This window comes from Caretta caretta, chromosome 18 (genome assembly GCF_965140235.1).
Source record: "Caretta caretta isolate rCarCar2 chromosome 18, rCarCar1.hap1, whole genome shotgun sequence".
Classification (NCBI taxonomy): domain Eukaryota; kingdom Metazoa; phylum Chordata; order Testudines; family Cheloniidae; genus Caretta; species Caretta caretta.
The window spans coordinates 20,683,230-20,755,318 of NC_134223.1; the positions used below are offsets into that span (position 1 = coordinate 20,683,230).

Here is a 72,089-nt window from a genome sequence, read left to right on the forward strand (position 1 = left end):
TAAATATGGACTTAGGCGCCTAACTTTAGGCAATCAGGTCTGCAAATGTAGCCTGTGTAATCACATTATTCACAACCAGCAGCTGGAGTATGACTGATGAGTAGTTTTGGCTACGGCTGATGAAAAACTGATGGTTTAGTGCTTTTGTGCTTCCGCATTTTCTCCTTGAATTTGGGCTAGTCTATTTTTAGGATGAATTGTAACTGAACTTTCCCCCAGTGGCACTCACCGGGGCTGGCTTGGAACTTGGAGAACAATATTAATTATGCACAAGGGGTGAGGCTGAGCTGAGCACAGAATATGCTGCTTGCTGAAGTTTACAGTTCAGAAAATAGGTCAAAATATTGTTATCCACTACATGACGGAGGAAACTGATGCTCTCTTCCCATGGCCTTGTCTCTGGACAAGTCAGAGGTACCTTGTCCTACATGGCTGAGATAATTCAGTCCATTGATTGAAAGGAGCATCACTTGAATCCTGATTTAGAGAAAGCCAGAAAAAGACTAGGGGTTTCTTTTATTGTATAATTGTATCCTGCTGCTGTTACTAGGTTGCCTGGCTAATGTTGCTTGTGGCATTTAGGCAGGGAAGATGGGCTGTGTGTACTAGGAGGCCTTGAAGTTTAAATAGTAATAGTTTTCAGAACATTTTTGGCCATTCAGTCAAGAATAACTATCAGCCCCTTGAATGTGCTCTCATTTTACAGCAGGTGTGGGGCTATTTGATTTAAAGCATAAAGGAGAGTCACAGCAGCATAAAAGAAGGTGTTAGGAAGAAAAATCATTTCCTTTGGCATTTTGAGCCGCCTGCAATTGGCTCTTAATCAAGAAGTGGCAATGTTAGTAATTCCCCAGAAGACCCATCTTCTTGAAGCCCCCACCAGTTCAGAAAGGTTTATAGACTATCCGTGAGATGGGGCACGACAGAATATATGACACACCTGCTAGATTCTTCTGAGGCAGGTGGCAATGGCCCTGCTGGGTTAGTGAAGTATGGGGGAGATCCCTCCCTGGTGGAGTGCCCAACCTGTAGTCTGTAGAGTCCTGTAGTCTGTGGAGCTGAGCTCTGCAGCAACTAGACTGGAGCAGAGGAGGAATATTTTAAACTTGCTAACACTCTACAGGTTGTTAGTCCTTCACAGGACGCCCATGGAGGGCAGAGGGCCTGTAATACAACAGTAGAAGGAAGCAGAAATGTTTCCCTTTGTAAAGATGAGTGACCGGGAAATGCTTCATTCAAGCTGCCATTGTCTACAGCTATTATAGATTTCTTTATTGTTATCAAAGCCCTGCCACCCAGGGATTTGAGGCTGAGCAATATTTCTTTTGTCCACCCCAATGGGTTTTTCCCCATTCCAGCACCTTCCCACACGATCTTCATGAGGGTGGAACAAATGACGTCCTGTTAACTCTGTAAAACCCATACTATATCTCCCACATGGCAAAGTGCTGTAGTCAGAGCTGTAATCATGGAGTCGGCTGCTGTAAGGCAGTTTTGCTTGCACCTGGCCTTAGGAACAGTAGACACCTAAGCAATAGCATCCTCTGTTATCCAGTACAAAGCTGTAACTCCAGGGAACCCTCATTTCCAGCAGTCCAGTGATCAGAAATATTGGACTAGACTAAACTGTGCTCTCTGGGTTTCATGATGGGCTTTCTGTCCTTTGCTATACTCGTGGCTTATTCCCTTCCCTGATTATAGCCCTGGTCACAGAAGGTGCAATCCAGCAGCCAGGGATCCCACCAAGGAGAAGGATTTACCTCTAAAGACTAGAGGTGGATATGCACTTGAACCCTGGATTCAAAAAGAACTGAACTTGAGTGGGCGAAGATGTCTGGATCTAGAACAAAATGTTATAATTAGGGGTCCTGTTTCTAATGATTGTGAACAAGAAACCTCACCGGGAACAGCCTTGACCTTGGGGGATCCATATCATCAGTCAGACTAACTACATGGCCTGAGCTTCTTTCCCATTTGTCTTCCATTATGCTCTTGATCCTGGCAAACCAAGGTCCCCAGCTTGTCTGCTGAGCCATCAGGGTTGACCAGTCACCAGGAGACTTTTTGATTTGTGTGTATGTTTTTCTCACCTTCAGATACCTGGTACCTGGCACATCCCCTGACAAGATTACAAGATATTCACTCTTTCAGAATTAAGGAGGGGGGGAAGAATAGGGAACAAAATGATATTTCACTCTGATTAGGACCAAGGGAAACTGGGCTCTGGCTCTAACCTTTGCCTCTTCTTCTTTTAAGAAGCACACAGCCAAGATCTATTTCAGTAATACAGCAGGATGGGACAGCAGACTCCTGGTCGCTGATGTCATACGGCTGCAGCTTCTTCACAGTGCAATGGAGATATTTGGATAAGAATATATAGTTTTTTTTTTTTAAACCATGGGGCGGGGCGGGGAGGGGGGAGGGAAGCCTTAGGCAGAAAGTTTTTCAAGCCTTTTGAGTGGCCAATTTGAGAGTGAACCTGGGCTTATCACAGCCCTGTTTCTGTGCAGTTTAGCAAGAACTGTAGGCTTTACATATTGATCTTATCAAAGTCCTCACACTCAGCTGATGATAAATAAAATAGAAAAATAACTCATTTGTAGTTACAGCCTGGAGGCATTACACAGCTCGCCGGAGGCACTCACAAGCTGAACACCAAGGACAAGCATTATTTCATCAGGAAATGGAGGTGCAGACCTCAGTGTTATCATCACACATGAGCCGGTAGGAATGAGGTCAGTTCTTTCACTTCAGCGTTCTAATGGGAGTGCACACGTCATGCCCAGTAATGAACCACACAGGGCTGGATTCTACCCCCTCTTACTCATGCTGAGAAATAGACCCCTCCAATGGGGAGGCTGTTTTCCACCGATGGGACTCCTCGCAGTGTGAGGTGCTACTCAGTGTGAACAAGGATGACAGAATCTGTCCCTTTATACATTTCCAGATACAAATATCAGCTTCCATGTATCTACCATGCAATTGAAAATTTGATTCTGGAACATTTGACCATGTAGGAAAGGGCTGAGGAAGTAGCAAGGGTCAGAGGTGGGAATGAAAGAGAACGAGGCCAGCCAACATTTCAGCTTTCCGGAACAAGGGACATAAATGTAAGGAATTAGTAATCCACCCTGTTCTGGAGGCGAGAACCGTTTGAACTGCTCTGTGTTCACTGTGGGAGTGTTAAGACTTTAACCTTCCCACCCTCACTGAAATAAAAATTCATGGGACATAGAGGAAGAAATACAGAGTGCACATTACTTCTTCTCAGCTGAAAAACACAAGGCGGGTTGGTACATTCTGAGCCCAACTAGCCATGTACAGTAGCAGATTTTCCATCTTTAAAAGCTGGGGGAAGGACTAAAGCCTCTTGAAGCAATGAAACACACAACAGTGACTATATACTTAACCTGATAATGCTTGGGAAGGGTTCAGAACTGAGTCAATTACAAGATCTCATACAGGTTTGCAGGTAAAATATGTAAAAAAATAGTTTTGGTGGAAGTGCCAGTCTTTATACAGAGACTGGAGGGAATGTCTCTCTGTGTTTGTTAGCTGATAGCTCCAAAGAGAATCTTTCCATCGACTTCAGTGGGTGTCGAATTGGGCCCTTTCCCTTCACTTGTGTCATGAATGCTGTAAATAGTCATGACAGTCTTAGCCTGGCACAGAGTTCATGGCAGTCTGTCTGGTTGTGGGTGTCTGAATGGAAGATGGAGAGCGATTCTGCTGGCTCACCTTGACAGCCATATCAGGTGGGTCTTATTAGCTGCAACATAGGAAGATAAACCCTGATAAATTTCAAGGAAAAATATGATTTTGCAGGGAGAGAACTCTAGAAACAGCCAGCTCAGAAGGAAGCTGGTGCTACAGTTTGTGTTATGAAGAAAGGAGGTGCTTCATCATAACACAAATGTGTGAACATGTGCATGCGGTGATGAGAGGGGTGGGTGGGGTTTCATTGTACATACAGAGACCCGTGGCAAATTTGGCTTCAGATCTGGGTCCGGTTCAAAGTTCAGAGGTGGCCAGGTGCTGGCTTTGGGTTAAGGTCCCCTGGTAGTTTAGATGGACTTCTCCTCATCCCAATCCTGTACTGAACAGTGAATGCAGAGGACAGTCCCATGAATGATGCAGTAGGATAGCAGCAATATCTGCTGTAGAGGCTTCCCTGGGAATATACAACAACAATGAGAACTGGGAAAGCCCTACTGGGCCATCTAGCCTGTTCCCCCTCTGTTACTAAGGGAGCTGCCATTTTCTAGCTCTGAGGCCTAGTGTTAAATGACTCAAAAGAGCTTGCCTAAGACTGGTTTGTGTAAAAATCTGTCCAGTGGGCAACTTCCAGCTGAGATCATCTCAACCAATCTCCCCAACACAGCCTGGGTGAGGGTTTCTTATCATTGCTGCCACAGAAGCACTTGCCTTCTCCTGGCTTTAAGAGGGTGCAAAGACAGGTATCATAGACTGAGCTGAATTGTAGGGAGAAGATTGTGTGTTGAGATTTAAATCCAGAACAGTTTGGTTTGCTGTGGACATAATCCAATAAAAAAAACCAAACAAATCTTGCCATTCAACACAGCTGTGGAAGCAGCAAAAAGTCTATCTTTCTCTCCCATTTTTCGGCAGTGCAGAAAAGGAACATATTTTTTCTTTACTGATGAATGCCCTAAGCTGTAGGTTTTGGAAAATGCTCATTTTTGCAGTGGCAAATTAACAAAACTTCACCATTGCCAGTATACAAACCAGCCTTACCCCATTCATTGGGCAGTGTTACACAATCAGCTGTACACCCTCTTAATGAAATAGAATAATTATAATTAATACATTGCAACAGCTTCTATACAGGGGAGATTCCCTAAAATTGAAGAGAATGGGTTGTGAAAAAGCAAATTTCTATTGAGATTATATTGAATTATATCTTGGTGATTTTTTCCCCCAGCATCATCACAGCAAAATGTCTGTACATACAGTGCTAAATGAATCTTCACGAATCCGCTCCAGAATTATTAGGCAATTAGGCTGTGTTTTATGCAGCTGTCTCTCTGAGCTCAGCATTGATGTCTTCGACATTTGGGTTTATAGCCATATAGACTTGAAATAGCTACACACCTGAAGTTGGACAATAAGGGATTCATAGGAGAGAGTTTAACAGACAACAGAAGCAGTCATCACTTGATGTCTTGGAACAGATGGTAGAATTCCGGTAAAATAATGTTCAAAGCCTGAATGTGCCATAGGCAAGAACTTACTTTGTCTCCCTCTAAATGTTTTCTTTAAATTAGTTGCAAAACATAGAAATCTTTTTCAAGGAAACATAGTAAATTAAAATCAAGATGCTGAAGCACATTGTCAGCCAGGCAACTACTGGACTGTAGCTCAAGAAAGTGTGTGGGCGCAATCCTGTTCGATACAGAGAACCCCTTGGGACGCGCTGATTGCTCTCAAGTTCCATTAAGGTCAGTGCAAATGAAGGCACTGAGCTCCTCTCAAAATCAAGCCATGAGAAAAGCGGAGCTTGAAACAGACTTTAAGTACAGTTGAGAGGCTCTTTGTCTGATATGACTGGTGATTTCAGTTTCACTCGCGATGCTTGGCTAACTTTGATTGCATTAACTGTTGTACAGGCTCAGTGTTTTGTGTGCTAATACATTCCTTTTGGTGCCCATTAATGCAATCAACCCTCTGATTTTTCTTATGTTCTGCAGATTCAAGTTCCAGCTAAAACCATTCAAATTTGTAGGGAGGTTGCCACGGTTGAGCTGGTGTGGATTCAAATAAACACTGAACTTGTTTCACACAGTGTGCTGGGGAGGACAGCGGCACCCACCAAAACACAAAGGGTTGCTGTTCATAACTGAGCTTAGCAATGGCCTGAAAAGCCTCTTCTAGTAAATCAGCCTCCCATCAACACAAGAAAAGCAAAATATACTCTGCCCAGGCCACACTCACAGTTCAGATGGAGGCACTTAGCAGAGCGAGTGCCCTGAGACTGAAATTAGACTGAATATGGTTTAAAGGATCCCAAGGGACCGTGTAAACTTTGGACCAATTTTGCTGGGAATAACAAAAGACACAATTGTGATTATATTATCTGTCTTCTTAAAAAAAAAAGATGAAATAATAGTTTATACCAGTCTCTCAGCTGCTGAATTCTTCCAGCCAGATTTTCAGAAGTGCCAGTTGGTCCAGACTCGTTGGGAGCTGCTGATACGCAGCACCTTCGAAAATGAGGAGACTCATTTGTAACTGGAGATGGAGCACAGTCAGATTCGATGAGAAGAAGACTGGATTACTTACAAGGTCTGTTTAAGTGCCCCCAGCTTTCCATCCCCCGAAAATGGCAGGAAGCTACCCAAGCAGTTCAGTGAGAGCTGCTGAGTACTATGAAAGACTGAAATAATCTGCAGCCAGCCACACATTTATGCTGAGCACTTATATAGCACTTTTCACTTGCAAAAAGCTTTACATCTGTCATTTACAATTCACATTTGTACACCGCAGATGACTGTCTTGGCATAGCTCTCGGGGCTAAGAATTAAGACTGGTCAATTCTTAGATGGGAAACCCAGAGCTCAGCAGAAAGTGGTGCTCGTAATTCAGTAGGTGGCACCAGTCCCGATGAGCTAGTAAAGAACTGATGCCTACGGAAAGTGTGAAGAGCTGAGTTCCTCACTGAGGTGCCACCTATTAGAGGATATATCAAATCAAGATCCTAAGCTGAATCTCGCTTTAGCTAGTTCACACCTACTGGGTTTTCACTTTCCATGCACAATTGTTCAAGAAAAACATTTTTTCAGGCACTTCTCCCAAGCTGCATCAAGCCAAAAACATTAACGGGATTTTATGATTAAATGATTTTTTTTTTTACATGTGGATCTGTTGCATTACGATTTCCAGAGAGGAAATGAGATCATGTGACTTAGGCCCTTTCCCTAGATATTTAAGATGAGGAGGGATACACACTTGGTCATCGAAAGCTGCTATGAAACATAGAAGGCCAAAACCTTTAAAACTGACTAGTGATTTTGGGTGCTTGAGACCCATTAAAAGGTCTGATTTTCAGAGGCTGGGTGTCCAGGTCTTTCTGGACTCTTTTAGTTTGTTTACACTAACAGAATATGGGAAAGCACAAAGTTGCAAACGGCGTGGGCATAGAAGAAAGTGAATGTAAAGGTAAAACCAGCAAATTTATGCAAGCTGGTAGCCAAACCAGAGATTTCTCATCTAAGTATAATTGAAACAATCAAAGTGTGCACGAAAATGTCCAAACTGTCAAACCAGCTGTGGAAATAGAGTCTTCAGTATAAGCAAGTCTTTTATGTATTATTCATGCCTCACAGTTCAACGTATCTACCATCTACCAGCTGCAGGAGAAAAGCCTTTTAAAAGATCCCATTTGACTCACTAAGAATTACTGGGTGCAGTGTGGGGCTGTACAGGGAATTAAACTCCTCATAGATATATTGCAAGTCTCTTATAACATGATTGCGCTTTAAACAGGCTAAATAAATATTAATAAACCATAAAGAGCATGGACTCTGTTAGAAAAGTGGAGGGTAACAGATGGTCTGTAGTTAACAATTAAATGATGTTTGGTTGAAGAGACGGGGTGATGTGACAGACGGTGAGAGCAAAGCTTGTGCTCTTTAAGAGCTATCCAGACCAGGAGATGTAAAATACTGTTACAAACTCAGGCCCATCTGCTGTTCTTTATGATATAGTATATCCTTGTATGCTTTATGTGGAAGAAAGCTTGGTTAGAACAGCCTACTGAAAGAGCTGCTGGTTTACTTTATGTTCATGACAGCGCTCTGGTTTCCTGAAACAGCCAACACACCTAGGGCCTTCAAACTGCAGCGCTGGGTGCATTAGAAATATCTGAGGGACAGACATGTCACCTGATGACATCAAAGGCCCTCTCTGGGTTATTTGCACTGAAGTGAGGGATTTGGCCAGTTCATTTCCATTTGGATAAATACCTCCATTCACAGCCATTTCCAAACTTCTGGAGTCTGCAAAACTGGGCAGCAAATCTCTCACAGAAAGGCAGCTTTTGTGAATGTCAGGCAAGTCGGTTCTGGCCCAGCTGGAGGCTCCAAGGGTTCCCTCCCTCCAAGGGAGAATAAAAAAAACAAACCCCGGCACATTCTATCATTCGACTCCAAGCCTGCAAAGAGGGTTCAGGTGTCTTGTTCAGCTAGACCAGTGGTTTTCAACCTGTGGTCCAATCAGAACACAGCTGCGCCCCTGAGGGCCATCCTGAGGGCATCCTCAGGGCCATACAGGCAGTATATATATTGCGTGGCCGCGGCCCACAATAGTAAATTGATTGAGAATCCCTGAGCTAGAGGTTTGTTCAGAGACATGTGGTTCTGCAGGGTGCAGAGTGCTTCCCTTCTTATAGCAAAGTTCCCCAGAGTTCAACAGAAAACAATGACTTTGCTATAGGTCTTTTGAGCCATCCTACAGTAGGAACAGAGACTTACATAACTGCTGTAGAATTATGCAGGATGCTTTTTAAAAAGCCTTAGAAGAATCACCTCTTCTATTAAGTTCTACAGGATTTTAGAGAAATGTAGAACTCTATTACATTTCTATGGAACCCTTTTGATTTCAGCCCTATTAAATTCCATAGATCTTTTCCTTAAGTGCTGCACGGCACGAGTACCCTTAGCACTTATGGACAAGGACACCTCGTGGATCCACAGCATTACTTGGGATCAGGCCCAACATTGCTTCTTATTTTATCCAAGCTAGTTATTTCTGTTTAGATTTGCCCCCGAAGCCCTCCCAGCATGCTGGACATTCCTGCTGCAGGGATGGTTAAATAAAGCAGTTAAAAATACCTCATTGCTAGGGAGGAGCCAGAGTGATCTCTCCCATTAGACTAGGAGACGTCTACTGTTGTAGAATGAGAGATGGTGAAGGAATAAGTGCACAGGAAATTTACTACGCTGATTGGTGTTATTTTGGAGCACTCCAGCTGAAGAGCAGCTTGATAAATGGCTCAGGTGTCCAGCTGAAAAACTTAAGCCTTGAACGCCAGCTGGGAAGCTGAAATTGTAAGTGAAAACATGGGGATTTGCTGACTAAATACTGATGTAGAAATAAGTGATGCAAAAAGTTTCCCTTCCTCCACAACTGGCTTCTCTGTTGTCCTTGGGTTTAGAACAGCGAAAAGAAGTTTTTACAGGAAGTGCTGAATAGTGGATGGTGAAAAACCAATTAAGACAGAGACAAAAGTTCCCTTCAAACAGACTGGCAAGGAAATCAGCAATAAGCAGAGCAATCCTCAAAGAAGCTTCTGAAATAAATTAAAGAGAAAAAATCCATTTACTTTGGATATTCATTTTTGTGCTTTATTCCAAAGAAATTGTTTTCATGTAAAGAGCCTAATGTAACATCATCTAAAGTATTCTGGGAAATTTGGTTTGGGGCTAATCAGATTTTCATTTTAGGTCTCTTTGGATTTGGACTCTGAGAAGGAGAAGGGGAAAAAAATCCCATCTCTTCATCTGTATTCATCAGCCTTAAGGAGACTAATTGTCTGAGCCTGCCCCAGCATGCTCCAAAATAACCACACAGTGACACTTTAAGTCCTACATTCTCAAACTGTTGCATCCTGGCACTGGAGTAGTCTGTGCTGGCAGGCCCAAGGCATTCCATGCCAAAGGTGTGTCTATGACTGTGATATTCACTCCAGATCATGCGACAAAACTAAAAGGCACTTGCACGTTCATAGAGCCATATGTGTTAACGGTCAGGGTGAATCCAATCAAACTGATGGATTGTCCTTGCTTTCTCAAAAGCCATGTTAACACTGAAGAAAGTAGGTGTCCCTGACATGATTGCAATACCTAATTCAATTTCCTCCTCTTCAGACACTCAAGAACCTCACTGCCAGTGGTATGATGCCTAGTGCTATGCTGACAGCTCCTTTGTTGGATGGATAGATATAGGGAATGGCACTTATATACAAAGTTTAAAGGTGCTTGTAGCGGGTTGGTCACCCGCTCCGGGCCTGAAAGGGTTGCAGCCAGCCCTGGGAGAGGGCTGGGGCAGTGAGCCAAAGGCTAGGCTGATGGGGAAGGCAGCCTACAGCTGGCCCTATAAAAGGCTGTGGGCCAGGAGGTCAGGCAGTTTCTCTCTAACTGTGAAGAGAGACAGGCCTGGCTGCTTGGGAGCTGAGTAAGGTACCTAGAGTGAGCAGGGCTGGGGGAGCTCCAGCCTGGAAACCCCCCAGGCTGCAGGCCTTGTTAAAGGCTGGGAAGGGTACTGGGGTTGCAGAGGTGCAGCCCAGGGTAGGCAAAGGCAGCAGGTCCAACCCCCCCCCCGCCAATGATGAATGGCTTGTACACTGCAGTCTGCCCCAGTAAGCGGGGGCTAGAGGGTGACGGCAGTAGCCATAGACTGAGGCGAGGTGGGGATAGAGGGTTGGGAGTTCCTCTGGGTGGCGAGGCCCAGAGCGTGGGTGTACTGCCAGGGGGAAGCACCCAAGATAAAGGGGCACCAGGGTCTGGGAGGGACACAGGGGCCTGAGGGAAGTGGAACACCAGCCTGCAGAGGGCACTCTGGAGGCTGGAGAGCTAATTCCCAGGACGACCAGCGGGAGGTGCTGCGCTGGCGTGTCCTGCCTCGCTACAGTGCTTTGTAAAAACTAGAGCTGGTAAAATAACGTGAGATGAATTTCTCGTGACATTTTTGTGGAAAATGTATGCGATTTGGGGGGGGGGGGGAATTTAACATTTTGGTGAAAAATTTCACTGAAATATTGAAATTAAGAAAATTCTGACCAGCTGAAATAAATGTCATAGCTAGATTAGAAAGATCATGGAAATATGTTACAACTAAGAAACAAGAAAAGAGGGTGGTATTTAAAATTCATGTCAGTTAAACATAAATGAGACAAAAGACAACACTGTCAAGCAGATATTACAAGGAAGAAAAAAAACAATATAAGCAGTCACCAGGAAAAGTTCGTAGAAAACAGAAACACCAGGTGTTAAGGTGGAGAATTTAAAGATCTATAGAAAATATTTCAGTGGCCAATAAAAGGATTCTTTAAATATATTCAGAGCTGATAGAAGTTAAGGGAAAGAAAATCGGTCTCCTAAAACTAATGATAGTAGGGTAGATGAGACAGAGAATACAGGACTGACAGTTTGGGTAACCAGTTGATTTGCATCTTTCCAACACAGGAGGATGGGAAACTGAAAAGCAGCTACTTGGTGCCCTTTGTTGTAATAGCCAACACTATTATAAGAAGGTAGATTAGACAGACTAAAATGCACCCACAAATTACAGATTCAAAAAATATCAAGGTTTTAAAAATTGGGCCCATAAAGTGTAAACTTTTTATAAAATACTTTAGACTCAGACTTGTGTGTGTCGAATTGAAAATACATGCTATTAGGTGGGATTTTTGAGGCATTTCAGTGAAGTTCTGTAACAGTGATTCACATCTTTCAGCATCCTCTACTGAGGGGTATCCATCCGTGCCTCCTCAGAAAAGCTTCTTGTTAGTTGTGGTTATGTAGGAAGTGAAATGTGTCCACACTGCACCTGAAATGCAGCTCTCTAAACTGGAAGGGTCATTTTGGTAAGCAAATCCCCAAAAGCGAGTATGCCTGCTCTTCCGGTCTCCTTGATAAATGCCTGTAGTCAGGCTTTAGACACTGCAGCATATAGCTACGTGGGCCCACTAGCTTTTTGACTGGGGGCTTCTGCGCTGCCATTGTCAGTGCAGGGGTGCTGGTACAATTTGTATCGTGGGGCTTCTCAGAGCCATTGAACCAAACTATAAACCCTGTATATGATGGAAACCACTTCAAGCCAGGGGAGCAGCAGCACCCCCCGCACCCTTAGTTCTAGCATTTTTGTGTCCGTGCTAGAAGCAGAATGATTTTCATCAGAAGGTAAAGTGGTGGGCTTGGGGTGAGCAGACAGCAAGTGTGAAAGCCCCCACCCCCATCCCAGGTTAATAGGCACCTATATAAGACAATGCCCCAAATATTGGGACTGTCCCTATAAAATCGGGACATCTGGTCACCCTAAATGGGCTGGCTACTGGTATCCTGGCGTGTGTACTGATGATCTGCCTAGCTCTGGGCTGCCATCACATTAAAGGTATTCTTGTAGTAGCTTGGGAGAAAAAATTAACATCTCAAAGAGAAATGTCACAATGATTCATTCACTGAAATGCTATGAGGTGATAGAGACATTTGGTGCAAGCGATCCAGACACTGCCATGCGTGCATGTAATGAGAAAAACCCTCAGAGGAGCTATGATTGCATAAAACATAAAGAATTGCACAGCTTCACTTAGAGCTGCAATGAGCTGCTCCTTGTTGTTCAGGAGATTAGAAACTCTGAAGTGCAAAATGGTCGGAGCAATGCAAACTCAAATGTATGCGTTGCCTCTCATTGTGGACTCGGATTGTAAGCTCTCTACTTCTCTAGCTAGACTGGATGCAGGCCCATAACTTTTTGCCTTGATGTCCCTTTGGCTAACTGAGTGCTGGGAGGATGCAGAGTAGAGAGGAGACCAATATTTCTTTTAGGGGTGAAATGAGAATATCCTGTGGGTGCTTCTTCCACATCTGACAGAAGCCAGGCAGACTGATTTACTGGGTTTATTACTTTTATTATGGGGAGTAAACAGGAAGAATTGTAATTATTAGTACATAAGCTAAATTATGACTTAACTGGCATCACTGAGCCTTGGTGGGATAAATCTCTTGACTGGAATATCAGTATAGAGGGGCCTGGCTTGTTCAGGAAGGACAGGCAGGGGAAAAAGAGGGCATGGTTGCGTTATATGCCAAGAATACATACACTTGTTCTGAGTCCAGAAGGATGAGAAGCAGACAAGTTGGAAGTCTCTGGGTGAAGATAAAAAGGGGAAAAATGGGGGTGATGTCAAGGTAGGAGTCTACTCTAGACCACCAAGTAAGGAGGAAGAGGCAGAGGAGACATTTCAAGAACAAATGACATAAATATCCCAAACACACAACCTGACAGTAATGGGGGACTTTAACTACTCAGACATCTGTTGGAAAAGTAATACGGCAAGATGCAAAATTTCCCGTAAGTTCTTGGACTGTGTTGAGGACAACTTTTTGTTTCAGAAGGTGGAGGAAGTAACTGGGGAGGGACAGGGGAGGGAGCCACTTCAGACTTGATTTGGCTAACTAGGAAGAATTGGTAGTGAACCTGAAGGTGGAAGGCGATTTGGATGAAAGTGATCATGGAATGATAGATTTCATGATTCTAAGGGAAGGAAGGAGTGAGGGCTGAATAAGGCCAATCGACTTCAAAAAAGCAGTCTTTATCAACCTCAGAGACCTGGTAGGTAAGGTCCTGTCGTGAGGCAGTGTGGCCTCCCTCCTAGCCAGAGGGGGAGGAACCACCCTCTGTGTCCCAGTGGGCGGAGCCAGGCCTGTCTCGCCCCTCCCGCCGGAAGTACATAACTGGGACAGGAAGTAGAAAGGGCGGGGTCTCCCATTCAGTTGGGGCTGAGACATCGAGGGAGGCAGATGGATTCTGCTGACACGGACCTGCCTGGACTGCCACTGGCCATCTACCCTGAAAAGATGCAGGACTCCCCGCTGATCCAGGTACACCCCAAGGGGAGGGGAGGAAATGGCCTAGGGACAGCCGACTTCAGCTGGGCTGTAGCTCCGCCTGGTCAGTGTCTTGCAGTTGGGATCCCCGCTGATCCAGTGGCGGACCATTCTGCCACTGTGAGGGCCCTGGGTTGGGGTCCGGTGGAGTAGGGTGGGCTCAGACCCCACCTGCCATCCCACTCCTGGGGTGGCAACTTCCTCTCGCCATGTCCAGTGGCCTGCGTTCATCTGTTGTCCTCCAGAGCTAGGATGTCCGACCCCTTGGGTTTGCTCTCTCTCTGCAATGAGAGACCAGAGCTCATTGACTACGGGGTTTACTCTGTGGCAGCATCAAGGACCCAGAACTAAGTGACCTCTGGGACTGCTCTGGCTCCTGCTGAAGGGACCCCAGGCCATAGCCTATGGTGTTTGCCCAGTCCCTGCTTAAGGAGCCCAAGGGCAATAGACTGTTGGCCATTCAGCCCACTCCTCAGGGCAAGGGCATACAGACTCCTGGGAGAACCTGTTTCTGCCTACGGCCTGGAGCTAATTGTCCATCTGGGAATTCATCCCCATTAGGCCAGTCGGGATACTAATGCCTAACTGTTAATTCCCCCAACAGTAGGCTGAGATCCTGATGATGTAGTGAGGTGGTGTGGCCTCCCTCCGACCCCGAGTGGGAGGGATGACCGCCACCCAAATACAGGTCCCCAGGAAGAAAATCTAAGGGAAAAAGGAGTTCAGGAGAGCTGACAGTTTCTCAAAGAGACAATATTAAAGGCAAAACAGCAAACTATCCCCATACAAAGGAAAGATACTAAGAGGCCAATATGGCTCTATCAGGAGCTCTTTAATGACCTGAAAATCAAAAAGGAACCCTACACCTAGCAAGGAACATTAAAAGCAATGAGAAGAGGTTCTATAAGTGCATTACGAGCAAGAGAAAAATGAAAAGTGTAGGTGCTCGACTTAGCAGGCAAGGAGAGCTAATAACAGAAGACATCAAGAAACCTGAGGTGTTTAATGTCTGGAACTATTTAATATTTCCATGAATGACTTAGATAATGGAGTGGAGAGTACGCTTATAAAATTTCCAGCTGAGTGGGGTTGCTAGCACTTTGGAGGATAAAATTAGAATTCAAAATGACCGTGACAAATTGGAGACTTGTTCTGAAATCAGCAAGATGACATTAAATGAAGACAAGTGCAAAGTACTACACTTAGGAAGAAAAAAATCTAATGCACAATTACAAAATGGGGAATAACTGGCTAGGCTATAGTACTACTGAAAAGGTTCTGGGGGTTATAGTGGCTCATAACATGAGTCAACAACGGGATGCAATTGCAAAAAAGGCTAATATCATTCTGAGGTGCATTAAGAGGAGTGTCATATGTACAACATGGGAGGTAACTGTCCTGCTCTGTTTGGCAATGGGCCTTAGCAGGAATACTGTTTCCAGTTCTGGGCACCACAGTTTAAGAAAGATGTGGAGATTTAGGTTAGATATTAGGAAATTCTTTCTATCTCTAAGGATAGGAAAGTTCTGAAATAGGGAGGTTGTAGAATCCCTACCATGGGAGGTTTTTAAGAACAGGTTGTAGAAACCCGTGTCAGGGATGGTCTAGGTTTACCTGGCCCTGCCTCAGTGCAAGGGCTTTAAACAGAAGATGAGTTACACTGAGGCCAGGACACTTGTATACTTGTCCTTGGGGCATGGGTGCCCTTCCTGGTGAAAACAAACATTCTGGGATAGGGGATGCCCTCAATACTCCCATGATGGAAAGGATGGCTAAAGGGATTGTATGGTCATGTTGTTAAAAGGTCCTGGGACAGCTTCCTGAGCTGCTGCGGTAACAGGTTGGATCCATGATCTTTCTCCTCACTGGGCTGAAATATTTGTTCCCCCGGTGCCTTGTAAGAAGGGGCAAGAAGGGAGGAGATTTATTTTGGGGTGGGGGGAAGGATTCCCCCCAATGTTTCCTTGTTGCTATCTCTGTTTAACAAGTTTCTCCCATGGGATGTTCCTGGCACAAAAATAAACCTTGTAATTGCTCCTCAGACGTGATGAACCCTGTAAAGAGAAAACTCTAGCAAACTCTTGCTTCCTCTTCATAAGAGGATGAGAAAACAAAAATGGCTGGAAAACACTGAGAAATAAACTTAATTGCCATCCTGCTCTTGGGTACTGCCCTTTGGTTCTTCTTGGCTTTGTATCCAAGTCATTTTGTTACATTAAATATCTTGATCACATCTCTGCTAATTACCCTCAAACTGCTGGGCCTGGTGTCTATCGCTCACTCTCTACTACTTCTCCAGTGGTCAAGTAAAAGAAACAAAGGCTGCTCTATCTCATTCTCCTTTTCACATGGCTTCTGCAAACTAGGGCTTATAAAGTGTCATCATGCATGGTGTTTCACGTTTTCCGAAACACCAGGAAACAATGAATGTGCTTGAGGGGCACTGTGGTTGGGAAGAAGAAAGACTCAATGTGTTTTTAGGGCATGGTAGTTATGAGATCCAATCAGGCACACACGCGAGTGGACTTTTATCAAATGTTCTCTAACCCGAGGTGGTGCAGCGTCAGTTTGAAATCCATGCAGGGGTCACTGTTGTTCTTCATGGTAGAATCCAGAGCTAGTTATTAAAGGGAAGTTACTTATCCTGCTGGCTCAGACCGCTGCGTACTCCGTTGAGCCAACTCTCAACACACATCTAATGGATTTGCTAGAAGCATTTTATATGGCCTCCCACTCAGCGTGTAGTCAACAGAATCTGTTTGCAAGTAATTGCTTGTATAACTAAGTTCCTAAAAGTGACTGCGCAGCGGAACCAATGTGACCTTAGGAACAAGCAGCCACCGTTTCAAATGAGCTTAGGGCTAGATTTGCATGAGATCAGTGGGCATAGTTGGGGAAAGAATTTAAAAAAGTAGCCAGCCCCTCCCATCATTCCACTTCTGGCCAGATTTCCAAGAGCACAGTACCCGATTTGCACCCAACATGCTGAACTTCTGGAACCCTGGTCCCCGTCGTGGGTGCTAGGCACTTTTGAAAACCTGGCTCCAAATGGGAGACAAAAGAAGGAGTCCTGCTAGGCACAGTCAGTCCGTGCTCTGATATCTCTGTCCTGCAGCCACCTTCCCCTTAGCAGGGGACACAGGCTGAGTAAAGCAGCTCGGATGAAACATAAGTGCCCTCAGAGTCATTTGAAGCACTGATGGAATTACCAGGGCCTTTTCTGTTGAGTGGAATAAACACTAGAGAAGTTGGAAATCTCTAGCCAAGGCATTGGGGTTGATTGTTTGTTAAAAAGCACAGAGGAGAGCTGCAAAGTGTATTTGCCCTCATGAATTGAACTGGACAGGACTCTTTAACACCTGGTTGTGATGTTATGTCTAAAATTAAATTAATTGGACCATGAAGAGACAAGAGTTTAAAAAAAACATACTAACCCAACAGAAAGGTAGTGTTGTTACCTCGCATTCAGCAAAAAAGCCTCTGACTTTGGGAACTGTAGCGTTAGTTTATTAAGGGAATCGGGGTGATTTATTTCAAAGTCTGACTTGAGTTTAAATGTGTACTAATGTCCAGATGGCCTTGAAAATGCTGATCAAAAGTTTACAATTATATATGTGCTTATATCAATGTGGATAATTACAATGAGCAAGTTTTAGGCCTTCTGGTTGAGCCTGGGCACCGGGCTTGCTCAAGGCCTATACACCACTGAAACCCCATTTACACACAGTTTTGTCAGTGGTTCATAAGCTTTCTACTGCCCCTCTCCCCACGGTACATTTCACCCTCAGTACTAATCTTACTCTAGAGGGAGGTGTCTAGAGTGAAACTGTATGCCCTTAGAGAAGAATGGATGGGCAAAGACATGAGCATTTGGTCTGAACTAAGGAATGGGAGCTAAGAACTCCTGAGTTCCTGGCTTTGAGATTGTCTCCTCTTTCTGCTCTTCAGCTAACCACCTGAAGAGCTTTGCCCTGATGGGAACATAATTAAATTATAGAATGTTAACAGAGGGTGAAATTCACCTCTACGTAGAGGGTTTGTTAGAGCTTAAGTGAGACTTTCCTAGTGCATTAGCCTTGAGTTGACCTTCTGGCTTTGGTTTATGTTTATGTCCTTCCTGTTCATCAAGAACGCTGAACATTTCATCCGCTTTGCTAGGATCCCTCCTTTAGAACGACCTTGTACGTTTTCATTCTGATATTTTAGCGTTATTAAAAACACTTCCCTGAGCTATTTGATGCAGAAAGCATCTTATAATTAAACTACCAGACTGCCTTTCCTTCCTAGTATGTAGGTGAATCCTTGAGCACAGAAAGGGACTCTTGAGAGCTAATACCGCTCAAGGTCTGCCAGGTGGGCAGCAATAGATCCAGACAGCCCAACTGGGATTTATTACCCTACTTTAGTGTCTCCTACAGACGTAAGTGACTGAATTAAGAGTGCTGAACCAAAAAAAAAAAATAAAAAATAAAAAAATTGTCCAGCACAGAAGCTGTTTCTGTAGGTGTTAGCCACTAAACAAGGTTATATTTGCTTTGTAGGTCAAACCATGACAAGGAGCAACACAGTTAAGTCAGGAGAGATGACAGGGTGTATAATAGATCTGCAATAGATTGGCTAAGTAACCTCGCGCTGAAGTCTGTTAGGTGACCCTGCCATAGGCTAGTGTACTTCAAGGTCTTATATATTGATTATGGAACAACAGAAAGGAGAGTATGTGCAGGGGGAGCGGTCATGGCTGGCCTGACAGACGTATTGTTTAACTAACTCTTGTCCACTTGACGTGACTGACAGCATAGGACAGTGTCATCATCATCAACAGCCAGCCTCATGCCTGTATTGTCACGGCTCGGTTGTCTGCCCAGCGACAGTGTTCAGGATGAGGGTTTCACTGCCCGGACCCTTGTCTACACTAGGAAAAGTACTGGTTGCTGACAGTGGATGTCCCCAGCAGGTGCAGCTGAGCAGGATTTAAGTGAAAGTGTAGGCAAGCACAGAGGGCGCTTTGCTCCCTTGCAGAAATCATGGTCAATAGCTTGTCAGCAGGGGCTAAGCTGCTCAGAGTAGGGAAGGCTTTGAAACCTACAGGAATACCAGTGTCGACTCCATGTGTATGGCAGGGAGACCTCCCCTTTCACGTCTGTCTTGCAGCAATATTTTAGCTAACCACTTTGCCTGTCAGAGCATTTGGGCGAATTTTTAAAAATTTGTCTTCTAGCATTGATATTGGATAATTGCAGATACTGGGCTAAATTAATCCCTGAGGTAACTCAAGTGAAGCCAATGGAATATCACCAGGGATTAATTTGGCCCCTGTTTTTACAGAAGAGAAGAGAGCTTGATAATACAGAAAGTATTGCTGTAGGACTGTCATTGGATACCCTTGCTAGGGTCTGAACTATTCTAAATGAGGGGGAAAGGCAAAAAGCTAACCCTTTTTTAAGCTGACATTGCTTATGTCTGGGAACGTAATTGCTAGAAGGGATACTGCTTGCTGTACTGGACATGTAGACTTTTGGGTAACAATATAATACATAGGATACTGGGCTAGATGGACCATTGGTCTGACCCAGTATGGGTGTTCTTATATTTCTGTCTTCTGACAGTAGCCAATGCCAGCTGCTTCAGAGGGAATGAATAGAACAGAGCCATTATCAAGTGAACCAGCCCAACGTCCAGTCCTAGCTTCTGGCAGTTAGAGCATGGGGTTGCATGCCTGATCATCTTGGCTAATAGCCATTGACCTATCCTCCATGAACTTATCTCATTCTTTTTTGAACCCCGTTATACTTTTGGCCTTCCCAACATCCCCTGGCAACAGGTTCCACAGGTTGGCTGTGCATTGTAGAAGTACTTTCTATTGTTGGTTTTAACCTGCTGCCTATTAATTTCATTGGGTGACTCCTGGTTCTTGTGTTATGTAAAGGAGTAAATAACACTTCCTTATTCACTTTCTTCACACCATTCACTATTTTATAGATCTCTATCATAGACCCACTTAGTCACCTCTTTTCCAAACTAAAAACTCTGCCTTTTTAATCTCTCCTCATATGGAAGCTGTTTCATATCTGTAATAAATGTTGGTGCCCTTCTCTACCTTTTCCAATTCTACATCTTTTTTGAGATGTGTCAACCAGAACTGCACACAGCATTCAAGGTGTGGGCGTACCATGGATTTACATGCTGGCATTATGATATTCTCTGTCTTATTGTCTATCCCTTTCCTAATGCTAATGGTTCCTAGCATTCCGTTAGCTTTTCTGTGTGCGCTGCCTTCTGGGGGCAGTCCAAGCAGGGTGACAGTTCACAGGTGATGGGTGCACTCGAATTACTGATGGATTTCTAGGAAGAGCCAGGTAACAGGTGATTATATCTATTCTCACGGTCGCTGTCCCAAGTGGACTGGGCTGTGGAGGAAGATATTACATCCAGCAATAAGCATTTGGACTAACAGGTTCAGCCTCTTGAGCTGTAGGCAAGCAAAGCCTCCAGGAGCAGAATTTTCATGTTGCTCTGATAAGTTGATTCCCTCTTTCCCTTCCAGGCAGAGCTGCGTTTTCCAGGCATGCTAGCAGTGTGTGTGTGGCACACACCAGGAGCAGCTGACCTGAAAGAATACTGATCTCACTTAGCTTCAGCTTAGTTGCTCACTGGATGGAAATAATTTTGGGTCATTCAATTTAAAGTTTCATTTTGAAATCTCTTGGGGAGAGATCAATCACTGGTTCTCAGGTGTGAGTGGGCTTCTACCTCTCCCTTCCCCCACTCCCAACTTCATATTTCATGGCTCGGCGCTTCAAGCTGTTATAATCAAGATTAGTTGAAGTGCAGATTACAGATCAATATATTTTGGAGAAACAACAGCACTAACGGGCACCCTCTGTAGAGATGCACCTTTCATGCTAGGGTTACGAATTTTGAACAATGGAGAAGATAGCTATCAATTAGAGAGAGTGCCATAGAAATCAGACAAGTATCTGACTGGAGAGAAACTAAAGAGAAATCCCTTGAACGTAATTGCATGATGGGTCAGACAGACCCCCAGACATAATACCTGGGCTGATGTCAGGTTTCCATTTTGCCAGCAGTTCTCAAACTGCAAGATGTGGTGAGAGCTGTGTGGAAATTGTTACAAACCTGCTACATGGGAGAGATTCAATCAAGGTTTGTGAAACTCCTGGGGATCTGAGTGATCTAGTTTCAAGTGAAGCTGGAACACCTGGTAATTCTGGGTTTAAATCATACAAAAGACTTTGGGTTTGCATATTTATTTTGAAGAAACCTTGACAATGTTGGATGAGTTTCCCTTTGAGATTTCCCTTTGAGAAACTTGAGAAAAGCTCGGCAGGAACCAGGGGTTTTGTACAGTTCTAGTCATATGTGCCAATGGCTTCAGTGGGATTGCAGAGCGGCGAACAGGGCTCTCACCCCTACTTTTTAGCTTTCCATTAAAGTGCTCCATCACTTGCCACAGGCTGCTCCCTCACCACCAGCTACATGATGAATTTGTGGAGTGCATCTGAAGAGGACCAGTATAAGTGGCTCAATACAAGGTGATGGTCTCAGAAGCCCCCTTCGGGGAGGGAGGTATTGACAGCAGCCTAAGAGTGAATGCCAAACAGACCTGGTTTTGGCAGAACCCCTGCATTCAATAGAAATGCAACATCTTTTCCTGTTACACTTCAGACCACTCTAACAACGCAAGGAGACATCATTTACCTTGTTCAGCAGAGGTCAAATGAGAACTGGGGCCACTTAGGAAAGCCCACCTAGGGACCTGGTTCACTTCTATGGAAACAGCCTGAAAATCTCACCAAGCCTGGGAGGGGTAGAGAGGAAATAAATCCTAGAAATGCAACAGAGAATGTAAAAGCAGGGGGGAAAACTGTAAGGCAGCAAGAAATATTAATTAACAAGCGCTGGTGCTGGAAACCAATTCCGAAAGCAAATCTGCTGCCAGCTAGCATACTGTTGAAGGGAAGTGATAGAAATCCTCTGAGTCTGTGCCTCCAGGAGGTGTAAATCCCACTTTACCAGCTCTCAGGCTTTACTCTGCACTTAGTCATAGCACTGACTCCCCGGGCACCCTCTCTACGGTGCAATCAACCACGTGTCTCCTGCTATTGGAGCACAAAGACAGCACAAGTCTGGCTAGCAGAATGTCACCATTTGCTTTACTAGAGGCAAAGTTTGTCCAGGATATTGCAGGAAATCGCCATCCCTGTCACCAGTAGGGTTTGCAATAATGGGTCAGGCCATAACATCCATCTAGGGCAGTATCCTGTCTCTCACAGTGGCCAGTGCCAGATGCTACAGAGGAAGGTGCCCTGAAGTGGGCAATTCTGGAAATACCTGCCAATAGGGGAAGTCTCTTCCTAACAAAGTGAGAAGGCAATTTATACCCTGAAGAAGGAGGGTTTGGATTCCTTTGAAGCCATGGCTGTCTTCAGTATCCATATAAATGTCTAATCCTTTTAAAAATGCTGCTGAGATCTCAGCCTCAGGGATATCTTGTGGCAGTGAGTTTCATGGGCTAGCAGTGGACTGTGTTAAACAGAATTAACTTTGACCAGTCGTCAATTTGCTGCCTTTGAGTTTTGCTGTTGTCCCTTTGTTTCTGCATTAGGAGAAAGGGCAAAGCAAGCGGACATGTTAATGGCCAGCAAAGATGCATGAAATCTGTCATTTGTCATTTCTGATAACTGGCCATAGCCTTTCCCAGTATGTTGTTTATTGTTCTGTGCTACACTTATTCCCAATTATGATTCATTGTAGTCCAATTAAATGCCACTTATGCTTCATTGTAGTTATCCAGTCCACTACTCTTAATTAGTTTGTAAAGTATTAAAAGTCAATTTTAAGTATTGCCAAAGGGTTTCAGTGAAATCTCAATTAGATATCTTGTGCTACCAGTATAAGCAGTAGCTCTTCGTTGCTTTCCCTAAATGCCATTTACTTCTGGAAGTTTTCACTGACTCATTTTGGCTAATATACACTTGGAGTCAGTGGGCAGCACAATGCGCTAGCAAGAAATATTTGGATCCAGTCAGTTAACTACAATGAAAACAGTGGGATGCCACTAAAGTCAATGAAATTCACTTGAAAGAGACAGGGCAATTTTTTGGCAGGGTAATAAAATTTCATGCTTCATGACCTAAACTCATCATCACAGGGGTCAGGAGGAATGTTTCCCTCCCATGTATAACATTACACATTTGGTCAGGTACTTTATGGTTTTCTGTCACTTTCCAGGCACCAACAACTGACCACTGTGGAAACAAGGACTCTGGGCTAGATATCTAAGTGCTTTGTCCTACTATAGCAAATTCTATTGTTGTTCTCAGTGTGTTCTATTAGTGGGGACCACATGCTCCAGAGATGGCTGCAGTTTGCTGGTGGATGTAGCGATACCGGTATGCACAGACTCTGCTGTGGGGGCGCAGTGGGGGTCTGTGCCGGAATAGCACCTGATAGGAAATCACCTGAGATAGGCAGAATGGCTCTGGGGGGCTGGAGGAGACAGGTTCTGCACTGAAGCAGGAGAGTATTATCCCTTCCAAAAGTTTGTTTGTTTATTTTCCAGGAAATACTATGATACCTCTGGACATTCATGTCACCTATAGTATTGTCTTGTGTCCAGTCTGAATCACGTGATTTTGTCGCACCAGCTCTGCCCATGTTCCTCACTTTTGACCGACATGACTTCTGCATTTGGAGTACTGCATATCACCTACGCAGAGAATTCCCAACATGCCAAATTGGGAGGCTTTTGCAATTGGTGGTAGATCCCCAGGCTCCATGGCCTTGGCAGATTTGAACCTGATGTCTGGAAGTGAAAGGCAGATTTGCTAATGGAGCGTCTTTTGAGTCTTTTCAGAAACAGAAAAACTTTTGCAACAATAGGAAAATGGAGTGGGGCTCAGTTTCTGGCTTTCCTGTGCACTTTCCTAACATTGTCACAGTCATAGCTATCTGGGTTTTTTTTTTACTTCAGCTCTCGCTGGATTTAAATAAAACCCCCCCAATCCATGCAGAAAAGGCAGAAGACTGAAGACCTGGGAAAGCTGTGAGATTTGAATAGTCCCAGGTGACATCATTGTGCTGCGCACATTGGTCTTTGATTACTGGCTCCTGCTTTTTAACTGAGACCACAACTATGATTTATGTGTGTGATTACTAAAGTCACCTGGGCATCTTTTCCATTATTAATGCCATTGTCATTCTCTTAGGGCTTTTATGTTGAATGATGGATTGATTTGTAGCATGTTTGGTGGGACTTGGGATTTCTTCTGGAGTGATTTCTTACGCATTGAGCTTAGAAAACAGTTGAAGAAATTTGGTAAATAATTTTTGTGAAGATGATATTGAACATTCTGGAGGCTTTAGAGAAATCTCTTAGAGAAACAGGAAATGGCATCTTCTGTGGCTGACCCTCTCTGTATCAGATTGTACCTCCCCATTAGTATTAATAAATTAACAGACGTTTCTGTATACCGACACACTACACAATAGGGAGGGGATGTCCATACCATATGCTGAAAGTATTCATTAGTGCAACCTGTCTATCGAACATACATTTTCAAAAGTGTCTAGCAAAGTCATGTTGGATACTCAGTCTTTGGGTGTCCAACATAAAACATCTATTCCCTGAAAACCAGCTCCCTCTCAGCTGACTCAAGTTTGGCACCTAAAATCACTAGTCAGTTCTGAAAATTGAGGCCATCTGTATAAACACAAAAACACCTATTATGGGCCAGATTCACTGATACACTCAGGCGGTTTTGTACTGTTCTGGTGATGCAAAATAACCATCAAACCACTTTAACTAGCAGGCTGAAGCTCGGTTTATGGCTGCTTTGCACTGATAGATTGTTGTAAAGCAGTCGGGCTGTATTACTGAATATTGCCCTACATATACAGGGCAACATTTTATAATTAGTTTAAAACGTAGCAGACTCTATTCTTTGTGTGCACCACATAAGAGACCAGGCTTTCAGTATCTTGCATTTGCCATGGATTGCTTCTGCACATGAAAGTGAATGAGGGAGAAGCCATGTACAGTTGCTAAGATAGCCATCAAATGACCTTTTTCTTAAAAAGAAGTCCTCATCAAAATATACTGGTAGTGAGCTTTATTGCCATCAGTGTACAAATCTTAATAATCCAGATGTCCTCCTGTTATGTTCCCAAGTGACTGCTGGTACATCCAAAAACCTTCTGGACAGCCCCTGGTTTTCCTTTTGCATTTTCCGTTAGCTGGGATAGATTAAAAAAATAGGTTTGCATTTGTTTTGTTTTCTATTACTACCTTGAGAAAATAATTTGGTGACTAAAATTGTTGCTGATAACTGGTGTGTGTGGGTGTACCTGCTTGCCTTCAGTCAGAAACCCGTTCTCACGGCTGCGTTTGCAGAGTCTTGTCACTTTCTTGCTTATTGTAAATGCAAGGCGTTGTTGTCTTTCCCAAAGTTAAGCAGCCTCATTAGAACTCAGCCTAAGAGCTGTGTTACTGAGCTGTAAGAAGTAATCTACCTTTTCTTCCCCTGGCTTCTGAAAACTTGTCACAGTGATCCTCAAAATAAGTTCCTAGCTTCTTTCCCCCTCTGTTCTACTGCTGAGACAACCTCTAACAAGGTGGGGGAGGTGATGTCTTTTATTGGACCAACTTCTGTTGGTGAGAGGGACAAGCATTGGAGCTTCTTCAGCTCTGTGTAAGCTCGAACACTTGTCTCTCTCATGAACAGTAGCTGGCCCAATAGAAGACATGACCTCCCCCACCTTGTCTCTCTAATCTCCTGGGACCAACATGACCACAACAACACTGCATACAACTACCTATAACAGAGAGAGTACTCAGTGCAGTTTAGTTTCATTTACTCTGCTGGGCACAATTTCCTTTCAACAACCATCTCAATGATATCCATAGCTTACACTCAGCTTACCTGGGAAGTTTACTATCTATTTGTTTACTAGCAAAGCCCAAACTCCTGCAATGTTTTTTGTTTGTTTGAGAGCTTTAAGCAAGCTCCATCAGTTACCCAAGACAGTTAGATTTCCTGCCCAGTGTGGCATGTTGCATCCACTGGGATGCCTTCACATCATCACCATTTCCAATGAGACAGCATTTACCAGAATTGCAGTTAAAGTAACAGGAGCGGCATACACAGGAATTCTACATTTTGCATGACATCATTTAAAAGCTTAGAAATGCAGGGCACCATGTACTTTTTCCTTTGCCAGTTTCACCTTTTAGACAAAAATTTTCTAGTTCTGGGCCAAAGGTCTTCTGTTGTCAGAAAGTAAACACCTCATTGGATCAGCTCTTTAGCTAGAGTAAACTAGAATGGCTCCATGGAAGTCACTCCCAATAAATTTGGGTCCCAGGTTACTGGGAACCCTTCATTAACAGACCACTGAAAAGTTGAATACTAAAGGAAAGGACAATCAGCTTACTGGATATGCTCAGCATGTCCATAGACAGAGAAAGTGACAGTCCTACCCCAAGGAGCAATCTACCAGCCTGCCACGTCTTGGCTGCAGTCTCTACATTGGTTGTTCCCCTGTCCTGCTCTGGAGCGTGGAATGGATCTTTCCAGGCTATGACACCTTTTAGTATCACGTGTGAGGAATGGGGCAGAGAAGACGCTGAATATGGATATGTCTAGATGACCATGGGGGAATGTTGCTATATTTTTATTGTCTGCAAACAGCACCTGCTGGCATTAGACAGAGAGCACCACAGCTATCCGGGTGCTGTTCCTGGCTCTGCCTCTGATCTATCGCAAGTCCTTTCGTCTCTTTGGGCCTCGATTTCCCTCCCACCTTTTGTCTGTCTCATCTATTTAGACTGCAAACTCTTTGGGGCAGGGGCTGCCTCTTATGGAGTGTTTTTACAACACCCAGCACAGTAAGGCCTGGATCTTAGCTGGGGTATCTAGCCACTAATGTGACTTAAATAAGCAGGCCACACATAGCACCATGAATACGGTGCTCCTATGAATGACAGCATAGCAGAGCCTGTCCAGTGGGATGGGTTTGGCCAGCCAGATATTCTCCAGCCCTGAACTGCCCCGTTTATAATGTTCCCCAGGCATTTCACTGGGAGCTGTGTTGAAGAGCTGACCTTGCTGACCCCATCCCTAAGATGCAGTGTACAAGGAAGTCCAGCAATGCAGATGCGTGGGCAAAGCCTCAGGGCTAGCCTGGTCAGAACACAGGAAGCTGGCCTCTCATGACAGATGCCTAAAACGCAGTATCAAAAGGCAGCAGAAGCAGCAGCTGGGAATGGAGATAGAGCATGGGTGATTAAATGTTAACAGCTGCCCTGGGAGCAACCCTCAGTTGTCCTGGGAGTCTGTTTGGAGACTGGAAGCCCATGAAGGAGGCTATTTATTTAGCTTTAAACACCAGAACAGTCTTGCCTTGGCGACCTTTTCAAGGCACTCAGACCCTCTACGGTATCTCTGAATTACTGACTGCAAACAGCAACATTCTCACTTCATTTATCTGCAGTGGCTGATTTGCTATAATTTCTTCTTGCTGTGTCGAGAGGAGGGGGGCGAGGTGGGAGTGAAAGCGTGCATTTCATTCAGGACTTCAGAATCGGAGAATCAAATCTAGATTCATTACTGCTAAAGTGGATGGAGTTTCACCTCTCAGAGCTAAAGGGTAAATCTATTTCTTCTGAGAAATTACATTTATTACCACCATGCTTGAAAAGTATATCAGCTATCAGGAGTCTCAAAGAGGAAAAAAAACACCCTGATGCTGTGAAATGTATGTAGCCAAACTAAAAAAATAAACCAGTACAGAACATTATACAGACAGCCCCACAAAGCCTAGAGAGAAGGCTCACACACGCCCAGGGCCAGTTACCTACACTTCTGGGATAACCAGTCTGCCAACATCTGTCACTTTCTAAATGTTACTATTTAATTATTTATAGGTTTCACATTTTACCTGTCCCCTCCCAGAATCTCTGCTGCACCAACGATCACTTTGTAGAGCTTTCAGCCCTGGGAAGAACACACAGAATCGAAAAGGTAAAACTGATGTCCAGCTTGAGGTTCTGGACCTTCAGCCTATCCCGCCAAAGCTAGCGGTTTCTCCAGAGACATAAACCGGGGCAACCTGACTCCACTTCTGCTTAGCTTGGAGTGAAATCATTTTAGGAAAACTGCCTCCCTGAGGAATAAAGCTGCAGCAATAGCTGGGACTGATTGGTGCCCACTAATTGGACTATGAACTTGCTCAGAAGGTAGAAGCTGCTAGTAGGGCATGAACCCTATTGTGTTTAGAGGGAACTGTAGGGAAAACAATAAATCTCATGCTGCATTTTTCTCCATTAATGTAACAAAATGTCTTTCTGCACCTCCTGCGTTGCTTCTCAATTGGAAACAACAGGGGTCTCACCATGCAGCGGAGGAAATTTATTATGAAACCTGATTCATAACCATCCATCCATGTTCCTCCTAAAATCATTTGTGGTTTCACACCACAAGGGTGTTAATTTGGGTAGCTGCTTTTGATTTAAAGCTTGACATTTCTATCTGGTGCCAGCCCTGCATGGGGTAGAGGGGACCCCACTGGAGACTAACAGATATTAATGGTATTTGCAATGCAAACCAGCCTGGGGTTTGTTTCTGCATGGCTTGTTTTTGTTTTACTTTACAGCAGGAGATACTCAAACGCGGGTCTATCCAAAGTCACCTTCAACAGAGGTTGAGTTATTCTTTAGAAAAGAGCAGGGGAGCAGCAGTCTGCTCCATTTTATAAGGCACAGTGGCCTACAGATACTACAGCTCACAGCCTTCATTGCCGCTTGTTACACCCTTCTCCAAGCAATGACTGTTGGGCTCAGGATGGCACAATGCCTGCTGGGATTTGTAGTCTCCAAAGGACACATTGGCCTGCAAGAGGAGAGATTGATTCTAAGCTATCTAGTTGAGCCACAATTTGGCCCACTTTGTTTATGCAAAAAGCAGCTTTTAATAATGGGAAAGCTTGTAAAATGTTGACAATGCATCTTTATTCCTCATCACCTCTTATCTTCTACTTTGTTTGGTTAGGAAAGGTAAAAAAACCTCTTTTCTTTTTCAGCATCCAGGTTATTAGAGAAATAAAATATTCTGCAGATCAGTTGATTCATGAACTATTAAATGCCCCTTGAGCCAGTCTGCAGAAGAACTGGCTGATACATAAATGGGATGGGTATTCTACAGGGCTCCCTGCCTTCAGCAGCCTCCAGGATCAGATGAATATTACACATATTTTTGAGGCGTTTGCCTTTCATGTAAGCAGAACTTTCCCTTTCTTAATTTAATTTCATCCCCTCTTGATACACTGCTTTGTGCCTCCCTAAATCACCCTTGCTTTGTTGTGATGCACATTATCTACCCCCTGCCCTTTACCCTGATGATTGGTAAGGAAAACATTAGCAATATTTTATTCAGATTTGTGGATCTTTTATGCCTTTGGAGTGAACCACCAAATAGAATCATTCGAGGTTGCCCTGAAGAACGCTTTCCATTCATGGGGTTTGCACCCTTCAAATATTTGCAGACTCACAACTTCCCCTGGCCAACATGAGCATATTCCCCTCTTTTAGTCTTTCCTCATAATTCAGGTCTTCCACCTCATCTCCTCTTAATGTTGTGGCTTTTCTCTGAATTGCCTTTGATCTGTCACTATCTTTCTGGTGCCAGGATGTGCAGAACTGAACACACTATTACCTGTGTGGGCGCACCAGAGCTCCATAGAGGGCTCCTGATGTATGATCTGATCCTATAGCTGTGAATAGCATTGACCATTTCTGCTGCCATCACACTGCATACCCATGTCAAGTTTACTGTCTCTTTTAGCATTATTGATTCCCAGGCTTCTTCCTCCTACCACTTGTTTTGTGCTTATTGACTCAAGTTTACTGGATTTGTCAGTCTCTGTAGGAATTACTATTATTATTTATTTGTATTATCATAATGCCTAGGAGCTGCCAGCATGGACCAGGACCCCATTGTGCTAGGAGCTGTACAGACACAGAAGAGTAACGGATATTTTTACATGCTATCTGTGAGCCAGATTTCCAAACACCTGGCCATGAACACCCTATGCCTAAATGGGAAACGAGCTGCTTGGCCTCACCTTTCTGGATTCTGATGCCACATCCATCAGCATGGCTTTGGGGTGAAACCTAAGAGATAATCACTGTTCCAGGAGTTGGTATGTATGGCTTATGTTCAGCTGAATCATTTCCACATACCCACTGAGACCAGGATATGTCTACATGGTAATAAGAGACCCACAGCATCACTGTGCGGGCCCACGTCTGCTGGCTCAGGCTCTGGGGCTAACAATGGCACTGTAGACATTTGGGCTAGGGCGGGAGCCCGGACTCTGAAACCCTGTGAGGGGGGTGGGTCTCAGAGCCCAGACTCCAGTTAATCGCTCATGGGGATTGTCAGGACTTAGCTGCATACCTGAGACAGAGTCCTGACAATATGTTACTTACGAACAGCGGGAGCTGAAGAGGCAGAATGGAGAAGGGAAGAGAGACCAAAACTGGCATGAACTGGCCCCAATTTTTGGTAGCCTCAGTAGGCTACACAGGCTGAACTCCTGCCCTGCCTTAGGAATGCTTCCCCCAGGCTCAAGGCGTGCGGCGTTGCCTGGGGCGTGGTGTTTTAGGGGGCATCGGCACCACGGCTGCACAGGGCTGCCATCCTGGCATTTGGGAGTTTAGCTGGGCTTTCGCTGGCCAGAGCAATAAAGGTGACAGTGGCGATCCTTACGGTGCAGTCTAGGTACTTTGATTTAAGGAGCTCCTGGTAATGAAGGTCACAAGAGGAAGCAGTAGACCAAATGCTGCGTATTAGCAAGAAGATTACAAATCTCAGCATCGCAGCGTGGAGCCTGGGTCTGTATTAGTATCTCAGGACTCAGATACATTAGATACATGATTTTGTGGGGACTGGGGGTAAAATGTGGCCACACATTTTGTGGCAACTTGGCTCAGGGATTTGAAAGGGGAACGTGCTGGAAAGGGGAACGTTCCATGCAAGTGGGGGGGCTGCATAGCAGAGAGCGAGCCGGTGGAAAGAGAATGCCCTGCCAGCTTCACTGACATGCCTGTATGGGTCACCACACCAGACAGATGAAAAGCCCAACAAGAATTAACAATGGCTTTTTCCTTTACTGCAAAACCTCATCGCATTTCAGAGAGACTCAGGATGTGTGAGGAGCTGAATTGGTGCTAAAACCTTCAGTGCGTCTAGAAGGGCTGGGTGCTTCATGTGTAATTTCAGAAGTAGAAGACAAGCCTCTGAGTGCCAAGTGCCCAGCAAACCTTATGCCAAAGGTCTTCATTTCCCAGATTTTCAAGGCCTGCTTATTCACACCTCAGGGCAGCACCCTCTTGGTGGAGTTCCTTCTCCTCCTATTTCACACAACTCCCCCCAGCCCCTTTAACAAGTCTGTTTTAGTGGGAGGGGGTAATTTTCAGGGGGTCAGTTTGTTCTTATGGCTGGGGCTAAAACCGCTGCTCATTTGGCTAACTGACATGGAAGGCCTGGTTAGGGGCAAGGCAAGGATATCCTCAGCTAAGTCTATATGGTATTGTCGTGGCTACCCTTCATAAACCAGCCAGTGTGGGCAGGTCCCCACTGCTTGTGTACAACCGTGGGACAAGAAGCCAGCCTGGGAAGAACCCACACCACACCTGTGCAGTCGCAGAGCAAGAGGCCAACAGCTGCACACCTCTGCTGCTTGTATGCAACCATGCAACAACAAACCCGCATGTTTGAGCCCTCACCACTGATGTGCAACCTTACAAAAACAAGTCAGCATCTTCAGCAGCCCCCACAACACACGAGCATCACTACAAAAAGAAGCCAGCTTGGACACTCACCTCCGAAGGGAGAAAATTAACTAGGGTTGAATTTCAATGTCATGCTTCGAAGGAGTGATTATAAATGATGATGCAGGGAAAAAAGATGATTTTTTAAAATGATGAAAAATAATCTCTGAAGTTCCCTTTTTAACATAATTTAAATACAGCTTCACTGTGAACATCTCTATGCATGTCCAAAATCATTTGTTAGAACAGCTTATAAAGGCTATCACTTCAAATGCTGATGAGTAGCTGTCTCACAGTCATGTCTCTTAATGTTTGTATAAATGCTCCTCACTTGATCTTACTTTTATTAGGGAGCTGAGAAATTTCAGCAGCAGAAAAATCCCCTTTAGGGGAACAAAACAACAACTAAAAAGATAAAGCAATTTCCAGCTCTGATGGAAGATATATCCTTTTTCTGCTCATTATAAAATACTTATTATCTCCCTTTATCTCCAAGCCAACAGTGTTATTTCAATTTAACAGTGTTTGAGAAATGCAAGGAAATATAATAATAGGGCCATAGATGCACTATTTAATGTCAGAATGACAGATGCTTCAATTAGGCAGACAGGGCTATTTTTCCCAAAAATAGATAAAGATGAAATTTTTATAAGATTGTGCTGTTTGTGTTTATGGTACTGCACTGTTATAAGCTTCCATTACAACATAAATTAAAATAAAACCTCCTATTTCAATGGAAGCCTAAATAGGTTTTCCAATAATTTTGCAGCTCATAAAAGCATTTTATCCAAAAGCTACCCTCCTCTTCCCTCTATTGCACTGACTTATTGCCGTCTGTATCATTGGAACTGGAAGGTGTATGGTGCTTGTGACTGTGAAATGTAAACCTGTTTTTTTACGGGGGATTCAAATCCCTCTCCTCAGTTTACAGGGTGCGAGCTAATTAGCTTCACCCTTCACCAGCATGGTTTAGTGCACTGCTCCCTCCTGTGAGCTAGGGGCATATCAAAGAGAGCCAAGATGGTAGAGCAACGATCACATGGAATCTTGTCTGTTACTTTGGCATCTCTGAGATAAATTACCAGGACCGCTGTTGCATTTTTCCTTCTGCAGAGTCAGGCTTTTGGACTTGGACTTAGAGCGGGTCAAAAAGCCCAAGGGACTGCTAGCAAACATTTCACACACACTTTTAGTTTGTTTCTTTCTTGATTTTTCGTTTCAGCCTGCTCTATTCAGAACTGTCCTAGAGTTAAGGCTAGATGGGACAAGATCATCTCGTCTGACCTCCTGTATGTCACAGGCCACCAACATCCCCCAGTGCCCACACACTAAACCTGACAACGGAAAGGAGACCAAAGAATTAGAGCCAACAGGGGAGTAGACTGTCTGTGTCACCACCAGGAGGGACCAGGTGCACCAGTGCTTGAGCCCCCTGCAATGGCAGGGAAAGTATTAAGTGAGTTATAGTCAGATAATCCTGGCAAGTGATGTGCACCCCCATGGTGCAGAGGGAGGCAAATCCCCCACTCCCAAGGTCACTGCCAATCTGACCTGGGGAGAATTCCTTCCCAACACCACATAGGGTGATCAGTTGGACCCTGAGCCAGCCCAGCACCTGAGAGAGAGCCCTGGCCCTTCCCATCCAATATCCCATCTCTAGCTGTGGCCATCCCCAATGCTTCAGAGGAAGGAGATAAAAAAATACATTGGGGGCAAAAATCCCTTCCTGACCCCAACCAGTGGCCAGCTGAAACCCTGAAGCATGAGCTTTGGTAACATAACACATCAACCAGAAGTGAGCCCCCAGGCTGTTGAGCCCTGCCCCCCACCATCACAAGCAACCCCATCACACAGTCGCACTCATAAATTTGTCCAGCTCGTTCTTAAAACTAAGTTGTTTGTCCCCACAACTCCTTTTGGGAGGCTGTTCCAAAACCTCATGCCTCTTAGAAACTTTCTTCTAATTTCCAGCCTGGATTCATTTTTGGCCAGTTTATTTCCATTTGTTCTTGTGCCAGCTTTGTCTTTTATCTTAAATAGCTTTTCACCCTCCCTAGTGTTTATCTGCTTGGTGTATTTATACAGAGCAATCAGAGCCTGTCTCAGCGTTCTTTTTTTTTTTCTAGATTAAACAAGACAAGCTCTTGTGGGCTCTTCTCCATCCCCCTGATCATCCTTGTCACTCTTCTCTGCACCTGTTCCACTTTAAATTCATCTTATTTGAACACAGGGGACCAGAATGATCCCTTCTCAACCCTTTTGTGTGACCTCTTCTTGGGTGTCCTGTGGCAGGCTCCCAGGAACAACGTTTGCCTTGCAGATTTTTCTCTTGATAAATAAAACTCACTGCTGTACAGGGCCGCTCAGCACAAGGCCTAGCCACCACCTCAGCTCACTTAGGACCCCGGTGATACACAGGACTCCTACATGCTCTCCTCTCAGGGTAAATTCACCTTATGTTAGTACAGTGAAACCTGCAGCAAGGACCCTGGGGCTTTGTTTTTCTCTCGCTGGCACCAGTGTTTAAACCAGCAGCAGCCCAACTGAGACACATGGAAGGACACAGATGTAAAATATATAAGTGAAAGGGGATTCAGAATTCCTACCTCCACCAGGCAACCCCCTGTTTTCAAGGACCCCGGGTTTTCAGTACAATTTGGTTTAACCTGGGGTTAAAGAACCTCCTCTACTCGGCACTGGACTGTTGCTGATTGTATTTGGTCTCCTCCGCCTTTTCTGGGGGTGGGGTCTGGGTGTGTGTCAGCTCATTCCACCGCTCATTTTTCTCCCTGGAGCTGTTGAGAAGGCATAGTCATTTTTGTTCAGCATTGCTCCCCTTGGTTGGGGGGTGGAAGAGCTGATTTGGGGGACCAATCCTGCAAGGTGCGGGGCACACCTCAGTTGCCATTGAATTCAGTGGATACTTGGATGCTTTGCAGCCTCTGGGCCTCAAGCTCCTGATGGGCAGTGAGACCACTCTGCAGGGTCACAAATGTGTGGCAGGCAAAGTTGTAGTCACACCCTGCCTGTTCAGTACTTTCTGTTAACGAGGTACCTAGACCTGAGCAGAGAGATCCAGAAAAATACGGGCAGCAATCTGGAAGCTGAATCACTGGTGATCTGTTGCAGTCCTCATTACCAGAGAGCCAGTTCAAACAACTCCTCACCACGCAAGCTGCAATTTCTCAGAATGTGTTTCAGAGCATTGCTGAATGCCTGCTAATGTTTGTGTTTAACCACGTCTGTCTACCAACACATCTAGTGGGATTCTATTTAATTTCCCTCTTCAAACAGTGCATCTGCTTAATGTAAACCAATTAGACAGTTTCTCCTTCTAGGAAACCATGAGGCATAATCAAGAAAATGCAATTTGTTTGCCTTTCACAAATACATATTTTAACACAACCGCAGGAAAATGGATTTCTGTGGAGCCACAAAAACAACATAAAGCACATTAAAGCAAGCATGTGCTGTGTATATATGGTCTCATTTAAGCCCAGGAAGGTCAGGAAATGCCAGCTTGGACCTGGGAATCCAAGTTCGCATTGACACTATACTACTAAAGTAAACAGGGTCTGATCAACATGCAGGGACCTTCACTGACACATCTGTGACTGCTGGCCAGAGGGGACCATTAGAAACTTACACTACATGCTCCCTCTTTCCAAGATAAAGCATTATGTTCTCCTGAGGCCTTGTTTACACACCATCTGGCACCGGTTTAGTTAAACTGGTGCAGCCCCTATGGGAACACATTTATTTTGGTCTAAGAGGGGCGTCTTCCAGTTTATCTTATTTTGATTCCGTTTAAGTTGAATGGGAATCAGTTTAAGCCCCTCTTAAACTGAAATAAGAGCGTCCACACAGTTCAGTTAAACCAGTGCGACTCTGCATATAATCTAGCCCTGAGCGTCCACCCCCTGCTGGGTCAATGAATGAACGTCCCAGCTCAGATTCCTCATTTTGGAAAATCAGTGTGTTGAGGCAGAGGCAGCTGCACGTGGGATGCAGGGTGGTTAATGGACTGGAAGGCAGTGCCAAGAAGTCTGATAGAACATGCCAGCCAGCAGCCAGTCCTGCATCAATTTAAACTAAAAAATGTCCACGTAGGTGACTATTTACCCCTGCATGAAAACCAAACGGAACTGGATTGTTATCTCCCAATTCAGAAGCCTTGCCAGAGTTTGGAGTTGTTTTTATGATCAGAATGGAATAACAATGCTATTCCCCAGACAGACTCCCATGCCCATTGTCTCTGACTCTTGTCATCAGTCTTAGCTCACTGGTGCTGTGCACGTTCCTGGGAGGTTGTTGAAATAAAAGCGTGATACCCTGGAGAGTTGGTAAAAGATTGGGATTTGTTTTCTGGCTGCATGCACTTGACATGGCTCAGAGTTGCCAGAGGCTAATATCTCTTTGTCATATGCCCCGGTCAGTGTGCTGTTACTGTTATCATGTCAGGCAGCCCCTTCCTTGCTAGTTGCATTTGAGGAATTCTTGGAGTACTCAGTATGTCTATGAGTAAACTCCAATTGCAGGCAGTGACCCAAGTTGTCAGTTGATCATGAGCTTCGGGCCGAGAGGCTACAGAACACACAAGTACCCGCAGAATTCAATGGCAACTGAGCTGTGTTTGGTGCCTGTAGGATTGGGCCCCAGGTTCTCAAGGACGCTGGTGTAGCTTTATTCTGAGTCGCTGGATGAGACGGATTCTGTTTGTTCTCGAACGACAGTAAAGACCCCTGGTGTTCCTGCACACTACCCTGCCAGCGTTGTATGGGGTGTGCCATTTGCTGCTTAGCTGCTCCTCTCCATTGCTCAGGGGCTGTTTTTCAGTGGTGCTCATCATGCGTAATGACATCTTCACAATGTGCCCACTGCTGGTTCTGTATCCTGTTTAGGACTTTCCTGTTGTACAGAAGCCAGCTGTCTATATAATCACTTGAGAAGTAGTCACAAAGCTCTCTCATCTGATATTTTGCGCAGTGTGAGGGCAAAGGTGAGGGAAGCTAAGACTTGGATTAGACACCAGGGCCATCTCTGAATCACCCTGAGGCCATACACATGAGTTATTGAAAATAACTGTCACTCAGCCAGTATTTCCTCCTAGCTTCCCTCAGTGGATTATTCCTGTAACACAAAAAGAAAAGGAGTACTTGTGGCACCTTAGAGACTAACCAATTTATAAGGTGCCACAAGTACTCCTTTTCTTTTTGCGAATACAGACTAACACGGCTGTTACTCTGAATCCTGTAACACAGCTGCTTTACAGCTGTATAACATTTGAGGGCTGATTTGTTTCCCCAGCTATTTTTCTTACTTTGCCGTTGGTTAACATTGGTCAGGACCTTGTAGTGGCCCATAGCTTTGAGTTTCTTTTCTTTTTAGTTATACGAGTGACCTCTTTAAGGCTTTGCAGAATTTATACTAATCTTATCTGCTAATGACTTCTCTTTTTCCCCTTTTATTTTATCCAAGATTATCTGTCTTGGCCGATTGTGAAGTGTTCTCAAAGGATGTTATTAAGAATTTGTTATTCCTCCTTTTGCAACTGCAAGACAAAAAGCATTACTGAAGGCATGGTACTGTAGCTGACACTTATCAACCAGTAGCCAAGTCTCTTTGACTGAATATTTTGTGTTCTTCGTTTCGGCTTTTGGGCTATTATATGTGAAATAAACACTGCTCAAAAAATCATTTAGTACAAAGGGTTGCCGATAGTCAGAGAGAAAGTGAGCAGGATCATATTAAGCTGTCATCCTGAAACATCAAAGAGCATAGCAAGTGCTGAACATAAATGGCTGCCTCTAGTCTTCAGGCACAGAGACATATCTGCACTAAGTACTTATTACGAAGGATTTGTTTTAAGTATAATTAATATGATCTCGTCATTGGAGAGCGTAGTCTAGTGGTTAGAGTAGGGGGATGTTAGACTGGTTGTCAAACTTGGATTCCTTTTTTCCCTTTGCTGCATCACTCTAGGCAAGTCACTTCACTTCTGTATGGCGCAGTTTACTCCCCTATTAAAGATATGGAGATATTGCTACTTACCTACATATATACAGCGATGAGCTGCCAAAATCTTAACAACGGGTTCCCTCCTCACCCCACAAGGGGCTCGTTGCCCACCCCCGCCCCCCGGGACTCCTGCCCTATCCAACCCCCCCACGTTTCTTGACCCCCCCCCCCGCCAGGACCTCCTCCCCATCCACCCCCGTCCCCTGTCCCCTGACTGCCCCCAGAACTGGGCAGGAGGGTCTCGTGGGCCACCGTAGTGGGTGCCCACCCCACCCCTAAGAACCAGAGGGACCTGCCAGGGGGCGAGGTGGGGAGTCCCGGCAGGGCTTACCTGGGGCAGCTCCCAGGAAGCATCCGGCAGGTCCCTCTGGCTCCTAGGGGTGGGGGAGCGTAGCTAGGGGGGGGCAGGGGGAGCGGCTGCTCCCCCACTGATCACATCAAAAGTGGCGCCTTAGGCGCTGACTCCGTGGGTGCGCCAGTAAAATTTGGTGGGTGCAGAGCACTCACCGGCAGCTCCCCGCCCTAGGCCCGGCCCCAGCTCACCTCACCTCCGCTCCGCCTCCTCCCCTGAACCTGCCGCCCCGCTCTGCTTCTCCGCGCCCCCCGGGCGTCCTGCGAATCAGCTGTTCAGCGGGAAGCCGGGGGGTGGGGCGGAGAAGCAGAGCGGGGCGGCGCGTTCAGGGGAGGAGGCGGAGGCAGAGTGGAGGGAGGTGAGCTAGGGCCGGGGATGGGGCGGGGAGCTGCCGGTGGGTGCTCTTCACCCACCAAATTTTCCCCTTGTGTGCTCCAGGGCTGGAGCACCCGTGGAGTTGGCGCCTAAAGCGACACTTTTGGCCAGTTAAATTTAGAAGCCCTTTTAGAACCGGTTCTCCCTCGCGGAACAACCAGTTCTAAAAGGGCTTCTAAATTTAACAACCGGTTCCAGCGAACCGGTGCGAACTGGCTCCAGCTCACCACTGCATATATGGGTTTAAGACCTACTCACTTACTCACAAACATTTTCCCAAATTAGACAGGCTTTAACTTGGCTTGTTCAATGCTATATTATTTTCTGTTCATCGACATTCAAAATTTTGTTTCTATGATACTTGTGAAAAGAGAATTTCAGGTCTGATGCTGAGGGTCATTTATTCAAGCAACAAAATGTGTTTTGTGGTATAGTAAACTTAATTCTGAGCAGAAATGGCAGTACTGTATAAAGGTTAGCCCAGAGGTAATTCCATGCAACTCAGCGGACCAGTCACAAAGCCTGAATGGTGAATTTCCAATATGGATTAATTAGCTGAATAAGCCTCATGAATGATCCACAGGCTCCAGTATATTCATAAAAAAATGTTTGACAAATAATTTCAAATAATAATCAATCACCATATGATACTACAGGCAATAACTTTGTAAGATACATGAAAGATGCTGATGACACTTACTATAGAGTTTACTTTAGATGCCTCCTGGTAAATTTCTTCTTCAAGATGTGCATAACCTATCTGGGAGCCCTTGAAATTCCTGGAGGTCTCATCTTTTTATCTCTGCTAAATTCTATGGCATATGTGTAGAGTAACTAGGTCAAGGAATAGTCAACAGAAAAAATATGTCTGTATTTACTCAGGAATTATATATGTAGCTTGAATTGTGCATGAATTTTAAAAAGTCAACAATAGATACATAATAAACATTTCATGTTTGCCAGTTATTTTAATGGTGGCAATCTAGCCAGCTGGATTGTTCCACAGGAGTTTAAGTACAGGACAAGCTTCCTGACTTTCAGCATAATTGCTGCAGAAGAAAATACTTGCAAATGGAAATCAGAGCTGACACCAGATTACAATCTGGCCTTGAGAATTGCCTGGTGAACTTTGTAGTCAGGTGGTGTGCAGGAGAAAGTTAATGCTTTTTAGCAGAGCAACACAAACAATATGAAATAATGTATAGTCAGAGCCAGACTGGAGCAGTGAACTGCACTGAAGCACATAAAAGAATCAGATTTTCCATAAATGAAAATGCTATCTCAGGCTATGTCACAGCCGCTCCATTCCTTCCAGGTTGCAGCCTTTTGCACCTACAGGGTGGATGGCTCCAAGATAACCAGGCACAGGGTTGACACTTGAAAAGGAGCTTGCCTATCTCACTAGCTCAGTGATGTGCTGGACCCGGCTCCTGGGAGTCTGTCATTAACATTCCACCAGCCTGCTGGGATGGTTTTTCTGTACATGATGTGATTTCCCTATGCCGTCTCTGGATACTGCACAATCAAGCTTGTAATTGGGCTGGCCAGCTCCTGTGTGCCCCCTGGTGGCCTAGGGGCATGCTACAGGTAGCCTGCCTCAGTTTCCCCTCAGACTGTTCAAATAAAACTTCCCTTCAGATGTTTCCTTGGTCAAAAATACCCCTTCTTGGGGACTAGGTTTATTAATAGAAAATAAACAGCAAATAAAACTCAAAGTCGCCAAACAAAGTCAATTCCTAAGGCCACACAAAGCAAGCTTTCTCTTCCTCCTCCCAAGCCTTTCTGCGTGGGGTCTTTGCAGTCTCTCCCCCCTGCTTTGACAGGGTCTCTCTCAGGCCTCCCTGCTCTCAGGTCCCTGCAGGAGCTGGTCCTCACTCTCCTCAGACTTGACCACAACTTCCTGAGCTTTCCCCCTTCACTGCAGCCACCTGCTGCCCTGTCTAGGGAATTACCTGACTCAACCCAGGTGTGCCTTATTCTGTACTAGGGGTTGACTAGCCCCAACCCCCCAGCCTTTAAGGGGTGAGCCACCCTTTTACAAACCCCTTTGGCCAGCACCCACACAGCTGACATCGCTAACGTTGGGTTGGGCGGGGGCGCCGTCGGACCGAACTGAAGAGGAGCAGAGGGGCTGGCACTGCAGGGGGGGCGGTGGTGGCGTGGTGAGAGATGGCACAGAGGTGACTGAGCCAGGATGGCTAGAGGTGTTGTGAGTAGAGGGTATGGGCAGGCATTTCTTCATGGAAGCACTTTCCCGCCAGGGGCTGGAGATGGACTGGTCCAAGTGCGTTTCTGGGATCTTGGTACTTCACTAACCCCTGACAACAAACCGTGAATGGGATGCCCCAAAAGGGAAAAGGGGGATGGAGAACGAGATGTCAAAGAGACATTTGTCCATCGGACCCTCACATTGTCAGGTGGGGAAACTGAGGCAAAGGTCTATTGCCCAAGGTACTCTGGGGTGGTTATTTTACTTACTATTCATGCTGATTTATTGTGTTGTGTTTTCCTAGTTCATACTGTGTTTCTTGTTTTATACATAGACTCGTGCTCACGAGAGGTTTTATTACATAGACTCACCCTGTGAAGGGTGCCGATGGGAGGGGTTTCGTTTTCCCAGGTTTCTGAGTGGGGAGGTATGTATCCTGCATACCAGGAAAGCAGCTCGTTAAATATTTGTTACCATTCCTGCACCTGCCTGGAATGGTACTCAGCCAAAAGGATGTGGCTCCTTTCAAACAGCACTGTTGAGTTCAGACAAGCACTGTGACCTGAACATAGGTTGTAGGCAATGCTGCTGCTCCGAGACAGAGGGCCATATTCTGATCTCAGTTGCATAAGTCTTGTGTAACTCCAGTGATGTCAAAACAGTTAGAGTGGGGTAAATTAGAGGATTCAGCTGAGCACTTATTTCACTACAAGCTTTTATTCTCATTATTAATAATATTAAAATAGCATTTATAGTACTGACTCCCAAAACAGGCAAATACATCATCTTTGCTCCATGGCTTAGGCAATGCTAAAGGTCAGTTGGTGCACAAAATAAATCAGTTTCTCCAGCCCATAGACTCAGTTAGTGTGCCATATTTGAACTGATATATTGCATTGTGCAATACTGTGTGTTTGCTTTCTGAATAGTTTGCCTGGCATATTGATATTATTTATGGTTTCGTTCTGACTTTAATTGTTTCAACCTTGTATATTTTAGTCATTTAATCTGTATTTGATTTGTCATAAAGTGCCCAGATACTGTGGTAACTATGCATTATAAAAATATTTATTATTATACTTCAAGCAAAACAAGCATTACTTTAATTTATTTGTTAATCACTTTTCAAATTCTAAGGAAACATCTGTGCAGATTTGCAATTAAAGTGGCATATAGCTGCAGAAAGATATCCCCAGACTTTCTGTAAATAGACCCTGAGTTTATTCTGTATTTTTTTCAATATTCCTGAACAATTATAATCCTTTCCCTTTGTTGTAGACCATTAGCTGTCATATCCCATAGGACTGACTTATTTAACCAACAGGATTTAATTACTCAAAAGCGAGACCTTTTCTTTTTCGAACTTGTCAGCCAGCGAATAATTCAGTTAGGGGCGAGTCTTTCTCCCAGTGAAGTTCCAGAGCAAAGGTTCCATTGACTTCTGTAGGTCATAAATCAGGCCATTAGGCACACTGGGAGCCTGACAAGTCTGTGCCTCCATAGAATCATAGACTATCAGGGTTGGAAGGGACCTCAGGAGGTCATCTAGTCCAACCCCCTGCTCAAAGCAGGACCAATCCCCAACTAAATCATCCCAGCCAGGGCTTTGTCAAGCCTGACCTTAAAAACTTCTAAGAAAGGAGTTTCCACCACCTCCCTAGGTAACGCATTCCAGTGTTTCACCACCCTTCTAGTAAAGAAGTTTTTCCTAATATCCAACCTAAACCTCCCCCACTGCAACTTGAGACCATTACTCCTCATTCTGTCATCAGCTACCATGGAGAACGATCCTCTTTGGAACCCCCTTTCAGGTAGTTGAAAGAAGCTATCAACTCCCCCCGCATTCTTCTCTTCCGCAGACTAAACAAACCCAGTTCCCTGAGCCTCTCCTCATAAGTCATGTGTTCCAGTCCCCTAATCATTTTTGTTGCCCTCCGCTGGATGTTTTCCAATTTTTCCACATCCTTCTTGTAGTGTGGGGCCCCAAACTGGACACAGTACTCCAGATGAGGCCTCACCAATGTCGAATAGAGGGGAACGATCACATCCGTCGATCTGCTGGCAATGCCCCTACTTATACATCCCAAAATGCCCTTGGCCTTCTTGGCATCAAGGGCACACTGTTGACTCATATCCAGCTTCTCGTCCACTGTAACCCCTAGGTCCTTTTCTGCAGAACTGCTGCCTAGCTATTCGATCCCTAGTCTGTAGCAGTTCATGGGATTCTTCCGTCCTAAGTGCAGGACTCTGCACTTGTCCTTGTTGAACCTCATCAGATTTCTTTTGGCCCAATCCTCTAATTTGTCTAGGGCCCTCTGTATCCTATTCCTACCCTCAAGCGTATCTACCTCTCCTCCCAGTTTAGTGTCATCTGCAAACTTGCTGAGGGTGCAATCCACACCATCTTCCAGATCGTTAATGAAGATATTGAACAAAACTGGCCCGAGGGCCGACCCTTGGGGCACTCCACTTGATACCGGCTGCCAGCTAGACATAGAGCCATTGATCACTACCCATTGAGCCCTACAATCTAGCCAGCTTTCTATCCACCTTATCGTTCATTCATCCAGCCCATACTTCTTTAACTTACTGGCAAGAATACTGTGGGAGACCGTGTCAAACGCTTTGCTAAAGTCAAGGAACAACATGTCCACTGCTTTCCCTTCATCCACAGAGCCAGTTATCTCATCATAGAAAGCAATTAGATTAGTCAGGCATGACTTGCCCTTGGTGAATCCATGCTGACTGTTCCTGATCACCTTCCTCTCCTCTAAGTGCTTCAGAATTGATTCCTTGAGGATCTGCTCCATGATTTTTCCAGCGACTGAGGTGAGGCTGACTGGCCTGTAGTTCCCAGGATCCTCCTTCTTCCCTTTTTTTAAAGATGGGCACTACATTAGCCTTTTTCCAGTCGTCCGGGACCTTCCCCGATTGCCATGAGTTTTCAAAGATAATGGCCAATGGCTCCATCATTTGAATAAACTGCTTGGAAAAGAAGAAAAATTTGTTTCTGAGTTGGAAACATTGTTTCATGATAGCTGCAATCCTGTAAAATGCTCAGCACTCCATAGCTCCCACTGATTTCGGGGCACTTTGCAGGATCTGGATGATTATGTCAAATAGGAGTTAATTAGATTTTCTACTGGTAATTCTGCTCATTTTCCCTCCTGGCTGTTTTGTAAGGAGGCAGCAGTTGGAGTTCTAACACTGTCCAGAACTATGGAGAATGTGTTTGCTGGAAGACCTCACAAGGTGAGTGGCAGAGTGCCAGAGATGCAGCATAGCATTAGCTGCCAAATGGGACTTTTCTTTTGAACCTTACCCAAGAAACCCAAAGTGCTACAGAATGTAATCTAGATCATTTTGTAGCCTTTCATTTTAATCATACAAAGGTCAACTGCCATTACATTTACAAAAAACACAGCAGGGTTGACTTAGTTTTTACTTTAGGTACATATCAAACTGCTAATAATTGGATCCCATTGCTAGTGAATAAAATTCTGGGGGAGGCTTGTTTTCTTTAGTTTAAAAGACCAGGGCAGATTTAACCACATCTGAGACTAGGATGGTCATAGTTTGGAGTATGCAGCATCAAATGCAGACTTCCTTGGCACCTGGCTTGGTAGGAGCTCTGCTCAGCTGGGATCTCTCTTTCTAGACCATGCAGAGGTTAGGAAGAAAGTTGCTAGGTTTTTTTTGAGAAGAAAAAAGTTTGATCAGTAGCTGTAGTGTGTGGGCCAAACTCACCTGTCGGTCACTGGTTTCAACGGAATTGGACCCGGGGTGCTGAGACAAATCTGGCCAAGCAAATTTTCCAAATGACTCACCCGCAATGCGCACTGTGAAAGCTTAGTCTGGTGCCTCCTGTGCTGTGTTGTTTATACTGGACGACAGGACGGGTCAGGGGATTGCTGACGTTACACAGAGCTTTTCACTTCCAGGCCGTTGGTCCAGATCCTGCCTGCCAGGTCTCTAGAATTAGCTGACTAAGCTGTTAGTGCCACTGGGTACGATTTTCAGGGCTCTCGGGATCTCTGGGGCCACCTTAACGTCTCTGGAATAGAAACAAGGCCTGGGCGTTCGACAGCCTGTGAGCGTTCTAGACACTCACACGCTTTGCACTTCTTCAGCCAGGTGGCAGCTCCGTCAGATGGCTGAACGGCTGTTTGGAAAGCCAGTGGGGGTCTAAGCATGGGATAAATGTGATACTTTGAAATCACTGGTACATGACACAGTTAGCCAGCTTTAGGTGAGATAACATCGCGCAGGGAATACAGTTCAATGCCAAGCAAATCACTTCATCTGAAAAAGAGCCCTCTAAACTTTTCAGTGCATCATACTAGGGACTTACCTGAGTAATGTAAATGCCCATTATTAATATAGATATACGTTAGCATCACTAAGGACGCTGCTTGATTTTAGGAGAGTGACCTAAAAAGCCATTTTGCTAGTCATGCTGCTCAGCAAATGCTGGCTTTCAAACCCCAATTCTTGCCTTTTTCAGTAAAAAGACTCCCTCGTCTCTCCCACCAGGGTGACTTACCATAGTAACCAGACAAATGTAGAGGCTCTTTTTGCCAAGCCTTGTTCCTAACCCGAGGGGTGGCATTACTGTATTTCGTTATAATCACACACTGCTCCCATTGCCTTGATTTATAAATAATATTTATCACTCTGAGTCCACTTTAAGTTCATCATCTTTAGTCCCCATCACTGTGTGACAGGACACAGATATTCAATAGATGTTTTAATTCTCAGGAGGAGGAGCAAGATTAACAAGTAATGCTTTAAATACATCACCTACTGAGGGACTGCAGTGCTATTGACAACTATAAGAAAGGCATTTTTCCCCTTTCAGTCCAGTGAGATCTTGCCTTATAACAGAGCCATAGAGATTTAGGGGCCCTTGGAATGTTGTTAACTCCGTGGATGAGATATTAGCTTAAGTTGTCCTATCTTAGAAGAGAAGAGCAGAAGAAAGGGAGATCAATAAAAGATGCCTCTATGAAATTGAGTGTGGTCTTGCTAGAGGGAGCAAACCATCCCCATCCAAGAATTTATCTTGCTGACAAACTGAAAGTACAAACAATTCTACACCACTCAGAAGTGAGTCAACTTACTGCTATAATTCTTCTACCATAAACCCTCTGCGATACTCACTTGCAGAATATAAATTAACTAAAAACATGGAGAGTAGGCAGATGCTGCTGATAAAAGTCTTTTTGACGTGAGCTTGGATGATAGAAAAATTGCTTTGATTTCCCCCCCCCCCCCATTCACAGCAATTGAAATGTTAGAGGAAAACGTGAATCCATCTTGTTGGTTAGCTGAGAAATCAGCCCTCCTCCCCTCTCCATCTCAGACTTCTGATGTGCTAGATCCTACTTCCTTAGTTCACTCTGTTTAGGGTTAGCTAGTAAAATTCACAGGTGATTAGGGAGGGGCCAACCTCACAGAGTTCTGGGAAGCACCAAGAAACTTCTCTAACTTTTCAGACCCTTTGGAGTTTTCAGTACTAGTTGGGGAGCCTGTTGTGGCTAGTGTTCATCACTGTGGTGTCTGAGCTCCTATGAACGGGGCAGGAAGGATAGTCCCGTGGCTAAAACTCAGCTGGGAATACAGCCCAGATATTATGATTCCCAGTCCTGAGCCCCAGACTGCTTTTGTGTGCTTGGCAGGCCATTTAAACACTCAGTGCCTCAGTTTCCTCACTTGCAAAAAGGGAATAATGGTCCCTGACCTACCTTGCTGGGGTGTTCATTCATTTCTGGGAAGAGCTTTGAGATCCCTGTCTGCAAGGTGCTATTGCAGTGCAAAGAAAGCACTGCTTTTATTTCTTGCTTGCATTCAGGCATATCCTTGTATGGTCATAGAGGCGGTGACCTCAGGACAGGCTTTTATTACTGTATTTTTGCACCTCTTTTTCCAGTGTCTGAACCGGAGGGGGAGAGAATTTTGTTTGAATGTTTCAGAACCTTAGAAGAAGGTTTGGTTTGGACGTGGTTCCAGAAGTGCAAGGGAGAGGTGAGGACAGAAGGCTCACCCAGCTCACCAACACGGCTCCCCTGTTAATGAGAACTTTGAGTCCTCCGCACAGTGGCAGCTGAACTCAACACGCAAAATTCTCACAGAGCGATTGGCAGGGAGTTTGGACTGCTGGTCAGTGGCAGTATTTCCTTCAGGCCCGAACACACTGGAACATCACTTTGCTCTGGCACTGACATCTGCCACAGCAACTCCTGGATTTCAGCCCAGAAGCCAGCCCTTAATTGACTGAAGCATCTCTTTAAAGATGGGATGAGCCACCGCTGGTGGGCTGCAGTAATGGCTTGAGTCACAGCTGAGAGGAAGCGTGTGTACTCTCTTGTGAATGCCCAGTGCCAGCTGGCTGTCTCGGGAGAAAGCATGATGACTTTCTTGGCATAGATCTCACACAGATACTGCCTGAGTATATGGAAAGGGACAGCTTTTTGCAGTGCCAAGTCTCCCTCGGACTACTGCCACCTGTAATTGATTCTCCTGGTGTATTCTTGGGGCAACTCACTGTTTAGCTTGAGGCCAGGACACTGCCCAGTCAGCATGCCAGTTAGTTAAAAAACAAAGCCTGGGTTTCCATCAAGGCCTGTGTTTGCCAGATCTCCGCTCTGTGACAAACATGCCAGCTAGAATGCATTCTAACCACGCAGGGTTTGATTTGTGTTGCACAGCACCATAATGGTTGAGAAAGCATGTGACAAACTGAATGCCACTCCTGGGTTGTGTGATCATCACGTGATGATCCGCCATACACACTGTACCTCTGATGATTGGAGATGGACATTTCACTCTGGACTATAGGAAAGGAGTTTAACTCTGAACTTCTGATTGTAGTTGAGAACTATATGAGTTTTCAAATGAAACTCAGGAGCCTCTGTTGTTTCTGAGCCTCATCCAGACAAAACGTGACCCCACAACAGAACAGGCTTTGGAAATAAGTATTGTCACACGCTGTATGAAAAATATCTGTATTATTTCCCTGCCAGCAGACTGAATTCAAATGACACTCATTAGGCAGAATACTATGAATTGAAAAAACCTAGAAGTGCTGGGGGCAAAAACCGACAGATGAGCTTGTTCTTTGAAAAAGTTGAAGGCCAGATGCAAACTAAGTTAGATGGGACTAATTAATGGCTGACAGCTCAGTAGTCAGCTTTCAATTTGTCTGGATATCAAAAATATATATTTTATTATAATTTTTTTAAGTAGAAAAACTATGAAAGGAGAGTGTTTCTCTTGCATTTGGTTAAATCTTGTTTATCTCCAACATGCTCAGCAACATCTCTCGCATCACTGTGTCCTCTGTAACTACCAGCTGTTTTGAGAAGCTCTGCAAATTATGAATAAGTAATTAAAACTCAGCACCTACCAGCCCATCAGCATATTAAAGGGACTATCAAGATAAATGGCTCCGACTCTTACCTTCCTCCTAATTAAGCTTTAAAATGTCACAAATTCATCATATCTGGTAAAAAAACCCAACAACTTTTTTGAGAGCATCAAGCTTTGATCATCTACTGAACTGTTTTTTCTGAGTCTTCAGAGTGCATGGAGTTCTAAGATGCTGTTCAAAAAACTGTTTTATTCATGATAGACCCTGTGCTAAGCTTCCCAAAATGCCATGTGTCATTTGCCATTTGAAACGGAATGTATATTTATAATCCGCCAGCATCCTCAGGACCAAAATTATAAATTCTGTGTTACATTTTAGCAGTTTTATCCCAGTTCTCAAACGTAATACATTTGCTAATAATAAATATATAATGCCATTGGTGTTTCCAAGAGCGACCTCTGGGTATATGAAAGATGGCTTAATTACAAGGAAATCACTGTTGATAGATTGTAACATGCTGTCTGCGCTTTAAATCGAACTAAGCACCTTGACCTGGTGGATGGAGTTTACAGTATATATTTTCTTGCACAGGATAGTATCAAATTGGCTCTACCATGTATGGAATCTATTAGCTTTCTCTCTACCCCTTTCCTTCACGTCCCGTGAAACATGCCTGCTAATTAGCAGCTTCATAGGAAGGTGAAAAATGCTTCCAACCTAACATTCCTCCTGAATATAACAAACAGAGTTAAATTTTGCCCCTGTGCAAGCAGCCATCATGAAGCCCATGCCCCACTTAAATCTTATGTTGAGGGATTAAGTGGGATTTGTTGCTGGGGTTTCCAATGGAGTCAAAGAGTGTTAGGTGCCTGAATCTCATTGAAATCAATGGGATTTGGGGCCTAACTCCTTTAGGTGCCTGGGAAGAACCCAGCCATTGCGCGGCGTGGGATTTGTGCCAGCTCTGTGCACGGAAGTGAATTTGTTGTTGCCCTTAAACGCTACCCGTTCCTTTGAGACGCTTCGGAGGCTACCAAGATGTCAGCAGTACGCCCAGGTGAGTTTACGACCCTGTCCCCTCTGGAACTGCTAACCCCACTGAAGACACTGACACTCTCCTTATCCTCGCATGCAGGGACCCCAAACCCCAGGGTTGTGGCAGGTCTTGCACAGGTGCACAACGGCACCTTCACCCCCTCTCTCATAGCTCCTGCATCTACACAAGGTGGACTGAGTTTACCGCTAGCATGCATGCGCCTAGCACAGTCAAACCTGGGAGATTTGTCCTTCTCTCTTTGTTTCTCTTTCATTTCGGTTGCATGTTCCCTTTTCCACCTCTTCCTCAGGGCTATAACTGAGTAGACACCAAAACACAGTGGATTTGTTTGGACCAGGCAGATAGGGCTACAAGCATTTTTTGCTTTAGTCTGTTCTAGTCAGGTTCTCATACTGGAATCATCAGGGTAAGTCCTGATTCAGCATGTGTTTAAACATTTTATTGAATCTGGGCCTTCGCTCCTTCCAAAATGCAGTAAGCACTGTGAATAACATCTGTCATGTGTGATTTCTTTGCAAATTACGGAGGGAAACTTGTACATGGATTTATAATTTTATACTACAAGATGAGTTTTCATTTGTGAAGGCAGGTCAAGAAGTGTGCCTTGCACTTGACTGGAAGCTGACTTTTGTTAGCTGTTACTTTAGGGCTTTTTTTGCCCATCGATGTTACCTTTATCTAAAAGCAAAGGAAAGAAATTGTCCCAAAATACATGTTCTATTTTGTAACATAAAACTCACTGAGGAGTATTGCAAGTACTGACAGGGGAAAGATGATACTTTCCAAAACTTAGGCACAAAATATTTCACATCTTAACAAACTTTTTATTATTGCTTTCTTATTGAAACGTTTTATGACTTACACTCAGTTCAACTCCCTCCTTTTTATTAACACAATCAAATGTATTTCTTACTTTCCTCCACCAACCAATATAAAATAAACGCCTACAAACACCTAAGATAAGAGAGGTGCATTTACCTTCATTCATTGATTTCCATGCCCCACGCTGCATGTCTGGAGTTATCTATAATCTTTCATATCTGGGATCTAAACTGTTTTCTAATATTATTTAGAAACAGTCTCCATATATCATCAATTGCCTCTATTTTGCTTTCAAGCCCATAAATCACCTTTTCTTAAACTGGAATATTTCTATCACCCTCCAGCTCTGATGTGCCAGATATCTTTTCGGTGCTTGGCTATAATCTGTTTTGCTACCATCAGACTAAAGTAACCTGTTTAGCCTTTTCATAGGAGACGCTTATTGGTTTCAACGGATATCATTCCAAAATCACTTTAGACTCCCCAAAATATATCGCCATAGTCTCCTATAGGTTTCTAGCATCTCCAGTGTAGATTATTAAGGTCAGCATATTTTGTAACAAGACAGCCTTCCCCCATTTTCTGAACCAGACTGGGTTTAATTCAGGCCTCCTTCCCCATATGTGCTTTAAATATGAAGGGCTGGATCTCATCTGGTGTAGAGCGGCATAGCTGTAGTGACTTGAATGGTACAATGCTGATGTACACAGGCTGATGATCTGAACCACTGAGGGCTTAGCAACCAGTCTGAGAGGAGGTTAGGATCGAGAAGAACATAAATGTACTTCATGCGTTTCCCCCCACAGCAGAGTGGATAAAATCTGTAGTAAATGAACCTATTATACCAGCTTCTGGTTATTTTGTCTCAATATTTACTTCAAGAGCCCTGTGCAAAATATTGTGTGCATAGCAGAGATAAACCTGATGGTGAACTAATTAGAAATCATTTTTGTTGGCAGAAAAATTGTATAAGGGAGAATTTACTAAAACTACTGCTGTGGTTAACTGAGTGTAATAGGCAAATTCAACAATGAAAATATAACTGCTCTGCAGAATCCCTGGGATGAGATAGCGTAATTCTGGAAATGGAGCCGGTGACAAATACTGTTTAAAGTTCACTTAAGGCTCCTGTCATTCTGCAGGGCTCTAAAATTGCAAATAGACTGCACTTGATTTCTAAGGGATGAACAAGGCAGAAATTCATAGTCACCAGGGATGGTTTTGTGTTACAGTCAACACCGCTTACAATAGCTGGAAAACGTCCGTTTTCAGAATATACTTTGGCTCAGATCCCTCATTTGTTGTAAAGCGGTGTGGCTTCACTGAAGTCAGTGGAAATATGCTGATTTACACCTGCTGAGAATCTGGCCCTGCATTTCCGCTTACCTCCTCATGACCTCATATGCACCCACTAGAGTATTAGGGTCTGTGTCTTTAAAGGCTGAGCTTCATAGAGCTCTGCCCAGACTCTCTGGGAAGCTCAGCCCTTAAAGGCACAGCCCACCACACCCACCAATCCATAATCACCAGTGGGTCCACTCAGAGCTGCCTTCAGTGCAAAACATCTTCTGCTCCCTCTGTAGGGGAATAAGAATTTGTCCCTTTAGGGAAGCTGTAGTTCAGCGTAAGTCTTCCAGGAGGTTATATCTTCTCACTCTTACAGTGATGGGGTATTTTTCTATTAGTCGCACACATTAAGAGTGTTATCCTTTCCAAAGGGCTTGATGAATGGTGTGTATCTATTCACTTAGAACGTTGCCTACTGGGACAGAGTTCGGAGGGGCATGTCATGGTCTCAGGAGATGCCCACCATACCATCTTACTCCAGTAGACTTCAGCGCAGCACAGTCGGGCTGGACTGGTGGTCAGTTGAGACTAATGCTCACAGTGCTAAAATATGCCTGATTAACAGTCCCCACCTCCTGTTTGTTGATGTGTGTGATCTGTTATGTCACATAGGACAGAGACAGTCTTGGTTTGCCTGTTTGCACTGCACTTAGCAGAATGGGACTGTCGTAATATAAATGAAAAAGAAGAATGGATGATACACAACGTAAGAAAGCAACGTCGAACAGTTGCAGTTCCAGTCTTTCTTTACATTTTCACGGCTTCCTTAAAGGATGGATTAAAATTCTCTTAAAGCCAGTTATTATTGGAACCTCGTTGGGCAGCAATGCATACAAAAACATTCCACCACTGGATGCACATACATAAACCCCTTTGGCCTGGCTGCATCTGAGAGCAGTTTGTCTTATTGAATGATACTTTCCATAAAGCTTTTTGCATCTTTATTTCCAAAATCAGACAGCAATTAGGAAATCTCCAAATATATGGAGAATATAGGTTCTCTGTCCCCGAAAAAATGGCAGCTGTTTCCACAGATTGCTTTTGCCTCTTCCAGCATGTTTCCTTTGCTCTCCCTCCTGGTGGGTGCAGTGAAAAGAAACATGTGCACAGAGCAGTATGATCATACGCTGGATCAGACTGGCTTTCTGAGAGCTGCCGTTGGGAGGCCTAGGAGAGAGGGTTTTCAGAATAAACATGCTGCAGCTGTTTATACATTGTTTCCTATTACAAGCTTGTTTGGAACTCACTTTTGAAAGAACCAATGCCAGTGTTGCTACAGCAAAAGAGCTGGCAAGAAAAGGCACAATTGTCACAGAAAACCAGGTGGTCAAGCCATCCGTAGCCTGACTTCCTGCCATTCAGCTGAAAAGGAGTTGAAATTTCCCTTTGGCCTTCATAGTAAGTCAGTGCGCAACTTGTGTACAACTGTGGCAAGATCAGAGTTCCCATGTATGTGTGGAGTTCCCCTGGCACTTGGCAACATGTTAGGTATCTCAAATCATTATTGTCATATGGAGCTGCAGTGGAAATAGCTAAAGGATATAGTGAGCGAGACCAACTAAAGAACTAGAAAAAAAGAACAGGAGGATTTGTGGCACCTTAGAGACTAACCAATTGATTTGAGCATAAGCTTTCGTGAGCTACAGCTCACTTCATCAGATGCATTCAGTGGAAAATACAGTGAGGAGATTTAATTACACACAGAACATGAAAAAATGGGTGTTATCATACATACTGTAAGGAGAGTGATCACTTAAGATGAGCTATTACCAGCAGGAGAGCAGCCGGGGAGGGGAGGGGGGGAGAACTAGAGTAAATTCTGCGGCCTCCCAGGTCTTGCTGTTGTTACGTTACATAGCATGACTATTCCAAACTTGTGGGGCTGAACCTCAGATCTTTTCCAAAAGCATAGGCCCCAGCCCCTTGAGTTTAAGGGGGAATCTTTCCCATAGCAGTTTAAGGGTTATAGACTAGTGCTGCTTGAATTGTTTGTTGCAAATCATTTATCCAAGGGATTTTGGAGTTTTTCTTCAAATAAATGATATGCAAGTACATTTTTCTGTTTTCCCGCCAGCTCTATAGATTGAATATTAGTCTGCAAATAATATGAACTTCTACCAAGCTCTGAATAATTCAGTCACAAATAATTGTTTTTTCCATTATTTGACCCAACAACAGGGTCGAGCAGAGTCCTGATTCCCCTCAGTAGAGGGCAACAGTACACATACAGACTAGCCATTCCATCATAGTAGCTTGTGTTTCTTCGCTAATAAACTCCACAGATATCTGCATTCACCAGAAGCACCACTTATCTTTTAAAACTAGGAGGGGCAGTGCCTTTTCCACCAAGGAATGGCAGCATTAACAGCTCACACGGTACCAGTAGGAATCTCCAAGTCAGCAATTTAAGGTTAGAGACTGAAAGGTGTCCCAAGTTAAAAAGATGCAATTTAAATGCAATTTTCAGAGCTTTCCTGCTAGTGAACTAACCTCAGCAAACATCCATTCTTTTTGAACAAATGTTTACTTGCTTTATTTCAGGAGTAATAATTATGGATGAGCAAACATTTTGGTAGATTCCTTCTTAGTACATTGCTGGTTATGTATGTGCCCAGGCTGGGGTGACTGCTACTATACTTGAAAGACTACAGCTTGGAGTAAGCTCTTCAGAACAGACATGATCAAGTGCTACATTAGATCTAGGTTTCACGGAGCCAAAGGTTGAATTGAAATTAGAGGTAATTTGAATTAATTACACCATTAACAACTACTCTTGAAAGGTCTCAAAGACCAGAACCCTCAGCTTCAGCAATTAGCTCTGCAATTGCTGGGAAGCAAAATCCTTCAGTGAATACTTTCTGAAATTCTGATGTCCATTTCTGGACAGTGTGTAAAATGTTCACGGTGGTAATTCTAACCGGCCGCCGACCCCCACAAAAGGTAACACGATCAGAATACGAGACCAAAAACAACCCATGCTGATAGGTGATGAGGTCAGACATTAATAATTGGCTCTGGGGGCTCACACAGAGTAAACTGAACAGCAACAACAAAAGTAGCTGCCCAGCAAGGATGTCAAAAAGCAGAGCTGTGGCCAGGTGTGTCTGGCAGTGTTCTGGCCATTGCTGTCAGACGTGTCCCAGTCACTCCCCCGCTCACGAGCTTCACTTTTCCTTGTGAAACTGAATACTGGCTCCCTTCACTAGCACCTTCCGCCTTTGGACCTCAAAGTGCTTCGCATCTATTCACAGCCATGTTCTCAGCGGGTAACAGGCCTGGCAATCCGTGGAGCTTTGCTGATTGATACCCGCTGAGCTTCTAGGCCCAAGGCAGTGGCGTAGCCAGGTGGAGAAAACAGGGGAGTGGAAATAAAAAAGGCTCCCCGCCACTGCAATGCCGCCGAAGACCGGAGCGAGTGAAGGACCCGACGCCCAAGACCCGTATGATATGAATATAGGAATTTCAAAATGGGAAGTGCCTACATGGCATTCCGTACCTCTGGACCATTCCCTGAGTCAATGCTGATTGTCATTAAAAATTTTGGGGGCTTCCCAGGGACTCTATTATTATCATTATGTTATTTCTTGTGGTGCTAGTTACGCAATTCTCCATTGATTTTGCTCAGAGGCTTTGGAGATGCACTAGCATGTTACTGATTAGTTTTCCAAACCAGATTACTTTGTCTGGTATTTTTTCCCTGATTCTCTAAGCTCTCATTGAAACCAAACACAGATTTAAAAATAAACCTGGGGTGTTGTAAAAGTATGAGAGAGTTTTTGAAATTGTCTTTTGTGCGTGACAGCACGTTTCCCTGTAGAAATTGAAGCAATTGTGTCTTGGCTGTAATTGCAGAACTTTCCTATGAGCCTCTGAAGTATTAAGATTCAAGTGTATTATTGCAGAAATTTACCATGGAAGTAGTATATTACTCTGCACTCCTTGAGTATTACCAAGAGTTGGCAGAATTGTAATATTATTCTTGAAAGTCCATGGGAATAAAAACAGATGATTTTTCTCATCAAAATTTAGCTCATTGCAAAGCTGAGTGGTTCATGAATAAACCTCTGATCTCTATCTCAGTCTAGTTCAAACTAGTCTTTCCACACCTTGCTTCGGAACAGGATGTACGACTGATGATTCATAGAATGGTCAGGCTAGGTTTTTTGGCTTGGGTTTAAGAAATATTTTAAAGAAATCTGGGCCATACTGTTTAGAAACTTGAAAACAGAGGTCAGGGGAGAAAGAATGTGTTTCTTTAAAAGCAAATCTACCCTTCCCAACCTGTCTTTCGCCATCCAAAGCCTTATCTCAGCCAATTTCTCTGACACCACTTGACATCACCAAAGCTGAACTTCTGATCTTTCCTCCCCAACCTTCTCCTCTCTCACTTGCCCTGTTACTTGGGAACACACTTTCATTCCCACTGTCACCAAGCCCATAGCCTGAAAATCATTTTTGACTCCTCCATTTGACTGTGTTTCTGTATGTGTTTGTTCAGAGCTTGGCATATCTCTTTGTTCTGTGTTTGAACAGCACTTACCATGATGGGGTCCTGTCCATATCTAGGACTCCTAGGTGCTACATTAATTATAATTATGATTAATTAATAATAATAATTTTGGGCCTTATTGCAATAGAAGTAAATACCAATAAAGGGAATGGTTTGTTCTTTCGGTGCTTCTTTTATAACAGGTGCTCCCAGCCAGTCTTCAAAATCTCTACAGGGCATGAACTTAGTTTTCCTTCTGCTTCATAACTTTGGGGCACAATGGGTATCCAGTGTTTTAACAATTACATACAGGAAGCAGAGGAGACTAGGTGCAGAGATTCTTAGTATTTCTTAATTAGAATCCAATGAGAGTTTTGCCATTGACTTAGATGAGGCCAAGATTTCACCCCCAGATTAGTTGTTTGAACGTATGGGCTGAGAAATATCATCACCACTGCCTTATAAAATATTGACACTGAGACACAGAGAAGGAAAGTGATTTGCTCACAGAAGATGCAGGAATCTAGCCCTCCTGACTCCCTGTCGTGTGCTTCAAACTCTGGGCTGCTCTCCCTCCCATTATCTGTTAGTATATAGGTCTGTTTGTTAGCCTGGGATAGAATTTTGGGTTTGATTTTTTGATACTCTTATATACAAAGACACTGTGATGTTGCTTCTGCCTAGTCAGATGGATTTGTTAGTAAAATGGGAACAGATAAGAGCAGTTAAAGTGTTACTCAAGAGCACACTTTAAGATTGCCTCAACCCATATCTCAAGGCAAAGTCAAGCAACCAGTCAGGAGAGGCAAAGGGGCTTGGGTGAGGAGGGAGATAGAAAACACTACAAGACCAAAGAAATGCCACTCCCTGATTGTAGCACAACCTCACTCCTTACCCCTCCCATGGGATACAAAAGAGGTGGGATGAAGACCCCAGACCCAAAATGGAATATGACCCTAAGTTGTAAGGAGTGGGACTGTGGGCGTTCATTGCAGGTATATTTGCGCCTGCTAAGAAGGAGGAGGGGAAATGGGGGAATGGTGGATGGGAAATGGGAATAGGGAAGGGGGACATGGGGTAAAGGCTCTGTGGCATCAGAGCTGGGAAGGGGGACACGGGGTAAATGCTGGGAATGGGACACTGGGAAACAGACTCTGCTGGTGTGTAGAGCTATGGATATGTTAGTTCCAAACAAACCCCAATAACCACTGCATTGCTTGCACTTCGGACTTCTGGTCTTCTGCTCTCTGTCTGCATGACAAGAACCAGGGGAAGAGGGTGAAGGGAAAGCCCTCTAACATGATCCATCCATATGAATTGCAGGACTGGACCAGATCATCCGTCATCTGCCATTGGCACAAAAAATATTGCAGAGCCTACGGCGCTTTTGTGATGTTCTTTGGAAAAGATGAAAGATTGTGCATGCTGTCGATGTAGAATGAAGGGTGCATGAAGCTATAAACGAGAGTGGAAATCTGTCCAGCACAGGAACCAATCTGATCCACCACCAAAGTCTGAAATGTGTTGCATATGTCTGAGCTGGAATGCAGCCATTAACTTTCACTGGCCAAATTAGCAGAATTTGGATGGGATTCTTCCCAGGCATTAGCCTTGTTAGTCTCACCCACTCAACACTAGGTTCTGCTGGCCTTGCTGAATTACAGGAGTAACCTTTGCCTGGAGACTGGGTTGATAAGTCTTAAACACTGGAGTGAAGGGGAGAGAGACAATGAGAGCAGGCCCAAGAGTGAATCCCTGGCCTTTATTTCAGGCATAAAACTCAGCTGATACTTCCCTTCATTATGAAATCATGCTGTATGAACTGCCAATTACACAAATCATTGTCTGATGGGAAAAGCAAACAAGGTAATCCTGGTTTAATACAAATCAAAATAGTTTATTCTTATCAAATCATTTACTCACCATACAGTCGAAAATGAGTATTTCTGGCATCCACTCAGCCCTCTTTTAACAGCTGAGCCCTGAATCTGTGGCAGTGATATTTTAATATGAATTATGTGTATACTGCTGGAAGATTTCATCTAGGACAAACTGTCAAACCACAAAGGTTTAAAATGGAATTCTTTAACGTAATTAATCAAAGAAGAGTATGGACTTGGAAATGAGAAATGTATGGTGTTTAAAACAAAGAGATGAAAACAGAAACAAATCAGACAGATGGAAATGAACATGGGAACATTCTTGGACAGTTTCCCCTGCTTATAAGAGATGTGGACAATTAAATGATTTCTTGTTCCTTTTTGCTAGCATTAACTCCCACGCACCAGGTATTTTAGATTTCCATGTGAGATGACATGCCAATAGCCAAGATGAAACAACCTGTGGGCAAGCGGCTTCTGAGAGTGTCTATCCAGCTCTCTATGCCAAAGAAATCCCCATTTGTGCACGCTACAGTAAAACTGTTGCATGGGGTAGGTGCCTTTCAGACAGAATAGGTCTTCCCATGGTGCTTCAGAAGTTTGCAATGCACATAAAGCCCGCGTGTGCAGGGAGGAAGTGTGTCAGGTGGTTAAAGCAGGGGTTGGGAGCCAGGACCCTTGGGTTTCATAGAATCATAGAATATCAGGGTTGGAAGGGACCTCAGGAGGTCATCTAGTCCAACCCCCTGCTCAAATCAGGACCGATCCCCAACTAAATCATCCCAGCCAGGGCTTTGTCAAGCCTGACCTTAAAAATATCTAAGGAAGAAGATTCCACCACCTCCCTAGGTAATGCATTCCAGTGTTTCACCACCCTCCTAGTGAAAAAGTTTTTCCTAATATCCAACCTAAACCTCCCCCACTGCAACTTGAGACCATTACTCCTTGTTCTGTCATCAGCTCCCACTGAGAACAGTCTAGATCAATCCTCTTTGGAACCCCCTTTCAGGTAGTTGAAAGCAGCTATCAAATCCCCCCTCATTCTTCTCTTCTGCAGACTAAACAATCCCAGTTCCCTCAGCCTCTCCTCATAAGTCATATGTTCCAGTCCCCTAATCATTTTTGTTGCCTTTCATTCCCAGTTCTGCCACTTACACATCTCTTCTTCTCTTTCTGTGTCTTATGTTGGTGAACAAGACTGTAAAATACACTTAAAATGCTATGTTTTGATTTATTCAGAAAGATGTGGTTAAATATACACGTTATTCAGGAGCCTCACACTGTATCCAAGCAAGTGTGTGTTGAAGAGAAGCCAAAGGTAAAAGAAACACCATCAACAATGTTGGTAGCTTCATTCCCTTTTGACTTAAGATCAATAAATCCCAACTCCAGGCTGAGAATAGCAAGAAAACCAGCAAGCCCAGACTCATTATTACCATTTTTTAATATCTCATTGAAAGCATCCTCACCAGGGAATATGTCCGTGGTGACAGAATATCTGCCTCTGTTTTCCTGGTGCACAATTGACAGCAGTGCACTACTTTGGTCACTCTGATGAGTGCTGGAAGAACTAGCTTGTGACTACCAGGCTGGCTCTCTGTTTCCTCTGGATTCTTAGAGAGAAGGGAGGGTAGCAAAAATCATGACAGGAAGTCAGTTACACCAGGGATGAAACTGGCCCAACATCGACCTTCTCTCTCTCTGTGGTCCCTGGGACACAGGCAGCCCTTCCTACTGACACAGGAACTTTCACTTGGAGACAAGTTGCAGTCAGACCCCATGATGATGCCTGAACAGAGGTGAAGGCACCCTGAATCAAGCTGTCAAGTGGCTGGTATTGAGAGCGGCTGGCAGCAGTGGAGTGTGGAAAGCAGCATGGCTGTGAAGAGGGACTGAATGCTGGAAGGAGTTCGAAGGAGAAGAGGGGAGGAGCAGCTCAGGAAAGAAACGCTATATGTTATATCTCCTGGCTGACTTTGAGCAGCCAGGGGAAAGCATGGGCTTTCTGGGGCTGCCTCTGCACGGCTCTCTCCAGCCGCAGTGCCCCCGACACACTCTTTTCACTCCTGCTTCCATGTCTAAAGCTGAAAAAAAGGGCGGGGATGCTTCTGTCCCTCGCCCCCTCCAACAGCGTCTGCATGCAATGAGATTACCATACCAGTGCCCATAATTGTTGAATCACAGGGTAAATTACTCTAGCCATTCAACAGCCACACACAGCTGCAGAGAGCAGAAGTAAGGGCTATGCTTGCCCCTGGAAAAATCACACAACCTGCAGTCTAGTTTCTTGTTTAATCCCAGAATCCCAGATGATAGCTTTGGAAGGCGCTTCCTGGATCATCTATTCTAAACCCCTGCTTCACTGTACTTTCCATCTGCTTATTGAATCTTGCCTTGAATGCCTCTGACAGATAAACCAAAAGTAGAAGGGAAAAATGAGCTTGGCTGAGAATTTCTATCTGAACGCAGCTCCAGGTCTTCCCTTGGGGGGATGGTCCGTCTCTGAGTGATAAAAGGAGGCAGGTATTGATTTGAGAAAGAATGGGATGTAACAGCAAAAATGGAGCTCACTTGAACTCAGTGCTTATCAACCTTTTCAATAGCAGGACCCCTTTTGCTCACCAGTACACCCCCAGATTTAGCAACATGGAAAGGGCAGAGTGGGTCACAGCCTCCCCCACACTGAGAGCCCATGCTGTAAGTCATGCCAGCTGCAAGCCCAACAAATGTGATGGGGGACCAGATCAGAGGTATTCGGGGAATAGTTCCCACAGTTCCAGGCCATGTGTGCAGTCTCAAAGTCACAGATTCCAGAAGAGACAAAAGAAGGAGATCAGTATTAATTGGATAGTAGTTTACGCAAATGACTCCAACCTAAAATAATGCATTTATCAGAAGTGCTCTCAGATGAGGGGCAGATCTAAACGCAAAAGCCACAATGAGACCAGCTCTGACACATGAACAATTCAGTTATGTGTAGGATTTAGTAGTTGTAGGCACAACCTAGAGGAGTGAAACCTTGTTGCATTTGGTGTATAACAGACAACTCAGAAAAGTCCCATTTTAACATGGGACTAGAAGTGGAGAATCTTGTGCAGAGCAGGCCCCTTTCTATCACTTGCATGTCTAAATACACGATCATTTAGATGTATTGGGGGGGCGGAGGGAACTCTGGGCAAGAGACAGTCCCCAGACTTAGGAACATCCATCTTTCCGTGTGTACTTATGTTGTCACAGGCTGGTCCACGAGGGGGTCTCAGAGCTCCGCTAAATTATTATGCTAGATACATCCAGTTGTTACAGAAATAGTTCTCCACTTGTTTCCGAGGGTGTTCCATGGGAGCTCTGCTCTCACAAGGGGCACACCTGAATGCTCTTTTATATGTCCTGTGTTTTCAGGATGTGAAATGATTCATTTTGTTTCTTTCAAGCTGTCCAATCCTAAATCTCTAAATAGAGAGTTCTGCCCACGTCAGCTGGAGTCTGGTAGTTTTGCACAGCAGAAATAGTATGAAAAAGACTGATGACCTAGGAGACATGTACAAGGGAGGTAATGTAGCCTATCAGAAAGATTTGCTCAAGCACAGAGGAGAGAACCATCACTCCTAGGAGAATCTGGAAGATGATATGGGAAGAAGAGCCAGGAAAGGAAACTCAAAGGGAATCTGTGGGGGAAGAGAGGAGAGCACAAAGCTTATTTCTAGCACAAATCACAACTACCATTACGTTAATTCTTAGCCAGGGCTTTGCTTCCAATGCACGTGTGCTGTACAGCGGCGAATTGTGCGGGTGATCCATTGACACAGTGATGCAGCAGACATTAATGGAACCGATGAAGTGAGCTGTAGCTCACGAAAGCTCATGCTCAAATAAATTGGTTAGTCTCTAAGGTGCCACAAGTACTCCTTTTCTTTAAGCTAACTGTATTACTGCAGGGCAACTTCAGAGGAAAACAGGCAACACAAAGGGAAGTTGCAAAGTTTTAGAGTCAGAAATCTTGATAGCACAAAGGGCTTGGTGGCTCCCCACCATTTCCACCTGTATGATTGTGGGGCTGCTTGAGAGACCAACAACATTTTAACCCTGCAGCTCCATATGGGCCCTGGCATCACGCTGCATTGCGAACAAAATGGAGTTTTAATTGTTCCTGGTGACAACATTCCTGCCTGCTCAATCTGCACAGCAAAGGGAAGTGAGTCTGTGATGCTGATAGAACCTGGCTCAGTTTACCCAGGCTCAGGGTTAGTGCTATTGCTAGTTAATGGCTGCTAACAATTTCCAACCCATTTCCTTGATTTGTATGGGGGAAAAAAGTCCCTCAAGTGGATAACTAAAGGCATTGTCTTATTAGGAGGATGAAGAGTTTAAGGTTTATTACCTCACATATAGCAAGTGCCAGGCATTAAAAGGACTAGGCTGCAGTGCAAGGATTATTTGTAAAGTTGCATGGAGAGAAAATCCTGCAATATGTTGCCCTTTCTTAGTGCCTTCTAGTTCAAAAGCATCACGCCCAAGATTTCCCCCCCTCCACCCCCCACTGTTCCTCAGACATTCTTGTCAACTGCTGGAAATGCCCCACCTTGATTATCACTACAAAAGGTTCCCCCCCCCCCCCTCCCGCTCTCCTGCTGGTAATAGCTCACCTTAAGTGATCACTCTGGTTACAGTGCGTATGGTAACACCCATTGTTTCATGTTCTCTATGTATATAAATCTCCCCACTGTATTTTCCACTGAATGCATCCGATGAAGTGAACTGTAGCTCACAAAAGCTTATGCTCAAATAAATTTGTTAGTCTCTAAGAGGTGCCACAAGTACTCCTTTTCTTTTTTGCGAATACAGACTAACACAGCTGCTACTCTGAAACAGGCCCAAGATGTGTGTCTCCAGCGGCTACTTGCCTTTGCCTGAGGCCTCTGGGGTACTGAGAAAAATGAAGTGCTCCCCAGGTTACTGTCGAACCATGGGGCCACCGGGTCACCACATAGCATCTGGACAGCAAACACTCCTGCGCTGGGCATTGTCTGGTGCAAGCTCTTTTAGTTCAGACCTAGAGACTGAACTCAGGGGTGCTGCTAGCTGTGTGATATTTTCCTTTGTTGTTGGGAAATCTCTGCTCTACTTCCAGCACCCCATTCGTCAGCCTCTCTCCTTCAGAGCTTGCTGCTTTTTGGGGTGCCACCAACAAAGATGCTGCGTGGGCTAGCCTTTAGTGGGCATTTCAGAACAGTTCAGCTGCAAATTATTTGCTTCCTCTAGAGCTGCTGTATTTTCCTTAAGCATTCAGCTGTGAACTACAAGATCCCTAGCGAAGGTGACGTGCTGGTGTGTTTTGCACTTTGGGGATACATATGTACACAGTGTCTGTGGCTTGTTCATAAATGGATTAGTGGTTCCTGTTTCTGAATGAAATCATTTGTACGGCAGTTAGTGTAGATAGACTGGGGAATAATGGACATGGAAACAGTTTTGTAGGCAAGACTGCCCGAGTTTTGTATACCAGCCTAATGAGTTTAATAGGCAGTTTAGGGTAATGAAGAACAGCAGTGAATTGAGGTAGGAAAAAGGGGGATTTGCTGTGGTCTCAGTTCACTTTAACTGACAAAAGAAAAACTTACAGGAAACCTCCAGAGGGCACAGTTGGAGGGAAGTTAGTGTTTAAGAACAGAAATTGCAACGGGAAGTCTAGAAATGAATCAGAAGTACTAAGCTTTATACACAACATGTCCCAGGGCAAGGAGTTCTGAGGAAGTGGCTGTGAAATCAGAATTCTACTCCCTCCCCTTCTAATGCAGCCTGTCATGAGATAGGTACACACCCCCTTCCCCAAGCCCCCACTCCGCCTCTTCCTGCCTCCTCCCCCTGCTTCCACCCTCTCCCCCGAGCGATGCCAGGAGCTGACGCGGTGGGCTGGGGTTGGGTCACTCACCAAAGCACAGGGCCCTACAAAGTGTGGGGCCCAGGGCGGTTGCCCCAGTCCGTCCTATGGATGGGACGGCTCTGGGTACACCCCGTCACGGGGTGTCGGGTCATGTAGGATTAAATGGAAGGGTGGAGGCAGCCTGTAGGTCCTACACCGATGACCCTTACTGTAACATGGGGTAGTATTACTTAGTAACTAGAGACAGTGAACAGCCCTTCCCGTCAGGGCAGCATGGCCCAATGGCCAGAGTCAGTGAAGTAGCCCACCTCTGTGAGATTGCGCGGCTGGTTGGCCCGTTGGAGGAGTGGATAAGGGGGCTTGGGCCCACCCTGCTCCTCCGAGCCCCAGCCCAGGGCCCTGGTGGTAGCGGGGGTGCTCATCACCAAGTCAGCAGGGATCCTCCCAAAACACACTGACCGGTCCCCCGGTTCACTCACCGGTGAAGAATTCGAGTCATCTGGGCTGCTTCTTACCCTTTCCCCCTCGTTGAAACTCCCCGGGTCCCCGGGGCTCTCAAATGGCTGGGATCCCACCAGTGTCGTCCTTTCTCTGGGCTTGTCGGGCAGCCTGGAGTCTCCAGTCAGGAACTCTGTGAGACATAGTCCTGTAGTGGGGGTTTGTAGCAACTCCCTGCAGGACATTTGCAACCTGCATCCTTCCCTGTCAGCAGCCTCTCCAGACGGAGGTGGGCTGCTACCTTTTATATACTGCCTCCAGGCTGAGCATGCCCAGCAAGGTCGGAGGGGTGGGCCTTCCTCAGCCTGCAAAGCAGAGTTAACCCTTTCAGGGCTGGAGCGGGGTAGATACACCCCGTCACAGTCCTGTAGGCTGAATATTAATTCTGTCCTTTCCTCCAGGTGTATGTGTTACCAAAGGTGCAGTGTTTTTGGGGTTCCAAGAAGCTCTAGGGGACTAAGTGAAATGAAGATGGAGTCCTTGGCTTTTGTTATTTCTACTCATGTGATCAACTGTCTTCAGTAGCTTTTCTGCCTATTACACTTATCTCTGACTATAGTTTATCTATAGATCTAGTTTAAAGAGACCCAAGACTCCCCCACTTTCTCACTCACTTGCTGAAAGACCGGTGAGCATTGGTTAATGCCTTCATGAGTAGATGATGTCAGAGAAAATCTCAGAGCACAAACAGAAGTTTGCAGATTCCTCGCACCAGTGAGACCCAGTCTCCTCAAAGTACCTTCCCAACTGATTGCTGCCAAAGAGAGCTTGTACCACTGTGTAAGAAGAAAAGACATCCCTTCACAGTAGGTGCTCAATATCCAAATTATCTAGTCTACCTGAAAAGCCTTGCAACAAAATAACTCTGTTTATCTCATACCAAGCCTATCTCTAGTCCACCCACAGGAGCCAAGCCGCAGCACACCTCCACTTCTATTCCTGGATCATCAACAGAAGCTGTTTCTATGTTTTTTCTTAGTGTAGTTCTTCAAGCTGAGAAACCATGCAGAATGCAATGTGGTGAAAGTCTTTGCTAGGGTCCCGGCAGAGAGCACAGCTAATTTTCACCATCTCAAACATGTGCTGAAAAGATCATACATTTTCAATAATAACACAGAGGATTATGTGTCATCATCTTGCATCCCAAAGCAACCTTGTGGCAGCTCCCAAATAGCAATGTAGCAGTTGAGGGCAGGAAGTGAAAAAAAAATGCTAAATCCAGTGGAAACTGTACAAGAGATCTGGGCAGGAAGAATATAACTGGAATTTGGCTAAAACACAAAACCAAAGTGTGGGAGGAAATGGTCATCATTCACCATGTCTAAAGATTAACACTGGGGTGTGCCAGGGTTCTTTACAAGAAATGATGCTGTTTAATGTATTTATTAATGATCTGGGAAATGTGGTGAGTAACGAAGAGGCAAAATTTGCATATGACTCAGAGTTTTTAGGATAGTCAAGTCCAGAGAAGTGTGAAGGACTTCCGAGCAACCTAGCAAAGCTAAATGAATGGGCAGCACAAAGGCAGGTGAAAGTTTGTGTTGCCAAGTTCAAGGTAATGCACATTGGATGGAATAAACTGAACTATATATACTGGTGAGTTCTAAATGAACAGTAACCACTGAGGAGAAATACTTGGGCTTCATTGTGGATAGTTCAGTGGAAGTCTCTGCCCAACGTTCAGCAGCAACCAAGAAAGCAGACAAAGTGTTAGGCTGTATAAAGCATGGAATAGGAATACTGAGATATCATGGTATTACATAAATGCATGGCCCACCCCAGCTGAATTTGGCCCAGAGTAATCAAAGATGCAATAGCCAACTCAAAAAACTTAGTAGCTACACAAGCAAGAGATTAATGTAGCAGGAATTCAATTGGCTTACAAAATGGGAATATGAATCAAACCAAGATAAAAGGATTTTATAAGGTAGAATACTAAGTATTAGAAAGGCTGTCAGATGACCCCATTTAAACTTGTATTGAGAATCTGCTGGCAGGTAACTGGGACTGATATTTCTCTACCTGTAGGTAGTTGATACTTCAATATAAACCCAAGTGCACCATGTTCAATCAGCCATTGAAAGAGAAAATGCTCCTCCTGTCCCTCCGGGGTTATTAGTGGGTTATGTGCTGCTTGGAAGGGAAGGAGAGTTTTATTATGTGCAACCAGTAGGTTGCATAGACATAGCTATTTTTTCTTGGTTTCTAAAAAGTCTCCTAGAAATGGAGCAAATCAGTATGGAAATCTCTAAACATGGGAGACAGTGCTGACTCAAGACATGCATGTACCGTGTGATCTCTGCACTGCTTTCTTAACTCTGACCCTGCACACTTATTATTCCGTTTCATGCGAGCAATGTGGAAGAAGAATAATTTGACTGCAAGTTCCTTTGAAAAGGGTCTGTCATTCATTATATGTTTGTTATGCCACCTAGCATGTTGGGGCCCAACCATGATAGATGCTACCCTGGTACAAATGTTAATAATAATATTAACATTGATGAGTCTCCTGGTCATTTCATGTAGCAGATTAATGCTCCCCAGGGACTACAGGGCGGATTATCTTCTTTATATTCTTCATGGTGTACTACACTTACGTACGCACTGAAAGATGCTTAATGAATGGCCAAGTACCAGTTTTTGTAGAGAGATTTGAACCTTTATATTGATGTCAGCAGTGTCATTCAAATACCCCTTCTCTTTGGCTATAGAAGTCTTTAACACATAAGATTTGCCACTCTAGATCATCTAGTGACCATTACCTGATATTTCAAAGATGCTCACACCCACAAAATGCAGCTGGCCAACCCTGCGGTTCTGTCTGAAGGAGAAAAATGGATCCCTGGCCCCTAGAGCCTGGATTGCCACTATTTTAGCATTTACAAATATTAATGGTAACAATGTAACCCTTTGTAAAATCCTGGGCCAGTGACTTCCATCGGCTAACTGCCTCCACGTGTTGAAGGAATGGATAATAGAAATCACGCCTCAGCTAGCTACCTCCATTCCTATCCCTCCTTATGTTTGTTAATCTTTAGGGGGGAGAGGGGAGGGGTAGAGATTCAGCACTGATGCAGCATTGACAATAATGTAGTTACTCCTGCTCTGGGCCAGTTTGTCATAGCAAAAGTTGTGACATTAAGCTTAAACTCACATTTTATTCTTCTTGTTCTGATTTCTTAGTGTGGCCTTGGATGATGCAGAGAACATGTACTGTGCTGCCAGCTGTTTCAAGTAAACTCTTAAATCATTTAGCAAATTAGAGCCAATTAGCTCCATTTGCATTGTTTGGGTATGACAGCTATGTAGAAGGCTAGGCAAGCCTTCCGATATTTATCGGGCCTATCTAAATGCAAATTCTTTTTACTGCATCCCTCTTTCTTCCATCCCCCACACTTACACCCACTTGTTGTGTCTTGTCTTAATTAGATGAAAAGCATTTTGGACAGGAATGGCCTTTTACGTTGTGTTTGTTGCAACCAGGATTGTTGTTCCCAGCCTCTCTGGTTACATAGCCACATACTGCACATTATTATCAGTTCTTTGTAGCACGTAGAGCCGTCCGTGGAGTTACATTGTGATAGGTGATTATAAACACAAATATTTGTGGTCATCTTCCTTGGAAATTTTTGACAAATACCTCCTTGGTATTATAACCTTGTAATGCATAGACTGTTTATGAAGGTTGTGCCATCCTTTACTAAGGAAATGTAATTCTCATTATATTTTGGAGATTTAAAAAAATGTGAAAAGGAACAGCCCTTAAAACTAACTTAACTGGTGGACTTTTCCATTCTGAAGGAGCTCATGCCTGCGTTGATAAAAGGCACAATACAGAACGTTCTTCCCATTTCCTCCAAGCTTTTGATAGATTTCCACTTGGCAGCTTTTGCATCAGTCAGGGGACATGGGAGTGGGCAAAGTACAGTGAAAAAATAAAGAACAAGAAGCAATGTCAGATCTAAGCAGCTTTCCAGGCTGGATCCTCAGAGACAAAATTGAGCTGCTTTCTAATGTCCGTCAATTATTTAGAGGGACAAATAATTGTGAGTGCTCTAAATGTTGTGGCCACAATACAAATGTGGGAAGAGGAAAGAGATGCAGGATAAGCAGCCAAGGTGTTCCAAATGCATTGTCCCCACAGTGCTGCTTACTGGGGTGATGCCGAGGAAGTGACAAATGTGAATGAACTGGGACTGCTGGATGCTGGTGTACAGGGGGCTGACGCTGGCTTAGCTTGCCCTTCTGTTTTCCTGAAGAATCAGGGAGTCTCAGGTTATCCTCAGTTGGCACGGGGCTGGTTACCCCTTCTGCTGCCTGCCCCATCCATGGAGTGTCTTGTGCCCGGGTGACCTCTCACTGTTCCAATGGCTTCTTGGGGGCATTGGCAGGTGGTATAAATCAGACAGACATATCTCGGCCCTTTTGGATACATTGGAGCTTTCCCCCTCATTTTTCACTTTACTTGTCTCGGTGATGAGCAGAAAAGAGACAGGGTGAAATATTGAGATCTTAGCACCTGGGGCTCCAATACTTCCTCTCCCAGCAAAGATCATCTCCAGTCTGACCATTTTTCAGAGATGATGGCTCTACATACACAGAGCTGACCAGCTGACAGCTCGTGTTAATACCGCAGCTATCACGGTCGTGGGGAGCTCAGGTGTGCGTTGCACCATGACAAGTTGTCAGCTCTCCTTATTGCTGCACCAGATATCTGCTACGGTGTCTATCACTTCCTTTTGTGCAGTGGCATGGAGTGGAAGTGCATGCCGACTGAGTTGCTCCATGTCAAATGATCTGTGTGTCTAGCTATCCATAAGAACTCAGTGGCAATCAGCACAGTTACATGTACTGTTTGTACTATGGTGCTCATTAGCTTTTTAATCCCGCCTCACCTGATTCTTATTAATGAGATCTGACTGTCATAGAAGTGTTGGATATTGCTATAAAGTCAGCTAGAGTGTTTCCAGAGAGAGCCAGCTTCTCACAGTCCCATGGAGACAGTCAGCTTTTCAGGATCAAGGAGCATTGCAGCTACGGGGCCATTGTTACCACATGACAACGTTACAGAGATAAGTTGTGACAGCTGAAAAACTGCAGGAATAAAAAGCATGGCAGCTCAGCACCATGATATATCCCTCCATAGGGGAAAAAGGGTGAGACATGTGGATGTTAGATTACACCAAGATCTGCAGGTGCCAAGAGACACAATCTGTGAAGCCATTCATGGCTGACGTGTTACCTCGGCAAGGCGGGGGTGGTGGTGGTGCTGTCAGGGCATCTTCGGGGCCGAACTGATGTGCCGTAAAGACACAGAGGTCTTTTGGCAGCTGCTGAGTAGTGTGTGGTATGGGGTTGGAAAGGAGTGCTGCTTCTGCATTGACTGCTTCTCTCACTAAAAGGCAGTTCACGTCACTGCTTCATGCCTCGGTTTCTCCATCTGTAAAATGGGGATCCTGATCCTGACTTTCTTTGTAAAACATTTTCAAATCTACCAAGCAAAAGAGCTATACAAGAGCTAGATATTGTTTTTAGCTTTAACATGTGTCTCGTGCCAAGAGCATGCTATGCACTAGATGAGCCTTCTCTGATTTTAAAATCAGAATAAATAAATAACTGTATCGGAATTCGGTATGTAAATAGCAAACTGACATGGAAAAATGCTAAGGCAAAGGTACATGAAAGGAAACTAAAGAAGATTAAACTGGGGGCAGGATTCATAAGGTATTTTTTTTTGTTCCTTCCAAAGAAGATAATAAATGTACATAAAGGGTAGCTACATAAACAAGATAGTTGGCGTACGCAGTGGGGTCATTCAGGAAACGATTAGATGCCATCCGAGGGGAAATGAATTACTGAAGAGGGACAGGCTCTCGGATACTGAGTGTCCTTTAGCTGTTCATAAGAAACTGTTCTGTTCTGTTACTATACATCCTGAGACAGAGGGCAATTGTGCACACCAGAAAGACACTTAGGGGGGATTGAATGATCAAAGCACAAGTCCTCAGCAAATCAAAGTAATGTTAATGTATAAGGTGACGTATTGCTATAGAAGCTTTTGTAAACTGGAGCACAATAATATAGCCGTGGTACAAACTGATGGGGTTTGTACATTGTGCTCATATTATTGTACTTTTCTCCTAGTACAGTTCAGTTTAAGATGGAAAACGTGAAATCAGGTTATTACCTTGGTTGATGTTAAGCCGGTACACATAGTAAAAGAGAAACAGAGCCACGTTAATGTCCCTTCCCCCACAGCACTAAGAAACAGAAGCAGCTTGTAATGATTTTGCAAAGACTCAACAGGGGTCCCAAGTTGGGCACCTCTAACCATTAGGCTTTGTGCTGCAATCCTGCCAGTGGTTGATGAAGCAATCTCTCCATACCACCTATCTACCACAGATTTATAAAGTGCTGTGGATTTCCTAGATGAACAGTGCTGTGACAATGCACCTTATTATCAAGCCCACACAGTCCGTCTATCAGCATCATAACCTATCCCAGGGAAAAATGGCTCCTGTTTGTCAGCCAGATGTCTTTGGTGATTCCTATTGTATAAACTGAATTATATGTGTATTGTGCCTTGATACAAATTAAGTGCAGCTCATGGGCACTTTTTGCTGTCATGTCCATGTAAGATATGACAATTTGTGGTTTTAAAAAAAACAATACTAAAGCAATCAAGACTCTTTCTTCCCTTCTGTTATGATGCCATGCTCCTCCTAAAACTCTGCAGGCATCAGAAGCTGTATCTGTGTCACAGGGGTACACATCCTTTACTGGAGACTGGCGTCTGTATTGTGTAACCCAGAGTTTAATCAATGAGGGTACCTAAGATGTTCTAGTCAGGGACTAGCAGGTGAGGTGGAATGGGGCTTTCCAACTGAACCAACATGCTTGTTTTTTTAAAATACAGAAAGTTCCAGAAGAAAAAATAAATGAAAAGAGATGTAAAATAAGGAAAATAAAAGGCGCAGAAGAAAAAAACATGAAAAGAATCAAAGGTTGCCATCTGAGCAGGGATGGACAGCTCCCCTGCCCTTGAGAAGAAACAGTTGTAGAACATGTTCAAAATCCCTGGATTATATGGCCCTAGTTTTGTTGAGGGGCATGTGTTTCTACTTTCATTTCTCTTGTGAGTGTCTTCAGCATCAATGGTGGTTCCTCCTTGTACTGAAGAGGAAAAAACTGATTCAATCTGAAAGGTCACAGCTGACCAAAGCAACGTCCTCTTGTGTTTCATTTTATTCTTTCCCACAAACCCACCTTCAAAGGGCCCACGTCAAGGGGAGCGACCCTCCAGGCTGTGATGGAGGCACCTTCCTCTGTAGCAGGTTAGTACTCTTCATGTCACCCTCGGGGGTGACCGGCACAATTGAGGCAGTAGTGACTCAATGTCCAGAGGAATTAACCCGACTAATCATCTCACTGGGAAAAGACGGGCTCTGGGATCATTCAGTGTCTGTTCAGGATGGAGCCTTTCTGCTCAGAACCCGGAAGCTGCTCTGGATACATCTTTCATGTAAGAAACACTGGACCACAGCCTTGCAGGCTGTCTGGGTATGACTGTCAGTGGGAGTTCAGTAGGTACGGCTTGATCCTATGCCCATTGAAGTCAGTAACAAAGCTCTCATTAACTTTAATGGTACAGGATCAGGGCCCACCAGTTGGCCTTTTCCATTGCTAACTACTAAGATCCTAGCTAAGCTTCCCAAGGAGCCTGTGACGTTGACAAATATTAGCTAGGTAAGAATCCCTTTCCATTAGACCTGAAGAAAGACAGTGACAAGACACCATTTACAAAAGTAAACATACTAAAAAGCAGAGGAGAACTGTGATCTTTGCAAAGGCAATACTAAGAAACCATTAGCAACACTGATAGATTTTGGAAGGTAAATAGACTTTCATTAGTTAGCAGCTGGAAGGTGACTTCCCAGCAGAAAACCAAGACTTTTCTCAGCAACAGAAATCATCCATCACAGATGATGCAGCCAGACTTTCCAGGGCCCTGAATTTGCATAGACAATACTTAACTATCCTTACGCTGAGAAAAATTTTTCCTAATGTCTAACCTGCAATTTAAGCCCATTATTTTTTGTCCTGTCCTCAGTGGTTAAGGAGAACAATGTATCACCCTCCTCTTTATAATAACCCTTTACATACTTGAATACTTGAAGACTGCTATCATGTCCCTACTCAGTCTTCTCTTCTCCAGACTAAACAAACACAGTTTTTCCAATCTTTCCTCATAGGTCATAGTTTCTAGACTTTTAATCATTTTGTTGCTCTCCTCTGGACTTTTTCCAGTTTGTTCAC

General features: G+C 44.4%; 1 long non-coding RNA gene across 2 annotated transcripts; it reads left to right on the plus strand.

The window, feature by feature from the left end:
* The first annotated feature begins 8,899 nt into the window (after positions 1-8,899).
* LOC125624508 (uncharacterized) lies at positions 8,900-49,805 on the plus strand. 2 transcript variants are annotated; one of them, XR_012665424.1, is made up of 5 exons: positions 8,900-9,065; positions 27,571-27,667; positions 28,725-28,917; positions 29,611-29,843; positions 46,360-49,805. It is a non-coding gene; the product is annotated as an uncharacterized LOC125624508 (long non-coding RNA). The 2 variants fall into 2 exon arrangements; XR_007353331.2 differs by lacking the exon at positions 46,360-49,805 and having other exon boundaries at positions 29,611-31,752.
* Positions 49,806-72,089: the final 22,284 nt, after the last annotated feature.